This window comes from Ixodes scapularis, unplaced genomic scaffold, assembly GCF_016920785.2.
Source record: "Ixodes scapularis isolate PalLabHiFi unplaced genomic scaffold, ASM1692078v2 PGA_scaffold5__190_contigs__length_132052651, whole genome shotgun sequence".
Taxonomy (NCBI): Eukaryota; Metazoa; Arthropoda; class Arachnida; order Ixodida; family Ixodidae; genus Ixodes; species Ixodes scapularis.
Window position 1 is genome coordinate 90,772,460 of NW_024609880.1, and position 72,089 is coordinate 90,844,548.

At 45.3% G+C, this 72,089-nt stretch overlaps 1 protein-coding gene and 2 pseudogenes across 1 annotated transcript; 1 reads left to right on the forward strand and 2 right to left on the reverse strand.

Moving 5' to 3' along the window:
* Positions 1-8,175: 8,175 nt before the first annotated feature.
* On the forward strand, positions 8,176-23,730 carry LOC120843590 (annotated as a pseudogene).
* A 17,430-nt stretch (positions 23,731-41,160) lies between these two features.
* On the reverse strand, positions 41,161-42,357 carry LOC120843600. Its single transcript, XM_042294268.1, has 2 exons — positions 42,332-42,357; positions 41,161-41,812 (listed from the first exon to the last, which is right to left on the reverse strand). Exons 1-2 carry the CDS (start codon positions 42,355-42,357, stop codon positions 41,161-41,163), a joined length of 678 nt encoding a protein of 225 aa, XP_042150202.1.
* Positions 42,358-42,629: 272 nt separating this feature from the next.
* LOC115325292 lies at positions 42,630-44,005 on the reverse strand (annotated as a pseudogene).
* Positions 44,006-72,089: the final 28,084 nt, after the last annotated feature.

The window sequence follows — 72,089 nt, forward strand, 5'->3', positions numbered from 1 at the left end:
CAAATACACTTTCACCCTCGACAGCAGCTGGTCCGCAGAAGTCAATGCTTGCAGTTCTTGCGCAAAGAGAACGGTCTCGTCAAGTTGTTTCAGCGAAAGCACGTATTCTGGCAACACTTAAGCTTCTTCCTCGGGAATGTTTACTGCAAGGCGGCTAGGGGCGTCTGTATTCCGATTCTTTGGGCCCGGCTTATACTCAATGTTGTATTGATATGCGCCTAGCATCAGGGCCCAACGCTGAATTCTGGCCGCTGCCAACGCAGGTGTTAGTGGATCTTCTCTCAGTAGTCCTACTAATGGCTTGGAATGAGTTACGAGAGTAAACGCTCGTTCCCAGAAATAATCTGAACTTCGTCACACCGAAAACCAGGGCTAGTGCTTCCCGTTCTAGTTGCGAATAATTTCCTTCTGCTTTTGAAAGCGTTCGTGTCCTGAATCCTGTTGGTGTGTCCACGTTTCCCGAACGGTGAGACAGTACCATAAGGCGATGCGCCGCATTCTAGGTGCCACTCTTTAGACGAGTCAAAATGTGTGAGCACGTCTGCTTTGCATAGTACTTGCTTAGCCTTCTTGAACGCATGCTTCTTTGTCTCTTCCCATGCCCAATTTATATTCTTCATAAGAAGCTAGTACAATGGTGCCAAGAGGGTAGCCATATTTGGTAAAAACTTGCCGTAATATAAAAGCAGCCCGATAAGGAACGCAGTTTGCTTACGTTGGTCGGAATCCTTGCTTCCATTATGGCCGTCAAGTTCTTTCCGGAAGGATGCAGGCCGTTCCTGTTGATGCGGCGTCCGAGATAGAAGACTTCGTCCTGCCAGAAATTGCATTTCCCTTTGTGCAGCTTAATTCCGTTCGCCTGGAAACACTGAATCACTTGTTTAAGACGGTTTAAACTGTCATCCGTTATCTCTTAGACAATGACGGCATCGAGATATGCCTGTGTGCCGTCTATTCCTTGCAGTAGGGTCTCCATTTACGCTGAAAGATGGCGGGAGCCGATGCAGTACTGAACGGGAGCCGGTTGTAGCAAAACAGGCCGCGATGGGTGTTGATTACGGTCAAGCTTTTTGATTCCTCGTCTAGGGGCACTTGGTTGTATGCATCTCGGAGGTCCAGGGTGCTGTATCTCTCACTCTAGTTCAGTGACCCGAACAGCTAGTCGATTACTGGTAGTGGATGCTGTTCGGTGCTGCAGGCAGGATTTACGGTTACTTTAATCTTTCCGCAAAATAGTATAGATTCGTCTTTTTTTTTCTTCTTTTTGCACCGGAGCAATAGGCGTCGCCCACTCAGCATGGGGAACAGGCAAGATAACCCCGCATTTAAGCAGCCTGTCCAATTCGGTAGACACCCTATCACGCATCGCGTATAGCAGGGACCTGGTCTTGAAAAACTTGGGTAGGGCACCTTCCTTTGCACAGAGATGCGCTGGAGGCCCCTTTAGCAACCCTAGTCCGTCGCTGAACAACTCCTCGTTCTCGGAGAGTAGTTTCTCTAGCTCCTGGGTAGGCGTAGTTTCGTTCGCACCAGTTAATTTTAAAACTGGCATTCCAGACAGTCGAGCTTCTGTCTCAAGTCGCCTCCACAAAGACTCGGTCTCCACAGTCTAGAGTCGCCGGTGTAGCAGTTACTACTTGACCACAGCACCGGACGTCGAGCGTCAGCTTACCTACCACAGGCAACGTTCCGAGGTAGCATGATAACTTCAGGCTTGAACGCTCCATCCTTGGCCACTTGTGGTGGTGTTTCTCGAGCACATCTCTTGAGATCACGCATACCGGGCAACCAGTGTCCACCTCCATGACGATGTCGACACCACCCCAGCAAAAATGTTTGGGAACTGGTGCAACCAGCGTGTCGTCGGTGGCAGAAGGGGATTCCAAAGTTATCAACTGCTGAGTCATCTCGCTATCATCGCCACTGGACTCGTTGCCGTGTATTGCACATGCCTTGGCGTTTTCCCTCGGAACAGCCTCTTGCCCTCAGAACGGCTTGTTGCTCTCGGAACGGCACCTCCGGGCTGCACGGCCTTTCCGGCGACACTGGAAACAATTTGCGTTTAAGAATTAGCAGATTTCTGTCTAGTGTTGAGCTTCCGTATCGTCCGCACGAGTTTTTCTACCGCCTTGAACTTCTTTCCATTTTCCTGAACTTGAATCTTTGTACAGTCTCTGTAATCTTGTTTAATTAAGGGGTTTCCTCAGATTCCGATTGTTTTATTTCCTTGACACCTCGCGCTGCTGTTTCCGCGGCCCGAACAATGTTTTCGGTTTGTTTCAATGTGAGCTTCGGCTGGTGCCAGCAGCAGTTTGTGCGCATCCGTATCTCGAATGCCGCACACAAGTTCGTCTCAAATAATTCGATCTGCCATCGTTCTAAATTTGCCTCTGTCGGCAAGTGGTCGCAGCTGCACTATGAGTTCTTGCGCCGACTCCTCTTCTTTCTGAACTAGATGGTACGACTTAAAGCTTTAGGCTATTTCGTTGGTTGGTTGCGCGAAAAATCTTCCAAAGTTGTCGCGACCTCTTTGTAGGTTAATTCGCTCCCCTTGAGTAGGAGAAAGGATTATACTGTAAAAACAGATATGAGAATTTAATTCGTATAAAGATTTCAACAAACTTCAAGGGAGCTCAAAGAAGTGTTCACTCAAGTGTTCTTTAGGTGTGTATATCGGAGCCTGTTAAAAGCAAAGTAAAGAAAGCTTGGGGTGCAAAGAATGTAAGAGCTAGGACACGGATCCCGCCGACAGAATCAGCGATTTTTGGCCACGATTGAGCGCACACAGTTAGACAGTTTTGCGCAATTTTTTTTTATTTATCTCTAGTTGAAGAAATAGGCACACAAATTCAACAACCTAACAAATCATTTCTTTGTACGTATTATACAGTTAATTCTGCAACAGTGCAGGCGTCACTACAAATACACAAAATACAGATCATAGATTGTTTTTTGTGATGAAGATTGAGATTACAAAAGGCCATATTATATATAAAACAATTTCACAATATATCACAATTTTAGTGCAACTTATGACTAGGAGCAAAAACATGAAATAAAGCAATACAACAGTGCACTGCGGTGCTTTGACTGCTCGTCAAAGTGTTGTTGTCGTTGGTACTACAGCCACTGCCTATGGCAGCGTAGCTGGCAGAATAACGCCACATCGCAGAAAAAATTTGACATGATATTCGGAGCAGAGATGGTAATCTCTATTTTGGTTCTGAGAATCACAATGACAAGGGAGTTGATTGCTTTATTAATTCGAGCTTGTTGATCTTTAAAATTGAAAAAAAATCGAATTGATATGAAAAAAGGCACGAATTGTCGAACTTGGACTTCGCCTTCTCGATCGCGTCTGGTGGTACGTTCGAATTTTGCTGCCTGTTGTAGCCGTAAAACAACACACCCTCAACAACACGTAGATGTTCTTTTGTGTTTTAAGTTTGGCTTTTTTTTTTTTTTTTTGCTTACGAGCGTTTTGTTTGCTTCGAGCCGCCGGGCGCATGCCTCGAAATGCCGTTGTCCTCACTTTCGTCAAAAAAGGCATTTCGCTGCTGTTGCTTGAGCGAATAAAAGGACGATTTATTTTTTAATTTTTTTCATGAGGTTCTTTGTTATTTTTCTGCTTTCTTTTTACTCTGAAACCACAATTGTAAGGAGCCCGAGCTTCTTTTTCGCCTTTCTTTGTCTACTTTGTTGGGCAAGAGCGGCGCAACGATTGCCATCGCCGAGGGAGTCTTTTCTACGTATTTTGTGTGTTCGCAGGCTTGGTGTCTTTTTGACTAGATTGAGTTCTTCAAAGTAATTCGTATAGTAATGTTTGCGAAGTGTCTCCGATCTATTTTTCTCATTGCTTCGACTCATGGTTGACACCGGTTGATAAGCTCAACGATTGCCACCCCGAGGAGCTCCCGAGGGGTGCGGGGTTCGGCCGTGGTCGGCGAATACGCCTCCGAGGTAACGCAAACAGACACATGTTTTGACTTGACTGAGTTTGACGCAAGGTACAAAACTCACCGTTCCACAAATTTCATACAAAACTGCCGACAGGCTGTGTAAAGAAGCGTATGTGGTTGTTAGTCGATGTTGTTCTGCAAACCCCCGTGGTCTCTGGGCTCACATGATAAGCGGCACCAGCATCAGGTCGTCTGTAACAGCAGTGGAGTCGACTCCAGAGTGTCATTATTACGATTAGTAAACATGTTGAGAACAATTGGACTGACCACACAGTCCCTTTGAACTGTCGAGCACTTGGGCAATTGGAAATGTTCGAATGACATATACTGCACTCTGAGCAACCATTTTTGAAGACTTTTAGTTTGCACATATTTAACTAATTTTAGTGTTAATGAGCACCAGTGGCTCGCTGGGCAAGTCGTAGGACTCAGCATTCATGGCAGCCGGGCAGTACTCACAGCATACCATCACCTTGCCATGCTTGTGGGAGGTTCCAACTCCAGGTTATGGCGTCGCCTAAATAGTAATCAAAAAGCTAGCACGACCAGCACGCCTGTACAGTTCTTAGCACGACCCTTTCTTTAAACGGTTTGATCCACTGTATCAGTCAACAAAGAGACCGCCATAAACCGAAACCTGCCTCCAGGTTTTACATACCGCTAGAAGTGTCGTAGGATGCGTCTCGGGAAGTGAGTGAAGGTGCAGCAGCTTACTCGGAAGTAAGTCTCCACTTTGACAACCACGCTGCGAGTTCAAACAACGCATAAGACTCGCATCTTGAAGCGTCGCCTGTATAATGATTATTGCGAGAGTCAGGACATTCTGAAAGTAAGAGCGTTGACACCGAATAACTCATCATTGGAGTAGGGCTACTGATGTTAAGAGCCATTTATCGTAGTAATCGCACTCCAGAGACGCCGCGTTGTCGTAGAGAGGCCATGTAGAACTGAGGACAGGTTGGGGGATCCGTCGGCGGAAAAGTGGAGCAACCAAGCAAACGACGTCAGGCTCGCGGACGCTGTTCGTGGGTGCTGACGACCTCCAAGCCAGGGTCCGAACAACCTTATTGAGGGCCTTGCTTCCAAGAAGCCTTGATATTCTTGCCGGTGGGCATACAGTACCTAGACAGCATGCTTCTGGTTCATTCAGATCGCAGAAGACGGAGAACAGGACAACCAATGCACAATAAACAGGTCGAGCACGGTACACGGGACAATAGCGGTCACCGCCATGTTAAAATTAAGCGTAGCCAACCTTCCGTTTAGTACACAGTGGCGTTTTACGTTTTATTTAGAAATACTTTTATAAATGTTAAAACATTCTTTTTTTGTTTTGGTGTGTGTTTCAATGTTTGAATTTAAGTAGACTAACGCACGCACATTCGCGTTGCATCAAATAATTTTGGTCGGACTCTGAACGGTCGGAACGGTCCGAACGGTCAGAACCAGCGAGCACCGCCGGCTCGCCATCGCCATCGTAACAAAACGCAAAAACAAAGCAAGTTACAAACTTTCGGGCGCATTTGTGCATAAACAAACAAACATCGCAAAACGTTTAAAAAAAAGAAAGAGTGTCCCACGTGCCGGGGCGCCCATGGGGCTAGCTGTGGATTTGAGCCTGATTTTCGAGTGCTCGCACAATAGTTTTAATTTCTCAGTCCCTTATTTTGGAGTGCAGGCTGTGGTTCTTTGGAGTGCAGGCAGTGTGAAAGCGAACGTGTGGCTCCTTATCGCACGCAGGCTCCGATCCTTAGATGACTCTCGAGCTCTTCCAAGGAAGTCTCGGACCGACCTGTCACTGAGCGAGCAGTCATTGTGGGGACGCACGCAGAGGCCAAGGTCCAACCGGAGGCAGCGGGGGCCGAGTGAGGCACTTGGCTAGTGTATGAGGGAGCTTTAATTCGTAGATCGGAGGACAAGATTTGAGTTCTGGAAATCGGGTGGCGGCTTGATACCACCAAGCTAGGCGGTGTGTTTTGAGGAATCCATGACTGCTAAAGGTACCCGCTATCGGGCTGGTCCTTGTATTTGCACCCAGTTTGCTTCCACTGCGGGAGGTCGGATTCAAGTTCGATTGTCGTCCTTTGAAACTACTCACAACATAGCGTGACAAGCGCCTTTAGAAGTAGGGTGTGTACTGATGATGTGGAATGCGAAGGGTATGAAGAGTTCTTTTTCGACTGGGTCACAGACTTTTTAGAGCGCAGCTCTTAGGCGCCCGTTTCCGGCTTGAGCGGCGTCGGCGTCGGCGTAACCAAGGTCACCCAAAGGTCTACCCAAGGTCACGTGACCCCTCCATGTTCTACCAACTCGCCCAAATCCAAACCCTTCTGCAAGACCCCTCCCAAGGTCACCCCAAGGTCACGTGACTCAACAAGGTCACGTGACCCCTCCCAAGGTCACTTTAAGATCACATGACCCCCCAGGTGTCCCCCACGTGACCCCCCAAGGTCACGTGGCCCCCTCTCTGAGGTCACGTGACCCCCTCCCCCCGAAGTCACCTCACACCCCCTTCCCCCCTGAGGTCACGTGACCCCCTCCCCCCGAGGTCAGGTAACCCCCCCGGAGCATATTAAAGAATGAGGGGGGAGAAGGATGAGAAGACGGGGTCTACCCTCCCCTCAGTACCCTTCCCTCCTCCTCCTCAGGAGCTGCGCTCCAATTCGGCGTTACAGGGAGTTGTAAAGGGTTTTAACTTTTATACAAAATGCTCTATGTGCCGCGGTTATTTACTAACGTTTTGGCAGTACTTTATTGTGAAGGTGGAAAAAAGCGCATTGCGTGTTGACAAAGAAACGAAAAAAAGCTCTTTTAAACAACGTTGTCGAAGAGACCATGAACTGATTTTCCAATTACTTCCTCCTTAGCTTTCCTTTCAGTACATAAGCAAAGTGACAAATCGCGTGGTCGTATTTCACCTGAACCAAGAGTTTACTCAGTAGTCTGAAAGTCGGTAAGGACAGCGCCCTCGATAAAATTCACGCTTCACATTTTCGCTACTGCCGACAGCCACAATTGTGTGAACGCGAGAGACACATGCCAAGACTCAGTTTCGTGCTGGCATTTGTTTTCAAGTGTCTCTAGTTTCAGGGCTACACTACCATCTGCTTCTAAGTGCTGCACGGGACTCGTGCGCTGGCACCTTGACGCCAGTTATGGAACTAACCCAAACACATCAAGGGGTTTTTGGCGGGGTTAGCCCTCCCACAAAATGGTGCTGCGCAATTATTTTCTTAAGCTCAAAATAGATAGCACTTTTCATTGATGGCGGATTCACATGACAGACTGATTCGCAGACGGATTGATCATATCCGCGTTTCGTCCTTCCCCCAAGCGCATCCACACGAGGGAGCAAACGCGCAAACGACAGCCAGGACGGACCGATAGTACTCGCGGCCCCACTGTGCCGCGAAACTCTCCCATTGCACGATCGCACTGTGGCACCATTCTCCAAGATCTAAATTGACATTTCCTGCTTTGGAAAAGAACTCTGCGCCGCTGTTACGTGCATGCGAAACATAACACCGTTATAGGCTTAGCCCGAAGCGCCACTAGCTTTACTAATAAAAGGCGTGACAGAGACATAAGCATAATCCTGATCGAGGAGGCTTCTGCGTAGAGGCGACGAAGTCATGGGTTCGCAAAGGGGCATTTGGAGATGCTTTCCCGCACTCCACGATTGCGCCTTCAGTACACTAAAGTCACAAGAAAGATCTTGCTGGATCAAATGTTACATAAGATGCTCGACAAATTAAAATTGCGTCTTGAGGTATTCTGACCATATAAAGATTCGAGCATTCTTAGAGGCGGACAATGGGAATATTACACTCAGTATCATGGATCTTTTTGAAGGCGCTGAGTCATATGCAGCTTTCAGAAGCCGCAGGTCTAACATAACGCGCGCGTCAGAAACTGGAGACGGCCACAGCTGCCGTGACGTCAAAGTGAATCGAACTGCAGGGGCATGAGCGGTGTAATTAAATTTTTTCTCTCTCCCAAAATGAATGGAACGCCTCCTTTTTTTCTCAACTAGCCAATTGAAGTAAGTGTTGACATAAACAAAAACAAAATTAAAAGCCGTTTTTATTCCACCTGCGCATTTTCTCACTTGTGATTGGTTTGAGCATCTAAGCAATTGTTTTTGTTGAAGTATAAATACTGGAACCCACTGTCGTAGCAGCTCATCTGAAAATATTATTTCAGGCTGAATTTGAAAATGTATTTGCTGTCGCTTCTCGTTGTTTTCTGTCTTTCAATTTGTAGTTACTCTCAAGATACAGGTGAGGCAACTCCACTACCAGAGGACGACCCGAAAAACTTTCCACATCAAAATGCAAGAGAGGTTCGTTATTCACTATTACTTTCTGACATAAAATATTCAAGATCATGCTTAATCACCAACAGTAGTAACATTTTGTGTTTATTACCTTCTTATTGTTCCGAGCAGACGACACTCACAGCCTGAGCTGGCTGTGAGTATCGCCATTAAGCTCACCCCTGTAAAGCCGCAGGTCCTAGGAGAGTCACTGTAACGCATTTTGATAGAGATGCCCGCACTGACGGTGCTGACAAGGCAGGAGGGGTTGACGTTGGAACAAGGATAGTCTGTGTAGGAAGAAATTGGAAACTTTTTAGTAGAAGGGACAGACATAAAAAGGGACGTCTTAAGCTCAGCAAACTGGTTTATTTCTCAATTATCCGATATATACCCACGAAGCTCTTCCCAACCACACTCTACGCAGAAATCTCCTTTGTTGAAAACAGTTCCAAATGGAGAGAACAGACATGACACCAAAGAGGTCAAGCGCACGCACAGACATGAAATATTCAAGATGATGCTTAGTCACCAATGGTAGTAACCGTTTCTATTTATTACCTTCCTATGCTTCTGAGCAGGCGACACTCACAGCCTGAGGTCTCTGGTGTTCTAGGACATGATTAGCTATCACCAGCTCTCCTGCACACTCACTGTCATTTCAAGGATAGTCTGTTGTTATTACACCGGTTTGATCCGGTCATTTGCAACTACGTCATTAGGGCCGTTAATTGATGTCCTGTGTGAACGTCTTGGCTTAGCGATCAAGTACTCGAAACGGTTATTCGTAGGCCGGTACCAGTGACCGACGAATCTTGTGTCGCAAGAAAACATGAGAGCACGTCTCGAGGCCTTGGCTAATTAAGGACTGCTCCGTTCAGGTGGAAGAACAGGCCAGAGGAGACAAAAAGTTCGTAGAAGGCCGTGGATGTAGCCATGGGGTCTTTCTTGACTCGGGGGTAGGGGAAGAAAATAATAGGCCATGTAGAAACAGTGGTGCACCATAGACTAACTCGGCTGGAGAACAGCTAAGACCTGCCTTGAGCACCGGGCGAAGGCCTAGGCGAACAATGGAAAGGTGGTGGGCCCAATGGTAGCAGGATTGTAGATGGCGAGAGTGGCTTTCAACTGGTGGTGAAGCTGTTACACCATGCCGAAGGTCGACTGATTATGGGCGGTGACGTGGATATGTCGGACGCCCAAGATGGGGATGAAAATGGAAATAGGGTCGGTTGCAATTGCTTTCCCCTGTCGGTGCTGACCGCAGCAGGGCAGCTGAAACTGGAAAGCCACTTGTCTATGAAGGCTGCGGCGACTGTCTCTGTTGCCATGTCAGGGACGGGGATTGCGTCAGGCAATCTCGTGAATCTGTCCACACACGTCATCAAATACTGTGCTACCCGTGATGATGAAAGGTACCCATTAGATCGATGTGGACGTGCGTGAAGCTGGAGTGGTGGGCGAAAAGGTCACAGGGGATGATTGTGTGTCTCGTGATACCGACGCGTCGGCATTGAATGCACGTTCGCGCCCAGCGATGGACGTCCATGTTCATTATCGACTAGAAGAAATAAGCAGTTCCTAACTTCTGTGATGCTGGGATACCATGGTTACACTTGTCTTAGAGATGATAAAAAATAGCGATATGAAACGCTAGTGGTTCGAATGGGCGTGACACGCAGTTGAAGCTTCGCAGCTAGTCGTTACCGGAGAAAACTGTGAGGGAACGTTGGGGAAGTTCAGCGATCCAGGAGAGGCGATCAAGCGTTGCAGCTCAGGAACGTCACACTTCGCGGTTGCCAGTTCTTTTTGGTCCACTGGATCTGTTATGAAATAGCACCGACGAGATATAGTGCATTCACAGCAGTGTTTTCATGGCCGCTGATATGACGGGGAACCAAAGTATACTTTGGTATGAAACCGAGTTTCCGGATCTCACGTGATTTGTTGCCGCTGCGGTCCTGTTGGAATGCGAGCGTCAAATTCTCTCCTTCGAGGAAGTGGCTGAGGTCTTTGACGGCAAGGTACACAGCCAAAAGTTCACGCGCAATGGTACTGTGCCTTTGTTCTGGATTCTTCAGTTTGTGCGTGAAAATTTGATTGGCTGCCAGCCATTCACGTTCTGATAAAGAACAACACCGAGAGCTACCATTCACGCATCGCCGACGAGTCGCAGTTCTGCGTCCGTAATCAGAGGAAGAAGCATTGCAGAGTCAGCTGGCGACTTTTTCGCTGAAAAAACAGACACTGCATTTTTGTTTTACAGAAAAGGCGCTAAATATTGTTGATTGGTGGCCAGTAGATCAGTAAATATTTTTATCAGTCGTGCACAACTCGGTAAGAAATAGCGAACGAATTTGGAAGCCCAAAAAAATTATGAACTTTCTTCAGAGATGTTGAGTGTGGAAAGTCTCTGATAGCTGTAACTTTCGTATCTAAGGGCTTGATGAGTTGCGGTGTTGCCATATGCCCAGGGAATTCGATGGTCGGCAGGCCGAAGGGGCATTTCTTTGGTTGATAACCAATGTATAGTCGTCGACCTGGGCGAAAGGAGTGCTCAGGTGTTATTCGTGCTAGGTTTCCCACGTGCAGGCGACAAAAAGATCGTTAGGATAACCAGCATCGTGTTCGATAACCAGGATCGTGTCCCCAGGATCGTGTCCGTGTATGTCGACACAAACCTACCGGGACAGCTACCGCCATCTATAAGCGACGGCGGCAAGCACATAACCAGTATGGTTTCCGCCGTCGCTCGTAGACGGCACCAACCTTTCCAGTTATAATCGAAGAATGGATAGTTTGGCGCGTTGGTGGGAATTCATCGTAGGAAACAGCGCGAAAAACAGACGACGACGAAGAAGCACACGGTGTATAGAATACAGCTCCGCTGGTCTTCCTTCTTCACGAGAGTGGAAAGGCTCAACGTTTTTGTTTTATTCACACCATGCCACATAGTCTCGAGGCTTTTTGTTTAACTAGATAATTGTAATATGGTAGACAGGAGTTTAAAATACTTTATCAAAATTGAAATGTGTCAATCTTAAAGATGAAAAGAGGAGACAATGTGTTCTGCGTATGCACGCGTGTATATGTATCCTTGCAGTTACTTATTCTGATAATTCATTTTGACCATTAGAGACTTACTATGTTTAGTTACATTTGGCGACACGTAAGTTCGTTAACAGTAGCGGCTTTGTTAACATTTTTTTTTACACTCTTCTGCAGCGTCTCGATCAATCTCACAGGAGCCACCCCTATAAATACAACTCTCTGTGAAAAAACATCCTGTTTTTAATAGATCCATGAAATGTTATTTTTCGATAGGAAGTGAACTCAAAGTCGTCTTGGTGTTGCTCAAAGTGCGAAAAAATAACATACTGACACGACAAAAAAAACGCCACGAGCACCTCTTTCAGGGAAAGGTGCACATCGGGACCCTTACTTGCGTTATATTTCTACATACCATGTTCTTTAGAGGTTGCGCGCTAGAGCTGAGAGGGCTCTAAACACTTAATTACTAACAGTGTGCTTAGGTTAGTCGTTCACCTGGCGGGGGAAAATCGCACGCAGCTTGCTGGAAACAGATGTTCAGAATGACACACGCTTATAGTGCCAAAGAGAAAACATGCAATAGTAAATAAAAAAAAATAAAAAACGCATCGTGCCTTGGCTTTCAACTAGCCAATTGAAATAAGTTTTGTCTTAACGAAATATGACGTTTGAATTTTTGTGAATTTTGTTCACTTGCAATAGGCTTCAGCACCTCAGTTACTGTTTTTACTTGAAGTATAAATACTGCGATCCCTGATCGTTCAATAATAACTTGAAAAGTCGTTTCAGAATGAATCTCACAGTTATTTCAAATTATTTTTCGTGGTTTCTTGCCTTTATATTAGTGTTCACTTTGAAGATTACGCGGAAACCACTAGCGTTTCCCCCTGCGAGAAGATGATCCAAAAACTACTCTAATCAAAATACAGCAACTGTATATTTTTGACAATTATATTCGTCTTCTCGCTAGTGGCACACTAGACATATCATAAAAAAAAAAGATTTTTCCGGGAGATGTTAAGCTAAATAATACCTCGAAATAACATTCTAATGAGATTAACGCAAAAAAACGTGCTATTTAACGGCATCTCCAACTGAAGAACAATCTCTCTTGTCATCACTTAGTGCATTACAGCCGAACCTATACTTTATTTCAGGAGTGTAATATATATACTGTCATAAACGCGCTCTAATATATTGTCTCAGGTAATAAATTTTAAATTAGAGACAAAACGGATGTTTTTATACATTTAAAATGTTACATTCGGAACGTACGTCTGTTTTAATTTCTGCCGAACCTAAAAACCGAATACAAAAAGGCTGCTTTTGTGACTTTGCAAGTGAATAAAAATATTTGCGTTTTTTTCGTTGATATCTGAATGAACGTTTAAGCTAATTCTTGTTATACATAATGTTTCTTTCTTGTGTTGTTGCTTCTTTTTCATTAGAAATTTATAAAATTTAAATTTTCATTTTTTTATCTTCATATGGGTTATTTTTTCTAGACGTGTCGTCTTTTAGTCGTTCAGGAACAAACAATGGGAAAACACGTGTTTCCATGCATAACTCCGTTGCGTCAATGTTTCATTTCGTCTCCCGGAGCGCAAAATGTAGGATTCGAGCAGTGGGTGGTTGCTTTCCTGTGAGACATTTGGCCTGTCATTCACAAGTTCAGCTTCTTTCTGTAAAGAAAACATTTAATACGACCTGAATATGCGTGGTTTATTGAACCTTTAATCCTAAGTGCAATCCAGCAGAGGTCCTAATTTACACGGCAGGACCAACCGGAAACAATTGACAAGGACAGCTGTCGTCTAGTGCGATCGTTTAGCAGTGAGGAGCTGGAGAATCGCAGCTGGCTGCGATGTCCGGGTTCCTCCGTCCCGCTCAGTCTCCTTGAGTAGATTTTGGCCCCAGGTCTTTGAATAATAGAAACAAATATGGGAAACTTGCGCAGATAATAACCCAAAGATTTAGACAGTGTTTGACATCGCGTTTGGAGCACACGACTTACGTGTATTTTTTGAGGAACCTAACCGTAACAACACAATTGTGTAAATAATGCGAAAAGCAACGCGCGACATACAGGTTTGTATTTCCAGAATATCTGAAATAGAAGCACTGTTAAATTAGTTTGACCTCAGTCTTGAATATGATAGCTGCTTGTTGGTGCGATTGCAGATAGAAATCAAATAATATTAGCACGAATGAGTCCTCGGTAAAAGCTGGAGAACCGAAATTTTTTTGTTTTTTTTTCGGTAGCCTGAGTTAGTACCAGCTAAGTTATTCTCTCAGTGCCATGATTAATTTTCAGTCATATATGTGTAGAATTTTGATATAGGATGTTGCTGGTATATTTTAGATTGTTGAATTACCTGGAAGACACTGGGTCAAGAAACGAACATACACAGTGACGACAAAGATGGGAGAATCAACATGTGAATATGCACAAATCCATGGCAAGGTGAAGGAAAATGAATACACCTTAGAACTGGGAGCTAAATTTGGATCCATGTAAGCAATATATCTTGATTTTTGTTTCATGTTATTTAGCAATACGCCAAGACATTTCACAAAAGCTATCTTACTAGGAAGCGTCAAGTGAAAATAATGGTATAACAAATTAAAAAAAAAGACAATATATCGGACTTGTATATATGAGCATCCCTAGGTGTAAATAGATGGGAAAAAAACATTCAATATTTTTGAAACTAGAAAAAAGAAATAGATAGTGGGGCAGTTAGGAATGCAACTCTCTGAAAGATTGTTTCATAACTGAATAGATCCTTTTCAAATGTGCGCGCCATCTAGTAGCTGCTGCGTCAATTATGCGAGTCCGCCATTGTTTGGGCAGGTACATACTCTCAGCCTGTATTAGGCACGAGGGTTACCTCAATGTTCAGCGAGGACTCGGATCTAACCACACGCTTCGTACCCAAGAAATGGCGAACGCCACTGTTGCTTGCGGACCTTTAAAAAAGGCTCTATTTCGAGCAGTAAAAATTAGTATACCCTGCAACCGAAAATACTTTTAATCTTGTAAATATATTTACATTTTTAAAATGGTCGTGTGGAAAGTAATCGTACAGTAACAATGGAGTGACAGCTGCACAGTTTAGGACGCGAGAAAAAATGCGCTAGGCTTCTAGCGCAAAAGTTGTCTTTGTTGTATCTTCTGTTTAAGAAAGAATGCTCGTACGCTCATTTCTATCAAAATTTAGACTAGGTTGAGCGTGCTGACAAAAACTAAGACACAAAACACGTTTTGAGCTAACATACACATTGAGTGTGTGCTTGCATTAGCCCTGCAGAACATCAGCGAGCTCCTCATCCAACAGATACGACACGCGCAACCCACGCACTTCGTGTGTTTGGTACCTCAACACGTTCTATCTCAGTGGGTGTTTGCAGCATGATCAAGCTAATCTTTTTGTAACGCAGTCACTATATTAGTCCTTTCTACTGGGCGGTTATCGAAATGCTCGAGGCTGCCGTATTTTATTCTAAATATTTTTCTTCGATAACAGGTGGATATCAAAAAATCAAACAATGTTTTTGGAAACCACTGGCCAACACCCAGCACCGAATGTGCTCAAGTTTACCAGACAAAGTGGTATGGTTGATTTATTATAAATTTAACTGTAAGTAATTATTTGTAGTGAAGATCACAAAATATTTAGGAAGGCAACTCACGAAAATCCTCTGCGAGAATTGTATGGTGATGTTGCCGCTACGTAATCAGAGCAAGCATCTGTAGATATCATAAAAAGCTTGCAAAAATCCGTAGTAAAGAACCATCATCAAATTAGTGAAACGGATATCAATACATTGGACAGGTTATTCTAAACGTACTAATTAAATAAAACTTACCTATGTATGAACATCAATTGTTACATCACATAAGCATTTGAACCTTGCAAGGATGGCGAGACTACTATACGTTGGTTTCTTTGAAATCGAACACGCGTGTCGGATTGGATATTCTCGCGGTTGGAACCGCTGCTTGGCGAGCGTAAATCGAAAATAAAGATTTATTCGGCGAACTTGTGCCAGAAACAAAAGAAAGATGAGCGCCAAAACAGAAACAGCGAACGTCGCAGCGTCGGCGTGACAGCTGGCTGGAACGAGACCTGCCAGAGAAAGAATGAGAATGAGCCGGCAAGATTAGGCTCGGCTCCTTTTTTGTTCTACTCGGTATCTCAGATAATCGAACTAGAATAATCGAGGGTGTGCTAGGACGAGACTGACTCGGCAAGGTCGTGGTGGCCTCACTAACCTTTATGCAAGGGGTAAGACTATACTCGAATCTTCTAGATGTACGGAAAAGCGTTTCTTTTTGGTTCTTCTAGGCGGTAATATATTTATTTGCCTCAATAAAATTTATTTTAGGCGCATTTTCGTAATAAACGATGTCACACCTTAAATTTTGTTAGAAAATGCATTTTTTAAAACAAACAGTTGGAAGTGGAGTACGGTGAAACGTTACATTCTTGCTGCTAGATTTTTTTACCTAGTTGTTCTGTCGCTTGTGATACATAGGAAAAACGAAAACACATCGCGTAATTTCCACTTCCTTTGAACTAATCTGCTTTGGCCTATTTAATTCTAGAAATAAAATAATGTAAAACATCGCACCTTTGACGTTTTGGTGACATTCTTGGTTCCTTGTCTTTTAGGACTCATGACACATTCTGCTTACTTAATACTATATTGTAGGCCTATACATGCGACATCGTTTGTACCGCTTTAGTTTGTCATTTTTATAAAAATTATTTACATGGTTCTTTATTTCGTTAACAAATAAATGTAGCCCTGGTTGGAGCCCTCTTTATAAAACGAGGCAATTTTATTTCTCCCTTTTCTTATTGTTCCCAATACTGTTACCTTTCTATAGGTTTAGTCAAATTTCTCCCTTATTGTATTTTCTGTAGAAGTGCCCACACGCAGATGTACGCACCTGAATCGAATAAAGTGTAGCTTCGAAAGTTGGAATTACTGCAATGTTTTCAGCCTTAAAATGCAAACCGCATGGGGTTCAGAAGTGTTCGGGAAATGAATGGGTGACGGAGAGTGGCGGTATATTGGTGGAAAGGGGAGAGGGCACGTTTTGTGGGCGTGTCCCCATCAAAACAAAAAGTCTGCCCCTGCCGCCCCTGTTCCGACGCCAGTGACTACACATGTTATTTATCTATCTTTTTTGGCCGCGATTTTTTTTCCTCCCGGGGGGGGGGGGGGGGGGGGGGGGGTAGTTAGAACATTAAAGACAAGCGGCATATTTTTGCAGCCTGACCTGCAACCGGCATTCTTTGTGTTGAAGTAAAAATTCCAGTCCTCTGCTCGAGCCTTTTATGTTCTAGATTGTTTCTGTCCAGTTTAATCGATGACGGTCGTTCGGTGGTTTGTTTTAGTCTCGTTGCAATGGTCGACACACAAATAAGGATAAATCGAAAATATCATTTTCGAACTGTAAACAAGCCCCTTCGAGTGAATCTACTAACATGAACATTGCCTTCTCACAGAGCTGTTGCAATTTGAGATGCTAACGTGGTTTTAAGCAGAATTGATTCGCATGCCTGGCTGAAAACGTCACGCGTGCTGTGCCAGTAAGTTGAGCTGATGTTTGTTCCAAAGTGCGGTCTCCCAGAATGATAAGCTCAGGGGCGTTAAGCAAGGAATTATTGGTGATGCCTAGGCTCTCGCCTCTACAAAAATTTCTGTCGTCGAATAGAAAAAAAAAAAAAAAAAAAAAAACTCGGAGCTGGAAAGAATGAAGGCCAAAGTACTACTGGGATTCAGTGTAAATATTTTTTTTTGGAAATTAACTATTACCTATTAGACAAAACCAAAAACTGAAATTCTCCTGCTTAATGATCTTACTTCGCATGCGGTGCGTCAAGAATTTTTTAAGTCGTTTTTACCGTGAGAGATGTCAGCTTTATATACTAAGATCTGTCGGCGCTATGGTGATTCGCGAGTAATTCCCGATGCCTAAATACCTGCTGTGGAAATGAATGCAACTACAGACTCATTTTGGTGCAAGTAATTTGTGATATTTTTACCATTGGTAGAAATATCACAAATTAGCGTCTAGTTATAAAACTTGGCCAGTCAGTACTACAAGATGATCTTGGTGCCAAATTGAAAAACTAAAACAAAATATAAATCTAAAAAAAAAAAAAAAAACTGACATCCACACACAGTCTCAAAAGTCAACTGAGACGGTATGTATGGTTGTAGGGTTTTTAATATGTATTCTTAATCTCGAGATTTTGATTATGGACTTAACTCACAAACTTGCCTGCTTTTTTTTTACATTCAACGATTTTCACTGTTTTATTCGAAGTTCAAACATGAAACATGACGCGAAAGTAATTAAGAATTGCTAGAAGAAAGTTATAGTAAAAATATACATGATAAGGTCTACTTTGGAGACCTACGGGATGTTTCTTCAAGCCAAAACGGACATTACAACATTTTATTCACTCTGCGTAAAATTAATGAAGATGAGCTGTAGCAATATATGTGCCTGCGTGTATTGTACCAATTTTCGTATTCATCTTCGAGCTCTCCTAAAGGTAAAATCACAAATCAAGAACTAATCTCCCTGAGCCTTTAGCAAAGCTGACCTCAAAAGATGCGCGTTGAAGGTCTTCATAGAGGGAAACATTCATTATGATATATATTTTTATGTTTATCATTGTACGGAGACTCTAGCAAGGCCTATGAACGCCAGACATTGTTAAAACTGGACACAAGTAAGTTCGAATGCAAGATGGTCGAGCAGCTATAGGGGACCGGAATGCTAGCGACAACACCAGGTGTACAGGTTGTATATCTCGACTAATGGGTTTTATCAGCCTTCGGGATCGAATCTATAGACTCTTCGGGAAGGAAGGAACAGGACACGCAGAAAGCACAAATAAAGATGGGGAATGCATAAATATTATATATGCTAAACTGAGATACAGCCATAGGAACCTTGACTCAGTTACACTTAGTAAATAATAATCAGGAGTGTGCGAATGGTCAAATTCTAACTCGAATCGAATAGTGTAAAATAGAAGCCAGAAAGTAGAATGTCGAATAGAATACGAATACTAAAATGAATTCGGAATGTCCACAGGCCTAAAAACGGGTCTGTCTTTCTGTGGTGTTCAGGTAACGACTACGCAAAATTGCGATAGCTTTGCCTGCCTACTACGAAGGCTATATTCCGCAGATTAATTTGCGACGAACTTGATAAGAGGAAACTAATTATCAAATGTCCGTAGATATGCATTCGAGAAATATGGTCATACACTACACGTCATCGGCCGCGTCTGTTCAGCCAGCGGCTCCCTCCTTCAAAGCATTCAGAAGACTGCGGCACATCCAGTGAGCGCCTCGCCTTCAGATCCGTGCATGCGCCCGATATAAAGGGAACAATAATAGCTCATGAAAAGTATCGCTTCACAAGTGTCATCCTTTATACGATGGTTGAGCGTCGTGCTCTAAATCTTGAGTTCCTGGACTAAAGTTCCCTTGAAGGACGTTCGGTTTTATGTTCCTTGTTCTCAATTTGTCGATTTATTGCTAGCTCGCGGATGCTCATGTGTTTCGTGTTATGGATAAAAAGTTCCCGGGGTAGGTTGAAGAACGAAAATGCATCGCATTTAAGAAAAGGGCACAGATGAAAAGAAGCCCTAGATTTTTTTTTTGTTTTTTTTTTTTAGAGTAACAAAGAACGTCGAGGGGTAGGACGAATAAAAACAGTGGTAGTGACCATACTTAAGTCCAATTAACATGGTGCGACTACGCTCGCGATTTAGCAGCTGCCACGTTGGTCACCGCATCTTAAACCATACTTTTTTTGCCGCACAGGCGGCGTTGTATAGTGCGAATTTACGAGTAAAATCTCATCATGTGAATCGGTCATCACACGACAAGCTCAAGACTCAGCTGACGGATGTGCCCACCCATCCACGTATGAATGCGCAACGTGCGGAATAAAGGAACTGATATTACTGAACGTTTTTAATCGCGCGACGTATAGCGAAACGAAGCCCAATAATCAGTTTCACCTTACGTCCGGCCGAAGAGGACGCTACTAGCCATTCCAGCTAATCCGGCTCTGGGAACTTAACACGTGGTTTACACTTTGCGCACGTCACGGCGCTTCCTCTCGAAGGTCACGGGGAACTCACACGGCCTTTGGATTGTCACCGATGGCTCGCAGAATTTGCTGCAGCAGGGTGTACGGTTAAGCGAAGTTTCTCTTTGCGTTTCTCACTCGACGCCGCGGAGCGCGACAAATTACTGGAAGATGCCGATTTAAAGTTCGCTGCTGCGTGTAGATATATGGTCCACAGAGCTGGCTAAAGATTTAGCTAAATGTTTTAATTCAAAATGGTGACTTGCGTGGTTACGGGTTTTTCTCAAGTGCACACAAGAAGCCGGAGGCGTGACTCCTTCGTTCGAACAACACAAGAAACGAACGGCATTCTTCAGAAATGACTTGTCAGTCAAGGCTTATGAACCCAGGCTTTATTTAGATCACACACATGCCTGCGAGGACTATTTTATCATACGAACAGCCAGAAGAAACCAAAACTGCTTGCCAGCAGCATTTATATACAATTTATCGAATTATTCGAAAACTCGAAAACTAGGAATTCTAAAGACGAATCGAATTATTTTAGCAATCACTATTGGATTCGAATTTTCGAACTCAAACTCAAATATTGACACACTTCTAATAATAATAATCATAAAATATGCGTTGCCAGTAACGTCAAAACAGCAGAGGAGTCGGGGCAGGCATTTCTTCATAATGTGGCCCTTGCACGTAACCCCCTCCCCATCGACCTCTCCACCGTCCCCCTCCGTCGCTCCTTCACCTCCAAAACACATCTGACCATTCTGCCTCTAAGGCTACTCCACCTTGCAGAAAAGCACACTTTCGAAAATACTTTCTTCCTGATGCAGTTGCGTGCATCTGCTTCGAGCACTTCTACAGAAAATACAACAAAAATTGGGGACTTTGATTTAGCCCATAGAAGGTTAACATTTTTGGGAACAATAAAAAATAAAGGAGTAAAAAATTGCCTTTTAACATACCGGGCTCGAATTATGGCTGAATTTATTTATTAACACAATTTTATTCAAATTTCGCAAAAAATATGAAAGTAGTACAAGTCTATAGCACATGTCTACTGGCATGTAGCATTCAGTAAGCAAAATGTATAATGAACCCTTAGATACAAAGCTACAAATATAACGCCAAAACGTCAAAACTACGATGTTTCGTTTTTGTTGCGTAAATAAGCCAAAACACTTGTTCTTTTAAACGGACATGCGCTATATATATAGAAGAAAAATGACTGTGTGTTTTCGTTTTTAATTACGTATATCAACCGACAGTACCGGTTTTAACAATTGAGCAACCAAAATGTAGTATGTTTACTTTGCTCCACTTCAGAACTTTTACATAAAAAAGTAAGGAATCTCAACAATTCTAAAGTATTATTTACTTCTTACGGAAATGGGGCTGCGATATATTTTTTCTTCCCATCGGAATACCCCCCCCCCCCCCCGCCCCCCCGTCAGCGCCCTCGATGCTTGTGCTCGATTTAAGTGAAAACATTATTTAGGTATGACCATAATAATCATATGAATAAAACAAAAAAAAATGTTTGGATTAATTTTGCGCTTTGATAATATAATTTTATCCCAGCAATTATCTCAGAAAAGTACCGAAATGCCTTGACGTGGTAACAGCAACATACACAAGTGTCTATATAAAGCAATATTTACAAACTTCCTAACTATGCGGAAATCGGGTTTACCTGCGAACAGATTTTAGTTACCGAGCCTATATTAGCTTTTAGTATCTTAGAACGTTTGATCCTGGAAATATTTTTCAGACCTATTATAAAGGTGGATCCTGTCATTTTAAGCACTTACAAGACAAGTTATATTCGCCGTCGAGTAGACATAATTAAGTTGATGGTGCTCTCACCTACCTACACAATTTTATACAAGACACCTTTTTAGATTTACTATGAATATCGAGGTTGCTACTGAACCAATTATGATAAAAGAGTAAAAATATATATGTTAAAAAGGTACCGGCGGCCAAGCCCTGAGTTGAACACCTGCATGTCGAAAGCATAGGTGTGCTTTGCCAGCGGTTCTAGTAGGATTTCCTTTCGTGAACGTCCTGGCTCCTATCAAACGCCCTTCTTACATTTTGCCTATTTTCAATTTTTTTATTGTGTGTTATACACAAAAAAGCGGTCATAATAAAAATAACTCATGTACTTTTCCAGCTGATGGAAGACTGGGACACCCGCTACTCTACTCTGATTACACGAAATGCTCTATCGTAAGAATAATGAAAAAGGATTCGGACGGTAGGTTCACGCTATTCTTTAGACCAAAAAGTCCTAGGAACATAAAGCGAAATCTAGAGGTTGCGTGTTGGTTTATTTTGTTCCCTCCCCTCAGATGTACGGTATTGTTTGAGTCGAAGAAAGCTTTATATTTTATAAAAATAATTCCCAATTATACAAAACAGTGAGCACCGCGAGAGAGATTGAGAGTATACATGGGTAATAATAATAGCAAGTTTTTGATGCTTACAGTTAAAATATTTTAGCAGTAAAATTATGCACATGTTATTCTTATTGTAGCTTGTTTAGAACGGTGTCATATGGTTGGCAAGCTTAGTGGGGGGGGGGGGGGGGGGTTGATTTTACAAAAACAAACACCCATCGGACATCTCTGGTCACGCATTGGTACTATTTCTTTATATTCTATCGTTCCTATAATGGTTTGCCTCAGCTCTTAATCTTTGAAACTACCCATGAATTATTACACTATATGTTTTATGAGACAAAATAGGCACCAAGGAACCTAAGATAAATTTGTGCGCTTGATATATCTTGAAACATTTAAACGAACGCTAAAAGAGACGACTATTAATATAAAATATTGATTGATAAAATAATATATTACAAGTCTGAACGAGACGAGAGCTAATACGAATTAAACATGTATTGTAAAGGTGTCAGAACTTAACATATGTATTTTAAACTTTGCGTGGAACGTAAAAAAAATAAATATTTTACTAAAATGACATCGGTGACATTTAGTGAATCAGCTGAGTGCAGCATAGCTTTCAAAATCTTGGCATATAAGATCACAAAACGCAAGCTGAGCCAGTCTGCCAAGACTCTACAAAGCAGTTATGTCTGCGGACTGCAATGCATCATCAGAAAATAACTAAGCTAGTCAGACTCGACTTAAGTCAGTCACACATTAACAACGCGTACAAATACGCCAAAGTGCTGGGATGCGTTTCTTTTTTTTTTTTATGGCATTGTGTGTAGAGAATACTGGGTCTTGTGTTAGATATACCTTCTAGCAGGATGCTTTACATCGCAATTTTTACTTTTATGCAGAGCTTTAGGCGCACGAAAAGCATTATCGCTTCAACTCTGTGTTACATAAGAATTTTCCATTAATTCTGGGAGCCTAAGAATACGTTTAGATGGAAAGCTTGTTTTGAAAATTTTTTATGACTTTATGATCAAAATTGACGTCAGAGGTCCTGACCATCAAAACTAGTGTATTTCGCAATAAATAAAATTATTTAAATTTTACAGTTCGAATTTATTTGTTGTTATTAGACGTTGATTTGAAATATTAATCTAAAAGCGTTGCGATGATTTATTTTATTCCTTTTAAGATAACGTGAAAACATTTTTTTGATAATTTTAAACATTTTCTAGCAACATGTTTACATTTTTTCGGGAGTGATTTTTATGTGTTTGATCTGTAACGGTTCTTCTACGCTTTGTATTAAGAATTCATCTCAACCGATAATTCTCAACCAGCATAGCGTCAGAAATATTGAAATTAACAATATACCAGGAAGCATCATACGTGACATATTTTTAACCCTATATTCTAACGCAATGTTATTTCCAGTTTGTTTTTTAATGTGTGTATAGTATTCATTTGTTACGTAAAAGCTGGCAAATGCTTTTGATTTGTGTGTGTGTGTTCTTTTTAAGTGCAGCATTTTGCCTTTCCCAACTAGCTCTACTGCAGCTGTATATTTGTGGGCTTGGGACGAATCAAGTTGTTTGTACACAGCCTTTTTTTTCTTCTCTTGTCTCCCCCAACATCGTGTTTGTCTGGAAAACAGGAAAATCTATTATTATGACCATATAAAAAAACGTATTGTATAAAATAAGAACCGACAAATTTTCTGACCAAACGTTAATTTTTTCAGAGTACCGTTGTGACATGCTCCTGTCGGACGAGGCTGCAAGAAATGACCCACCCACCGCTTGTGAAGAAAAGTTTAAAACGTATTGCACTGGTACTCCGGTTGAAGTCTACAGTAGCAGTTGTGAATAAAGAGGAGCAGAACCTCTGTGAAGTCGCACATGGAGATTATAGAAACTTTCCTGTAGTGTAGTATATCTTTAAATAAAATGACATGCTCTAAATATTGCATTTGTCTCATAAAGTTAGTGTCAACGCGTGACACTCTCGCCTAGCAGTAATATCTGAAAACTGTACGCCCTATGGCCTATACATAGCTTGCCGCTAACATTGTTCGCGGCCTTGCCGGTATTTTATGGGCCGCGAGCTTTCGGTTCACAGTGTTAATAGGGAGCTTGCGTAAATCGCTTTCGCCGTCCCGCAACGGCTCTCTGCAACCCGGTAGGATGCCCTGAACTCTACAGTCAAGGCCATCGGCGCGCAGGCGCAGTGGCTGCTTCTTCGTTGCGGAAGGCCTAGCGGAGGTGGAAACTCTGTTTAACAAAACTGCCTAATAACACACGCGCTCGTGTCTCTGCGCTCGCTGTGCTGCGCTCTCAGTCTAGGATACAAGGGTATATCCTTACACCCTACTGTAGGAGAAGCGCGAAAGTAAACTCACTCACGCTGAAAATGCACGCACGCCAGAAAAACGGTCACTCACGTCGCGCTGACTTACTTTTGCGGTTCTCTTACAACATGAATATCCAACGCGCCCAAGCATCCATTCTAAGAAGTTTCTTACACCCCTTGTCTCACATAAGACACCCAAAACTTCAGTACGACGTACAACGCACTCACTTCGAATCGACGAGCAACTTTCACCAGCGGCTTCAAAGCCGAGTGGTACAACTTCTTAAAGTAGAATGTGCGTATTACTGACAAATAAAACTGTTTTTTTTTTATTGACTGCAAAACTTCGATATTTCTTTTCGGGAGTATTTGATACGTATCTTAGCTGTTTAAGAAGTTACATCGGAACATTATCAAGCTCCTCCTAAACGTTGGGGCGACGTACAGAGTCGGTGCCCTGTACGTCGAACTGATGTTTTGGTCTGGATTTTATGGGACAAAAGGGTGCAAAACGACACCCTTGTTTTTAATGCTCCTGTTGTTCGCACTGCTGTCGCGGTGCTCTCGTGTCGTTTGCTCTGCCGTCGGCGCTCTCGTGTCGTGCGCTCGCGTGGCGCCCTCCTGTGTGGGGTAGAGGGTGTTTGGGGGGGGGGGGGGGGGGAGGTGTATAATATCTGCTTTTCTCAAACATAGCGAAATATAGGGTGTGTGTGTTCCAGTGTTGTACACGTTCCTCAAGAAACAGGAACGAAAGCTTTTTCCTCGTTCCTTCTGCTTTTTGGAACGCGTTCCCGTTACAAGTTCCATTTGTGAGAACGTAACTTGTTCCCGTTACAGTTAAAAAAATGGAACGTATTGTTACATATTCGTTACATTTGTATTTTGCTGATTACCCTATTTAGTTAGATCGAGCAAAGTTTTCTTCTCTTTCTTTATCTATCCCATGAAATGGGAGCATACGAATTTGAATGCCGTAATTGAAGGGCTCAGGAGAAGAAAACAAGCGGAAGCAGGGTTTCATTTATTGATATGTTCAAGTTTAAAAAGTTCAGCTTTTAACCTTATTCACGTCTGTAGTGGACGATTTAGACGAGCCAAATGTACTGTTAACCCACATTAATCATCATCATCATCAGTTATTAAACCTTGAAGGCCCTTGCCGGCATTACACAAAGAGGGGGTACATGCTGTAAAAACGTTATATAAAGAAACAAACAAAAAGTGGGTGACAAGCTGGAGAAGATTGTTAAATAAAGCAACAAAAACAGGAATAAAATAAACCCACAATTCATATTGAGGGAAAACAGCCGATTAAACAGAAAAATACACAAATAAAACATATCTATAAACACAAATTGACTTTGCTATTAGTCCAAATGCAGATGGATGGTCAGTTGGCATATGAATATGTTATGATCTATCTGGGTCAGGATGCTGTTTGGCAGGCTATTCCAGTCTGGTAGTGTTAATGGCAAAACACCTCGCACGTTTCAATCTAACAAAGTCCCTTGTTCGACTTAACAACAATGGTTCTTCGATGTTGCTGTCGGCAATACGAGCAAGTGAAGAAGAGGGTAAGGCTTTTGGAAGGTCAGCCTTGAAAACTACAAGTCCTTCTTCGTTAAGGTTGGATTCGTTGTCCAGTTTGATAGTGGGGGACAAGGGGAGGACTAAAAGTTAATTTTTGTGTATATTTTAAATGGATGCTGAACCAAGCATTACAGTGTCCATAATAAGTGGTGTACGATTTTTGCACGAACGAGCAGCCGCGGGTATTCGTGAACACACGCAACGAAAGTTACGTCATAGTCCAACGTTCACCTTTAATATGACAGTGAAATGTGTTGGCTCCGGGGTTGAGGAGAATAAATACATGCCTTTCATCTCCACAGTGAGGTCTGGTATAAAAGGTAGGCAATTAATTGGTCTAACATGCACGTAGCTTTCAGTTCTGGAGATGAAAAGCCTTTCTTTATCCTTCTTTTGCCCGGATACCGGACGTTTCACTTGCATCTTAAGCGTGAATGGAGGCTTAAGACGTCAATTTCGTTGCGTCTCCTCGCGCACACCGGCGGCTGCTCTCTTGTCGAAAGGTCGTGGGCCACTTATTATGGATACTGCGATATTTGCTTTAGTATCCCTTTAAGTGACCAATGTTCGGAATACAAGGGAGCGTTCAATATCTGGTAACCTATTATTTTGCTGTTATTGTAGGTCTCCTTGTGGAAGCTTAGCGATGGCTGTAGTCGGCCTTAGATTTTTGGGTGTATGAGGATTCGTGGAAGCAAAGAAAGTAGCTGAGTTTGATACTTGCCTCTTTCTGTGTCGTTTCCTTCGACTAAAAGTTTTGCTTTCTGTACCGCAGTCTCGGGCAGTCAAAAAAGAATCAATGTCCACTAGCTCTCCTGCACTTGACTTTGACCAAGCGAGGACCACACAAAATAAAACCTAAGATAAGTAACGAAAAAGTTAACGAGCTCCTGCTCCTCGTAAAAAATATTTTTTATACTTTTAGAATTTGTCTTATAGAAATAAAATGAAAATTGCACCACTGTACGGAAAAAAGGAATGCAGTTCCTTATTACGTTCCAGTAAAAATGTAACGCGTTCCCATTCCAGTTCCACTGACGCAAACTTGAACGGCGGCGTTCCTTCGTTCCTCCTAAAAGGAGCGCGTTCCAGGAACGCCGTTCCGTATAACACTGCATGGCCGTTCCCTGGCGCTCATGTCCTGCTACGCCGGCCAGGGTCAAAAACGCAGAACAGGTGGAAGGGCATATTATAAAAGAAAGCAGGGACAAAGAATTTGAGAAATATCCCCGCTTGACTGCACGTGTCATGAATCAAGTCCGAGAAAAGAGCATCCCACCGGTTGTGCCAAGTCCGCGTTTGTTACATGCTATTTTGTGCATGCCTCGGCTATCATACCGCGATCCAGAAAAATGTTTGCATTCTTATTTTTTGTGACGATTTTTTTTTATTTACAGGGCTTATAACGGGTGAGAACAAATATAATGCTTGGACCCATGCTTAGATATAGCTCGATGAATAAAACCTACCAAGACCAACTTCACTACACCCTCGTTTGTTTTATTTTTATTTTATTTTTTGGAAGGGGGGACCGATATACATAAACGACAAATATACGTGTATTTGTTATAAAATTCTGCAGAGTGACAATGGCTCTTGTAACAATACCTTTCATTTGCTCCAGCCATTTACCGAACATATGAAACCAATAAAACTATTTTTGGAATGAAAAAAAAAATACGTGCAGGAATTTTAAATGAAGAGCTTGGTGTTATTGCTGCAGGGGTTCCAGTTTTTTCCAAGAGTGGCCGAAAAGGGTTGAGGAGATCAAGCGAGACTTGACGACAACTCCCGTTCTCTGTTACTACGATCTTCGGAAACCTCTGACAATAGCAGCGGATGCGTCGTGTATGGCTTAGGTGCCGTGCTCCTCCAAACAGACGATGAAGGGAAACGCCAGCCAGTTGCATACGCTTCAAGAGCGCGCTGTCGCCTAGGGAGCAAAAGTATGCCCAGGTTGAAAAAGAAGCACTCGCTGCAACACGGGCACGCGAACATTTCAGGATGTACGTGCTCGGATTACGTTTCCACATTGAGATCGATCATAAGCCATTGGTGTCTTTGTTCTTGGCGAAGCGGATTGACGAAATGACACCCAGAATCCAGCGGTTTCGCATGCGAGTACTTGAGTAAGATTTCACAATCTCGCACATACCCGGTAAGAAAACGCACACTGCTGACGTGCTGTCACGAAAACCACTACGGTGTTCTGGCAAGAACCTTCTTTCAATCATCGAAGAGTATGAACTTTTGACAATCCTGCAGCTGCCAGCCCCGTCAGAGATGCTAAACAACACCAGGGCCGAGTTGCGAAAAGATGCAACGACTTCACTCGCCATGCACTACTGTTCAACAAAATGGCCAAAATCAGAGACATTAACGCCAGCAGTACGTAAATTTGCGAGCGTGGCCGACGAATTGTCAGTAGTAAGGGGGCTCCTGCTAAAAGGTACTAGACTCGTCTTTCCCTCCACACTACACCAGGAAGTGTTAAAACGCCTTGACACAGGACACCAGGGGATGGTCAGATGTCGAGCAAGGGCGAGAGAGTCTGCATGGTGACCCGCAATCAGCCAGGATATTGAGGTATTTGTGAGCAGATGCCTTACCTGTGAGGAGACACCGTCATGTACCAAGCGAAGAGTTGTTGCAGACCCCTCTCCCAAAACGTCCATGGCAAGTAGTTGGCACTGATTTGTTCCACCTTGAAGGAAAGAATTACAACATAGCTGTAGACTATTACACCAAGTTTTTTTAACTCGAAGAACTTAATGAGACACAATCGAAGCATATCACATATTTTCTCGATCACCTGTTCGCTCGTTATGGCGTCCCGGATTTGATTCGGTCGGACAAGAACCCAGAATACAGTTCACTTGAATTTAAACGATTTCTGAGTGACTGGGGAGTAGAGCAAGTGACATCTAGGCCACACTACGCATAAAGCGATGGCGAGGCGGAGAGAGCAGTTGAAACAGCCAAGAACATCCTCAGGAAATCCGACAACGTTGCCGAAGGTTTTCTGGCACACAGAGCAACGCCGGGTCCCGAGGGTTACTCACCTGCGGAACTTCTCATGGGCCGAAGATTAAAAACTAACATACCTGACAGACTCCAACCAAAATGGAGTTACGGATCCAGGTACCGACAACGGAACAAAGCTCTCCGAGAAAACGAAGCAGCGAACTACAATGTTCGGCACCGAGTGAGGGAGAGATCTCCCTTGCAGCCAGGGGCAATAGTTTACATTAGACAAGGGGCCCAACAACAAGGAACCGTTGTGGGAACTGCACATACTCCGACATCTTACATAATGCAGACAGCTGGTGGAAGTTTGCGTCGTACAAGGGCACACCTACAGACAGAAACTCAGGGAAACAATGGCATCAATGCGAAAGCATGCAGTTCACGAGAAGCCTGCCGAACCACACGCAGTGGCGAAGCAGTGAGGCCAACGCAGCGTCTCAACTTGTAAGCAAGGGACTCGGTTCTCAAGAAAGGGAGGTGTCGTGTATCGTTATCTGCACACATGGCGCCAAGCGAACAATGGGGCCATCGGCAACGCAGGGGATACAGAGGCACGCGGGGGACACTCACGCGCGGGAGATCGAACCAGGCGGAACGATCTGCGATGCTGCTGAGTAAAAGCTTGTTTTAACCTCCAAGCTCCTCTAATTCCTGATCGGAAACACGGATCGGAAATTTAAGATTGTGCAAATTACTAATCACTATAGATACAAATTAGCCTTTCCTAAAAAAGTCGTTTTCTACCAACAGTTTACTTTTATCGATCTCAAATCTTCAGTTCAGGGAAACTCTCTAGAACACTCGTTCTGAAGATGCGTGTGCATACCGCACTCTAGGCGATCAAATGCTAAGATATACACTACCGCGCCTTTAAAATTGTTGCATTGAATTGAATATAAATATTTTAAGTGGAACTCGGAAGGACGTACTTTCTGTATTTGTTAATGATTTTCTTAAATACGTTCCGGAATAGTTAAAGCATGAACCGTTTTTAGGATTTAGCTCACTTATGTTCTCTTTTTGGTGTAGAGATTGTGAATTTGTGGGCTTTTGTGTACTTGTATATATCATTTTCTCTGCTGCTGTAGGGGGGGCAAAGGCTCGTCAAGCAACACTGAGTTGCTTTTTTCTCTGCCTCCCCTCTCCAAACGGAAAGAAATAAAGACTTTTGACTTTTGACTTTTTGACTTTGACGGGAAGAGGGGGGGGGGGGTGTATAAACCTATACTCCTCTGAAACATAGTGGAAATTAGTGTTTGACCTTTGTCCCTCTTGTTCCCTTTCTACAGGGATTATTTTCGTCATCCTTGTCCAGACCGCTTGCAACTTTGCATTTAATTGCAGTTTAATCGTTGTAATAGGTTGTGAGCACGGTTAACAAAAAGATTTTGCTCCAATCCATGCTGTCAAGGTGGTTGGTCAGCGAATCTGTGGTATCACCTGCAACGATTGCCTACTGCACTATATGAAATGCCGCCGCCGGTCGCAGCACGCCGCCGCTGGTCGTATTGCCGTTTCTTTTTCCTTTGCCGCTCTATTCACGCTGCTCCTCGGGAGACCTAACTATGCGTGGCCTATTCATCGCGGTCTTGCGGCAACAATGATATTGATGATGTGACTCAGTGTGTAAAAGAAGTGCAAGTCAACCCATGGATCCGCTCGGAGGGAGAAGGAAGGTGTCGAAGAAGAGAAGGGATTTGTAGTGCGTGCACGGAGAGCGTGAAGAGGACTGGCCGGGAGAACGTGCTGGGGCTGTAACGACACCATCGGCCAGGAGAATCGGCGGCTCGCTCCTACTCTCTGACCAGCAGCCTGTTCCATCGAGGGCAGCGCATAGAAACCTACGCTGCCCGGCTTCCTACTGCGCGAGCACTTGGTGCGGTGACTCTTGGGTCATCGACGGAAGCCAGCCGCTCCCGCTCCTGACTGCCAGCCACAACTGTGGGCCGACAACGACAGCTTCAGACACAAGACACGCTGATGCACAGGGTGATTCAAAGACATGGTGACTGTTGCGTTTTACTTTCTTCCATTTCTTTGACTAAGTTTTTATTTTTTTATTTTAGTATAAGCATATGAACTCTTTGCTTTCTTTTGTAAATACAATGTTTTAAGAAAAACGAAGGATATTGTATCTTGTCAATTATTAACCCCGAAGACCTTTGCAACAATTAACTGGCGTCCGCGACAGGACAAGATATTGTCTGTTCCTTCGTTCTTCTAAGTCACAATAATTAATCATAATGGAGGTTAAAGAGTTAATGTCTTTGGGCGCTGAGTTGGGACTGGCAGGAGCGGAGTTGAGGGCTTGGGTAGACGAGGAGCGAGCACGCCAACGAGAAGAGAGGGTTGCTGCGAGGGAAGCACAGCGCCTCAATGCAGAAAATGAGCAACGCATTATCGAATTAAACATTTGTCTTGCAGAGGCTAGCGCAACCAAGATAGGACGAACAGATGGCAGTGACGGGTCTTGTCGCGCGTCTATATCGCTATCTCCTAGTCCTCACAAGCTTATGCCTTCCTTCGATGACAGAAGGGACGATCTCGACTCGTATTTGACGAAATTTGAGCGTGTAACGCAAATCTCCTCAGATCTCCTCCCCACGTCGCATGCTGCCGTCGCCGCGGCAGCTTGGGCAACAGTAATCTTCACCGAAAACGTATGCGGTGCGCGCTACGTGCTTCGCATAGTTTTCAGGAGCTCCTTATCATTCAATATATGGTTACAATGCTTGTTTTGTGATTATTCTTTATTGAAACCAATATGTGCTGTACGTTGTATGCGTGGTGTTTGTACTTTTCGCTTCAATCTTCTGAAGTATTTTCTTCCGTGAGATCGCCGACACGAAAACACACCCGCGGAGAAGGAACGTGCTTCGCATTGTTCGCAGGCGCCGTTATCATCCCTCATGCGGTTTGCACTTCACATGAGGGCTTAGAATGACGTCCACCTCCTTCGAAGCAGCTGCAAACCTAATCTTTACGGGAACGCGTCCCTCATGGATTTCGAGGATTGTTTTGTGGTTCTCTTTATTGAAACGGATACTGAGCTGTATGCTGTCTGCCTGATTTTAAAGGAGATATGCTGTTTTGCCTTCAGCTGTTCGCTTGGAGTTTTTTTGCTCACAACGCCAATGACACGAAAATTTCCTTGGCTGGTAGAGGTATTCAGCTTGGCTTTAAAAGGAACAGAAGATAACAACAAAGCGTCGCGAGCGTCAAAGTCGGCGTAACGTTGGGGCAAGACTGACTCTGGCTCGCCACGCGGAGCCCCTTTTGTACACGCGTGAGCTTCTGGAACAATCGGCCAGGGTTCGGCGCTCATGAAAATCTGACCTAAAACAAGCAACACGGTTCTCGAGTATTGGGGACGAGATGGAACAGTCACGCCTCTGGCGGCATGCTTCAGCTGTGTGGGCAACAAACCGGATTTTCTTGTTTGTTGTCGATCGAAGAAATCGAAAATGACGATTCGAAGACCGCTCCTCGTGTGTCCGAAGCACTGGTCACAGCGAAGCGCTCGTTCCCAGACCGTGCTCGGCGAGGTTCAATTCCTTTGTTATGGTGTGTAATGAAACACGGGGCTTTGGTGACAACAAGCTCGATAACGCGCCCCCTATAGTTCGATCTCCTGCTCAATACCAGAATATCACATCACAGAGTCAACAAAATTGTGTACCCGCGGCAGGGCATCCAACACTGCCTTTTTGCGTGGAATGCGAGCGCGATAACCGTTAGGCCACGAGCGCGCTGCCTGCTTGGTCAGGTGCGCGCGCGGCATTATTCTCCCCTTTAAAAAAGTGCATAGTCCCAATGAAGCACAAAAAAAAAAAAAAAAATCTCCAACAAAAGGACAGCAGAATCACGAGCCACAGTTCACAGTTCACTCTTTGACGAGAGGCACGCCGCTCACGCACCTCACAAAAGACACCGTAAACTTCGAATGAGGACAAGGAAAACAACTGGCATTAGACAAGCTGAAGCGACGAATCGAGTCGCCACCTTTTCTTGGCCAATTCGACCAGTCAGCCGAAACAGAAGTTCACACGGACGCCAGCAGTAAAGGACTCGGCGCGGTTCTAGTCCAGCGACCAGTGGCTACAGAGCGCGTAATCGCCTACGCTAGTCGGACGTTGTTGAACTCGGAAAGAACATACTCGACGACCGCGAAAGAATGCCTTGCCGTCGTGTGGACCATCACGAAATTCAGCCAATACTTATACGAAAGCCCTTTTCGAGTGGTCACCGACCACTCGCTATACTGGTTAGCGAGCCTGATGGACCAATCGGGACGCCTCGCTTGATGGAGCCTACGACTTCAAGAGTACGACGCGGCCGCGGTCTACAAATCAGGCCGAAATCACAGCGCCGCCGACTGCCCGTCGAAAGCCCCCGTTGAGTCAGCTACCGGCTGTGCCACAAACGACGACGACGACGATAAGTTTCTTGGGCAGCGCTCCGGCAACACAATCCTGAGCGGCACGCACTGATTGACCACTTGGAGGGACGAGGGGGTAAGATTCCCCGAGCCTTTTCACGTGTCCTGCCAAGATTTGCCGTCCGGAGAGGTCTACTCTACAAAAAGAACTTCGGGGACAGCAACTCGACGCAGGGGCGGATACAAGGGGGGGGGGGGGGGGGGGGGGGGGGGGGGGTGACGGGGGCGGCCGCCCTCCCCAAACAAAGTCGCCACCCCCCCCCCCCTCCCCCCCCCCCCCCCCGAAATAAAACCGACTACCGGCCTGCCAAATGGTAGAAGGCTTGGTACTGAAGGACGAGGGTTCAAAATAGGGTAGCTCGCACCGTAGCAGGCACACTTGTACTCTGAACTTGGAAAACCACTCCGTCGAATGGGAAAATAGTATCCTTACAAATTCCCCCCCCCCCTCCCCCAAGACGGAGTTCTGGATCCGCCCCTGACTAGACGTGGCTCCTGGTAATTCCTACTAGTCTTCGAGAAGAGATTTTCCAAGCCTTCCATAACGACCCGACCTCGGGTCACCTTGGCTACAGCAGGACTCGCAGGGATCCGAGAGGAGTACTACTGGCCCGAGCTCCAGGAGACTAAAATTAGTTGCTGTGTGTGTTGGTTAGACATGTTGACTTAAACAAAGGAAACAAGGTAAGGAAGGTTTTTTTTCCTTCTTGTGATAGCGAGTGTACCCTTTGGGTCACCGTCATCTTTGTCATTCACATGTGTATAATTGTACATTGATATATATTCACTTTGGAAAAGGTTAATAATTAAATTGTCATTAATTTAAAATGACTCTCAGAGAGAGGTTAACTTTGGAACCCTACCGCTTCTCCCTTTCTTACTTTATTAATGCTACCACACATGACATCTTTTTTATCTTTTACGACCTCTTCATTAAAACCTCAGTTGTGAGTCAGAGCTCTTTCCCTCCTTTTGTCTCTTCCTTCCTTACCTTATTTGAGCCGTTTAAGTCTCCCGAAGACTGTTCACCTCTACGCACGGTTGTTCCACGAGTGCCAGCGACGGAAGAAACCGCCGACGAAGCCGGCAGGCCTCATGTAGCCGATCGCGCCCCCGATAACACCGTTCCAGTAGATTGGAATGAATCTACTTGGCCTTTCCTGAAGGCGACGCAGGGAAACCGCTGAATAATCGTGGCAACATATTGCCACGCTCGTTGGCGAGCGACCGCGCGCGTGACCGAGTGGTTACCGTGCTTGACTGTCGCGCGGAAAGTCTGGGTTCGATTCCAGTCAGTGGAATGCTCTTTTATTTGTTCTTTCAACATTGCGTTCTCGTGAGTTTGAGAACATTCTCGTCTGATCGAGTTCCGAATGTTCCAGTCGCCGAACAATCTAGGCCGATTGTTCCAGAACCCAACGCGCGTACATAAGTGACACCGCGTGCTGATCTGCAGTCAGTGTCGCCCCAGCGTTCGACTCTGCTGCTACGCCGACTTCGACGCCCGCGACGCTCTGTTATTATCTTTTGTACACTTTTATTTTTGGCACAAGTTCGCCACACTAAACGTTTATTTCTTCCTGTTTATTTATTGTTTTTGGCCACCACCTGGGACATTTTCGTGAAGGTGCTGGGTACCGCATGCCCGTGCAGCATTCCCCTCCGAGGGCCCGCAGTGCAAGTCCAATTCCCGGCTCGGTGAGAAGACCACTCAGCGCGGAACTTGAAGCTCAGACCAGCCGCCGCACCAAGGGAGAGGATCCTGAGTACGGTTTGCTGCTGGACAAGCCCAAGCCGAAGAAGACGTTGATGGCCAACCAGTCGCAGACCCACGCCGCTCCTGCCGTCGTCTACCTAACCGTCGCTTCTCGGACACCGGCTCCCTTCCACGGCGAAAGCCACGAAGACATCGACGACTGGGTCCAACAGTATGTACGAGTGGCCTGTCACAACGGGCGGACACCGGAATAGTGTCTCCAGAATGATTACTTCGGCTTAGAAGCAACCGCCCGGAACTGGTTCGAGAACCATAAAGCATCAATCAACTCCGGGGAGCAACTCAAGGCTGAGTAGCGAAGAACATTCACGAACCAACAACGAAAGGAACGCGCGGAAGAGCTTCTCCAAGCGAGTATCCCTAGCCCTAACGAGAGCGTCGTTAGCTTCGTGGAAGATGTCCTACAACTCAGCAACCGCGCCGATCCTGAAGCCACCGAAGCAAAGAAGCTCATAGTCTTCATGCGCGGCGTGAAGGAAAACATTTTCGGTGGTCTTGTGCGGAGCCCGCCTACCACCGTCGAAGGCTTCATGACGGAGGCCACCAACATCGAACGTGCCCTTCAAGCACGAGCCGCCCACTATTACCGAGTTCCCGGCGTCGTTGCGTTTTCGTCTTCCGGCAGCAACACCACGGATATCCGCGAGATAATCCGGGACGTCGTCTCGGAGGAGATCAAGAAGTTTCTACCTGCCGCCGCAAGCCAAGCTTCGCCCTCAATCGCCGAGATTGTCAGGGAAGAAGTCCAGCAAGCGCTGCAGCCTGAGGTTCTCGTCAGCACCGCTCCGGAACCACCGACGTTGAGTTACGCCGCAGTGGCCCGACGGCCACCGCCTCCTCGTCGCACCTTTGTCGCGCCGCCCCGACGTCAGTCTCCTGCGCGGCAGCACGACCGACGCCACGACGACCAGGTACAGTACGCCTGTCCGGAGCCTCGCGCACCCCCGCAAGACCGACGTGTGGCGAACGCCCGACCGACGCCCTCTGTGCTTCCATTGCGGGGAAGTGGACCACACCTACCGCCGATGCCCATACCGACGACTCGGGCTGCGTGGGTTAAACCCGAACGACCCGCGCCCCCGTCATGGTGAACGCCCTACTGAGATCGACGAGTACCTGCGACGACCTCAGTCCCCCGAGCTTATGTACCGCCGAGAGTTCCGGTCGCCGTCGCCGCGACGTCCAGCTTCGCCGATGCACCGACCCCGACGTGAAAGCATGTCCCCCCTCGCTCCTCGCCGGGGAAACCAGGCGCGGCAACCCCTGGAGGTGGAGTTGCCGAAGACGACCGACGCCAAGAGCCTCCACGAACGTCGGGGAGCCCCCACTCGAACGCTACCAGAGACCAAAAGGACGCCCCTGCAGTGGTGTCCAACAACCTAAACGTCGTCATCGACGGCCACGACGCATCAGCGCTCGTGGACACCGGAGCAGACTACTCAGTCTTGAGTGGGAGGCTCTCCCGCCGCCTTCGAAAAGTCACGACGCCGTGGGATGAACCACGAATACGAACCGCCTGAGGGCACCTCATCACACCAATCGGGAGATGCACTGCTCGCGTCGAGATCCGCGGTGAGACGTGCCCTGTGAAGTTTGCAGTTCTACAAGGCTGTTCCAGAGACGTTATTCTCGGCATGGACTTTCTGTGTGAATACGGCGCCGTCATCGACCTTGATAAGAACAGATGGACGCTGCGCAAGCCGGTTCCGTCTTCAGAGAAACCTGAAACAGCGTCAGCCGCCGTCCGAGTCGCTGCCGACCACGTGAACCTGCCGCCGCGATCAAGTGTTGTCGCACCCGTAGTGGCTGATGCAGCTACCTGCGGCGAAGTTGTTCTTGAAGGCAACCTTCACTTATAGGAAGAGGAATAGGCGCCGCAAGAGTAGTGGCTGAACTTCAGGATGGGCGCACCGTGGTCTTCGTGACGAACTTTCGACAAAAAGCGCAACACCTCACGAAAGGTGCAGCTGTAGGCCACGTCGAGGAAATTCGGAACTCCGCCGAAATCGCCGCGATTGCTGAAGAATCATTCCCACCTCAGCAACACATTACGGCGCCAGCGCAGCTCGACATTGACCCCAAGCTTCCAGGCCCGAAACAACGGCAGCTAAGTGACCTCCTCGCCGAATGCAGTGACTGCTTCGCGACGTCGTCGAGGGTGCGCCAAACCGCCGTTGCGACACACCGCATCGTTACCGAGGACGACGCGCGCCCTGTGCATCGATCGCCGTACAGAATCTCCGTTAAAGAAAGGGAGGTGACCCAGGAGCAAGTGCAAAAGATGCTGAACGACGACATAATCCAACCTTCAAGCAGTCCGTGGGCCTCTCCAGTCGTGCTGGTTAAGAAGAAGGACGGAACGCTTAGGTTCTGCGTGGACTACCGGCAGCTGAACGCAGTGACGAAGAAAGACGTCTATCCACTCCCCCGCATCGACGACACGTTAGACCGGCTGCGCCACTCCCGATACTTTTCATCCATGGACCTGAAGAGCGGCTACTGGCAGATCGAAGTCGACGAACGGGACCGAGAGAAGACACCTTTCGTCACGCCAGATGGGCTGTACGAGTTCAAGGTGATTCCCTTGGGACTGTGCACGGCTCCAGCAACTTTCCAGCGTGTCATGAACACCGTACTGGCAGGACTGAAGTGGCAGAGCTGTCTCGTCTACCTCGATGACGTCGTAAACCGCCAAAGTGTCGGTTCGCCTATGACGAACTGAAGTTCCTAGGTCACGTGGTTAGCAACGAAGGCGTGCGCCCCGACCCAGAGAAGACTTGCGTCGTCGCAGCACTTCCAGCACCGACAAACAAGAAGGCCGTGCGAAGGTTTCTTGGACTATGTGCCTACTATCGGCGCTTCATCCGGGATTTTGCAAGGATTTCCGCACCGCTCACAAACCTCACAAAGGACTCCGAGAAGTTCGAATGGGCCGAGGAGCAGCAGCATGCATTCGACGAGCTGAAGCGACGACTGCAGACTCCTGCAGGTCTAGGACATTTCTATCAAGATGCGGAAACCGAAATTCACACGAACGCAAGGAACGCTGTACTTGGCGCGGTACTGGTTCAAGTGCAAGAAGGCACCGCGCGAGTTATCGCCTACGCAAGTCGGACACTGTCCAAGGCGGAGAAATATTACTCCACGACTGAGAAAGAATGCCTTGCTGTCGTCTGGGCAATCACGAACTTTCGTCCGTATTTGTAGGAGCCCGTTCCGTGTAGTCACGGACCACCACTCGCTTTGCTGGCTTGCGAACCTCAAGGACCCGTCAGGACGCCTCGCTCGATGGAGTCTACGACTACAAGAGTTCAACATAACTGTGGTCTACAAATCAAGCCGCAAGCAGAGCGACGCCGACTGCCTGTCCAGAACCCCCGTCGAAACACCTTCCGGCAGCAGCAACGACGATGACGACGAGTGCTTCCTAGGTGCAGTGAACGCCGACGACATGGCACGATGTCAAAGAGACGATCCTGAGTTGCGCGCGCTAATCGAGCACCTCGAAGGACGAGGGGGTACTGTCCCCCGTGTTTTCTCGAGAGCCCTGCCGACTTGCGTCCTCCGACAAGGTGTACTTCACAAGGAGAACTCCGGAGACAACAGCACACCATGGCTGCTGGTAATCCCTACCGACCTTAGAGCGGAGATCTTCCAAGCCTGCCACGACGACTCGATGTCCCGACAACTTGGTTACAGTCGTAGCTGGCCCGAATTCGTGAAAGGTATTACTGGCCGAAGCTGCCGAAGACCGTTCACTTCTACACACGGTCCTGCCACGAGTGCCAGCGACGCAAGAAACCGCCGACGAAGCCGGCAGGTCTCCTGCATCCGATCGCTCCCCCGACCGTACCGTTCCAGCAGATAGGAATGGATGTACTTGGTCCTTTCCCACCATCGACGCAAGGAAACAGATGGATTATTGTCGCCACAGATTATCTCACACGGTACGCCGAAACGAAAGCCCTTCCTGTAGGGACTGCAGTGGAAGTCGCCAAGTTCTTTATTATAGAGTTTTAGGGAACCGTCTTTGCACATCCGATACGGTACGATGGGCCCTCTGGTACGAACTGCGCATGCGCCTGTCTTCTGCGATTTTACCGTAATGCGCTGTTCGAACCGTAAGGAACGACCGGCACGGCCAATGGCCGACATAGACAGTCTCGCTTGGTTAGCAAAACGGCTCTTTCGCTTGCGGAGGGAGCGTGCCGGGGCTCCAAACATGAAGAAAATAACTCGTGGCAGTGCCTGGCAGGAGCGCCATGTGTGACAGCAAGTCAATAAAGTTTGAGTCAGCAAATAAGAAGAAGAATAAAGACCAAAACGCAGTTCCACTTCTTTAATTGAAATAAATTGGTGTTTAGTGTAGCCAAAAGTCGTCTGCTCGGTAGCTCAGTGGATTGGAGCGCCGATTTGTTGAACTCGTAGTGGAGCGACAGTGGAGAGTTCCAATCCCACTGGCCCAAGCATTTTTTTTTTTTTACATTTTTATAAGTTTTTTTTTTTTTTTTTTGTTACAAACAGTGGATGTGCATTTCGAGCACTTATCACCCGTTTTTTACAGCTGCTGTTATGACTGAGGATTTTCTGTAGTGGCAACAGAGTGAGCAACAGCCTTCTGCATCATGGCTCTGGATACCTTTTAGTTTAAAAATGCTGCATGAATTAAAACTTTCTGTACAAATGCTAATCACATATATCCTATAAAACGAGCCCTTCGAATATTGGGTGATAGTTTTAATAGGTGCACAGCAGTAAAGTTACAGGTTTTGCTTTATATTTCTTCGTGGTCGTACCGTACACGGCGCAACGATCGGTACGCGGGCGTACGACCGTGATCGTCTGCTATCTGTACCGTAAGAGAGCAACATGAGCGCCGCATCTAGCTCCGTCCCTCCGCCGCCTCCTCGCAAGCGGTTTACAGCAGAATACATCTTTCTACTTCGGGAGGTGCTAGGCGCTACTCCTTTTTCACTCCAGCCCTTTGGAATGACGCAGGGTTGAAAAAGAACTTCTCGTTGCGAGGAGCGAAGGAACGGATTGACCTCCTCGTAAATAAAGATAGAGATTTGAGACGTACTGTAAGATACGTCATTTCAAAAATATACACACTGTATGGAAAGAAAAACAGAAATCATTACATTCCTTCCTTATTTAACGAACTCCCAGAGTACCTTATGAATATAGAATCCACTAGGGTACTAAAAAGGAAACTAAGGAATTGGTGTCAATCATCTGAGCTGTAGATATCGTAGCCTAACCGTTGGAGATATTTCGTACTTTTATTTCATGGTTGCGTGAGTAGACTTGGCTATAAACACCTATATTTCATGCTCTAAAGTGTTCCTTTTTGTATTTATTTGTGGTGCTAATTTTGGGTTTCTTCAATTTTTTTTGTGCTGCGGAGTGTTTTTTTTTTTTTTTTTCTGACAACATGTATTCTAGCTGGTCGCCCGGCCCCACATACAAGCAGAATGCTGCTTTTGTGGGCCAGCTCTTTATTTCGTATGACTTGATCTGAAAATAAAAATTGAATTAAGTTGAAAATTGAATTGAATTATCTTTGTACAAGAAAAATGACCGCATCAACTTGAGAAAGTGTTTATATTTTGGTTATTTTTGTATTTTCTTCGAGATTTAATATTTCTAGTTTTATTTGTCCATAGCTTTCTCAATACTCGATCTGCATTGGGCCTCGAGGGAAAGAGACAGGATTGCTAGCAGACGACTTCGAATGTTGATGATAAGCGCGCGCGAGCGTGTTCTTGAGCCAAACCGAGTTTGCTTTCAATCAATCAATCAATCAATCGAGTTTATTGTCATGAGTTGCATCGTACAATTTATTGAGAACCATCTGGGCCCATAGCCTTTTGGCTAGTTTGGGCCCATCTTAATAATAACATATTAGGAAGGCAGCACTCTTAAGAAATATTACTGGAAATACAATAAAAGGAAAAGAAAAAAAAGCAAGAAAGACAATAGAAAATAAACGTAGAAAGTGACTTGTTCAACTATATCCGGTAATTTATACATTATATAATAAAAACACGAGGAGCACGAGTGTATTCAAAGTGAAATGAATTTTTATGAATTCAATAACAGAATATGCGATTGAGTTTCAGGATGGTGGGAGAGATGTTCTATTTAAAAAAATATAGTATTTCAAAGCGCTGTTAAAGTTGCCTGACTGGGTGACTGAAGATGGTAAAGTGTTCCAGATTTTAGTTCCGCATGATTGCATCAGTCGCTCGCCGTATACGTTATGAGACCGTGGTATGTTAAAGTGACCAGATGTGTTCGCCCTTGTTAATCGGTTACCCTTAATTAAGATGTTCGCTGGCAGTGGATTGTTTGATTTTAAAATATTATTTATTAAGCAAGCAATCTTATATTGTTTAATTTCCAGAAATGTGAAAATGTGAAGTTGATGAAATATGATATGAGACGGTTGGGAATAGTGGGAGTATGTCAAGATTCTGAGGGCTCTCTTCTGTAATTTAATCAATGGCAAAAGGTAAGTGTCATAAGTTACGCCCCAGGCCTCAATACAATATGTTAAATGACTATGAAATATAGCAACATATATAAGTTTCATCGTGGGAGTGTCAAAGCATTGTCTCGCCTTCAGTAAGACATAACAAGCGTACGTTAACTTTTTACATGTATTTATAATGTGCTGTTGCCAATGAAGATGAGAATCTAATGTTACTCCCAGATATTGAAATGAACTAACTTCTTCCAGGATTGAATTTCCGATGCAAATTCGGAAGCTGTCGGTATTAACATCTTTTTTTATTGGAACGAAAAACTATATACTTAGTTTTATTTATATTTAAAGTCAATTTGTTAGAATTAAACCACTCCTGGAGAACTGTAAGTTCTTGATTGATTGTGTTTTGTAAGTTATGCAATGAATGGTCCGTGTAAATTAAGACGGTATCATCAGCGTACATTATTATGTCAGAGTTTAATGCCATGTTAGGTAAGTCATTAACGTACAATGAAAAAAGTATCGGTCCCAGTACAGAACCCTGGGGAATTCCGGTGTTTATTTGTCTCATCGAGGATTTATGATCTAACAAAGAAACGAATTGCGAACGAGATGACAAATAACTTGTAAAGAAATTTAAAGAGTGACCTCTGAAACCATATCGTTGTAATTTATTAAGAAGAATTTTATGGTCTACGGTATCAAATGCCTTTTTAATATCTAAGAATACACCGATACTAATGTTATTGTCATTTAAGGACTCATTTATTTTCTGAGAGAGAGAGATAACAGCACTAGCAGTTGACTTATTTGGACGGAATCCATGTTGATGCGGGGTGATAATATTGTATTTTTCTAAAAATGAGTTAATGCGTCGTACAATTAATCTTTCGAATAGTGTATTAATCGTGCTTAAAACTGATATAGGCCTATAATTTACAGGTTCATTAACGTTCCCACATTTATGTATTGGGCAGACTTTAGCGATTTTTAGTGAATCTGTATATACACCTTCTGTTATAGAATGGTTAAAGATATGTTCCAATGGAGAGCTAAGTACATCAATATTGCATTTTAAGACCTTAACTGAGATGCCATCAGAACCTGTAGATTTTTTTATTAGACATTGAATTAACTAGATTTATAATTTCTATAGTCGTAATTTCTTCAAAAATAAAAGTTTTTGGAAGGAAGTCAGGTAGAGAAACGGAATGTGCACTGCCGCCGGCAATGTTGTTAGCTAGGTGGTCTCCAATATTAATGAAGAAAGAGTTGAATGCGTCTGCAGTCTCATCCGTGACTATAACAGGAGTTGTTTGCTTTTGCGATCTTGGCTTAATAACAGAGTTAATCACATTCCACGTTTTCTTGAAGTCCCCATGACTTTCGGATATAAGTTTAGAGTGATATTCTTTTTTACGCGTTCTTATCAGTGATAAAGATAGGTTGCGATGCATTTTGTATTGTGCCAAGTAGTAAGAATTATGTTTATGACGTTTCAGTTTCTGCTGCCACATGTTCTTCTCTTGAAGTGCGCATAAAATTTGACGAGTCATCCAGGGGCAGATCGGTTCTGAATAATGTGGTTTTCTTAATTCACTCGACGAATCAGCGATTGCAGTTTTTAATACGGTGATAAAATTTCCAAATTCGATGTTGATATCTGAATTGAATAGTAAATCAAAGTTAAATGCCGATAATTTTCTATGCAGAAGTTCGTAATTAATGCGATACCTTAAATGGGGTGTACTAAGGTGAGGTGTTTCTTCAGCGTTTATAGGTAGAAATATGAATATTGGAAAGTGGTCGGCAATGTTTGTCTCATATACACAGCACCGTCGTGTGCGTCTTGATTACATAAGATGTGGTCAATGAGCGTGGATGAATCGGGTGTCACTCTTGTTGGTTCTGTTATTACATTCTTAAAGTTAAATGACTGTGTTAGAAGTAGATAATCTGAGGGCACAGTTTTACACAAATCGATGTTGAAGTCACCACAAATGACAGATTTCTTATTGCTTTGTGAAATAAATGTCAGAATATCTTCCATTTTATTTAGGAACAAAGACATAGATGAATCCGGCGGTCTATATACAACAGCCACCACGACACCATAACAAAGTTCCAAAAAGAGAGCTTCTATATCATTAGTTGAACATGTTAGATGAGGGAGCGCATTAAATAATATAGACGATTTTATATACAGTGCAACACCACCGCCTCTATGAACTGCATTTCTAGGTAGCGAAACCACAACATACCCAGGAATATCAAAATGATCGTCACTTTTTAGCCACGTCTCGGTTATGCCTATTATATCATAAGTAAACGAGTGTTGGGATAGAAAAGCAAGAAGGACGTCTCCATTTTTGTGAATACTTCTGACGTTGCAGTGTAGCACGGAAAGACAAGCTTTCTTTGAGTATAACGTATTCACCGAGGTGACAGAAAGCATTTTAGTTCAAAGTCTCAATTTATTGTATAGAAGCCGTTTGTATAGCACCGTTTCAGCATATCAGGACCTGGTTGGTGTAAACATCATATTTGGTTGATGTAAAACAGCAAAGCTTATCCGCTGAGAACGCATGATTTGTTAGAAAACAAGCTACCATGTACGGTCGAGGCATTATTTTATTCCCCAAGTATATAAATCTGGTAAACTAAAAGAAAAAAAAAATACGCTGGCACACCATTCCTGGTATCACAACTTTTTGTATACTCAAAAGCTATGCCAAGTTGAACGTCCTATGCCTTGCCGCCAACAAGCGCCTTCTCTTAGTGTATCGGTGCTCGGTGGCACCCGAAAGAAATGCGACTGACTACGTGTCACGGCAAACCAAAAAGGATGTTTATTCCCTCGTGCCTCTGCACAAGTCACGGGCCCCACGGCACGCGCGTTCGTGCCTCGCTTATATAAAGCGGGAAGTTCAAAAAAGACTCACGCCACACTTAGTGCGCAGACAGTCGTACAAAATCACTTTTTCTAAATTGCTTTCGCTGAATAGAGCCAACTTCAAGTCTTGGTCAAAAAGATCGAGCGCTAATGTTGTCGGAAAGCTCGTCTGCTTCTTATCAGACGAACATTTTAGAACTTCGCTGTGCCAGGGGCGACACGCCGTGGTGCGCCAGGTTTTGTATTACGGAAGCGCATTCATTCCAGTAAAAAAACGAGACGAACTATAAGTAGGTATACTATATTTTTGGTTCTCTATATAATTAGGGTGCGATCTTCATTTACTTGAGTTTTTGCGATTTGTACAAACACACGATTTGTCTTTTCTCGATGAGGCAGATGCAGGTTTTCGTTGCCAGGGGGCGCGACCTGTACCGATCGTCTGCTATCGTCTGCAAATACGGTTCCCCCAAAGCCGTTTCAGGGCACACGATCGGTCCACACGCCCGATCCAAGGTATCGATCGTTTTTGTTTATCGATCGTATTTTGTTCCGGTTCCCTAAAACTCTCTATTAAGTCCATCGTCCTCCGGCACGGCGCTCCCGAAGTTTTGATCTCAGACCGTGGATCCTCGTTCATGGCTCAGCTGACGCAAGAAATCCTTTGTCTCAGCCACACCAGCCATCGGCGCACAACGGCGTCACACTGCCTACGCAAAACACATCCACACGGTGTCGATTCTTGACCGGCATTCACGCCTGCGAAGGAAGCTTTGAACACGCCGCGAGACCGGCGAAACTTGCTTTCGACGAGTTGTGCCTTTTTTCTGCGGCACTGAGCTTCCTTAAAAATTGTCACGTCTTCTCAACGGCAAGTATCCTGGCTTACACTGGGTTTAGAAAACGTTTTTGGCGAATGACGTTTTTGGCAGACCGAGTGCGGCCACACCCGGGCTGCACTCGGGCTGCAGCGATCAAGCGGGGATACGCGATTCAGCAATTGTCCTAAACATCAGTGTGTAAACTAGAGAAAACACGACATGCCTTCTTAAATTCAGTACGCGAGAGCACTTATTAATTATTCAACGAGCGGGGTTCAGTCATTCATGTTAAAATCGGATTTCTCCGGTTCTTACCGCGCCCGAAAGCGAAAAAGTGACTGCGCCCGAAAGCAAAACAGTGACGAACAGAAAGAGTTCGGGAGAGCCTTCTCAGCCCAGAGCAAACCAAACACCAATGGCGAAGAGCCCTGTGCCTGCACACGTCCATCGAGTCGAGTCTGATGCGTGGATAGGTTTCCCTCGTGCAACTGAGTCGGGAAGCTAAAGCAAAATAATTTAGCGCGTTTTCTGACTCAGCCCGCGCTATTGCGTTAAGTTACGCGTCTTTGATTCCTTCTGTACTTCGGTTACCTCGCTAGGCACATGCGAAAATGAGCTAGCTTACCTTTTTAGTGCGGTTGAATGGTGACAGATGATCGCGGCGACAACGAAGAGAGTTGCCGCCCTCACCGGCTGTGGTGCTTCACGTGCGAGCGAGCGTACGGACCGGGAAGTAAACATCACGTGACGGACGGTCGCTCCTCGCTCGGATGTCTTCGTCCGCGAGCTGAGTGCGCCGGCCTTCTGGTGGGTTTCCCTCCACCGTTCAAAAGAGATTTTCGCATTCGCACGAACGGCACTTAACATGAGACATCTGCCAACAAGAAAGCTTCCCCTAAAGCAAACGTGGCGAGTGTTACGTGTTTTTACTCGTAACACTCGCCACGTAACTGCACACGGGCAAATCGCCTCTACGGCGATTTGCCCGTGCGCGACACTCACGGCGCTTTCCAGTATTGAAAAAGGCTGTTAACTTACGGTTTTCATTTACAGTGTACGCCTCTTTGTGCGTGGCTTAACCCGTGTCTGGAAAAGAGGTGTTTCTAGTGGTTGAGCTGAGCCCGGGGTACGTTTGGACCCTTCAGGGCCCCCCGGGCAAGGCAGTATACCGCTTCAGCCCCTGCTTTTCGTGGACGGGAGTCCTGGCTTGGCCTGACCAGGATAATTCATTCAGTCACCTAAAGATACCCAAGAGGTTTTCAATTGAAGGATAACTAAGCACAAGAATGAAGTGGCATGTAAACAACCAGCACAAGGGCAAGTATGATGTAAAATTTCTCCAAACTTCCAGCAACTTAAAGCCTGTCTTCTTCCAATAAAGGTATTGTGGCGAAACGTTTTAATGTGCTAATTTTTTTCAGTTTTAGAGGGCAGCTCTTAGGCGCCCGTTTCCGGCTTGAGCGGCGTCGGCGTCGCCGTCGGCGTAACCGCGAGGTCACGTGACCCCTCTAAGGTCACCCCAAAGTCACGTGACTCATTAAGCTCGCCCTAAGGTCACGTGACCAAAGGACTCCAAAGGTCACGTGACCCCTTTAGGTCTCCCCAAGTCACGTGACCCCCCCCAAAGATCACGTGACCCCCTCCCCGAGGTCACTTGACCCCCTCCACCGAGGTCAGCTGACCCCCCCCCCGGAGCGTATTCAAGAATGAGGGAAGGAGGAGGAGAAGGAAGAGGAGGAGGAGGGGTCTAGCCTCCCCTCAGTACCCTTGCCTCCTCTTCCTCAAGAGCTGCGCTCCAATTTGGCGTTACAGGGAGTTGTAAACGGCTTTCACTTTTTTATATATATAGAAATCAGCTGATCTCACACAAACAAAATCCTGGCAATGTGTAGAACAGATTGTCTGCTCTTTTTTGTGTGCAAACCATGAACTATTGTTTGTTTTGTCCAAGGATGAATAATTATACAGTTTCATATATTGAATGACGTAGCTATGAACTCTTCCTACCAATCTCTACCCGAAAGCTTCACGTGACCTTGGCTTGCTTGAGCATGGAAGCTTTCTGCACTAAATATTGAAGCACTATACCTTTCTGTGTTTTTGAAGGCCATAGCTACGAGCCATGCGCACTACTCCTGCACCACCGATACATCAGGTGACACCCTTGCAAAGCTCGAGCTCTGCCACGTGAGTCACCTGATGTATCGGAGGTGTAGGATTGCTACAGATGGCTTGTAGATATGGCTTCATAAAAGGCGGAAAGTTATAGTGTTTTCTTATTTAGTGCGGACAGCACCCATATTTCCCACGGATATACGTCTAAGATGTGGTTTGCAGACGTTTCGTCATTTAACGAAATATAGACCTTGTTGTTACGGACGTCGCGGTTTTTAGATAACGGAATATTACACCAGAAATATTGAAGCCGCAAGTTTTACTGTTAAAAAAAAAAACGAATAGCTGTCCGTAATGTGAGCTAGAGACGTTCTATAATTTTACGAAACTATATGCCTTGTCCTAACACATGGTCAAGTTTGTCGATAACGGAAAACAATATCGGCAATATTAAACCACAACTTGTTGCTGGAAAATGGGGCGAAATGTTTTTCCAGTGTAACGTACTCGTTACTTTTTCAAAACAATAAAGGGTAACGTACCTTCGCTACTTATTTCAAGTAAGTGGTAACGTAGTTACTTTACTCGTTACATATTCTTCCATGACCTGAGAAGAGTACACTTAAATGTTTTTCGTCTTTCTAAACTTCGTTTTTATACGTTGCTATACAAGACGGAGTCAGAAGGGCACTATCATGGTGTTCTTCGTGTTTCTGTACGTTTTCTTTTATCATCGCTGAACTAGTCGTATAGAAAGAGGCTTAGTGACTTGCACTTTTGACGCTGCTTGATTGGTCCCATTAGCTCGTAGTGTCGGCTGGGACGAGAATTAAGCTGAAACAAAGTATATTCGCCAAGTGACTAATTACTGCACAGATTTCACATACCTTTAAAATATTGCGTGTTTTTTTCGCGCGCAAAAAGACCCAATTTTTAGAGAAAAAAAACAGAAAGTCTCTCGCCATAATAACGCTGCTACCCTCAATTTATAAATAAGAAGTAACGCAAAAGTAACGGACGTTACTTCTGATCGTTAACGATAACGCGTTACTTTTATTCTAAGGTAACGTAGGTCAGTAACGTGTCTCAGTGGGTGCACACGGAATAATTCTTAGTAAACCCGAGGCGGCTCATGACGTCCAACAAAACAATAATAATAAAAGGTTGGTTTAATATATTAATTCATAATTTTATTTGATTAAATTTTATCATCTAGATTAAGCTACAGGGGGTCCCAAGCTACCAGGCTCAATCTAACATTGACCGCAAAATCGACACCTGAATTTAGCAATCTATACTTTTCGTCAAAGGTGTATTTCACAGGTCAGTTTTTTCTTGTAAAATTACAAAATGTAGCTCCCTTTCTGTAAAAATAGAACCAAAATCTTGACAGGGTCAACGGTGCGTGGCGACGCAGAGGACCACGTCGAGTCAGGCTCACGCAGCCAGCGGCGTTCAAGGAAACCTCGGTAGAGGCCGCCAAGAGTCAGGATGACGTCACGATGACGTCAAATATGTTGATCACCCTCTCCGGCAACTAGGACGGGTACAGCCGTTAACATCCATGTTCCCTCGGGGCGCTCTTTCTGCGCTCAAGCGTAGGGTTCTTGTTTCCACCGCCTCAAAATATGGCGTTACGATCGACTTTGCCGCCGGGCCGGTGGCCATGGCAACGGCAACGGCGCAAGCGGTGCCACCGGTGCAACGGCAGCAACGGCAGCAACGGTCTCCGACAGCCGCTGAGCGTGATCGTCAGCTCCGAGTGTTCTGCGGAAAACGTGGTGTTCGCTCGGTCCGCGCTAATTTGACTTCGAAAGTTCTGGTGCTCTCGGAAGAGGATACCTTGGCGCTACTGTTCTGCGAAATGGTGCGGGAACTCAAACAAGTCGAAAGTCTTGTCGAAAGATGTTCCGAAGCGAGAGGTAAAGTTTCGTTTTTCGTCGCTTTCGTTCCAAGCCCGTTCCATGTGGTGCAATCCTGGTTGCGATTTTCAGACTTGTGCGGCAGAAACCCCGTAAACACAGCACTTAGCACACGTTTGTTTTCGTTTTTACTTACGTATGAGCGACGTTGCACCTGAAATTTGCAGGCAGATCGAACCGTACCACGTGCTACGCGCACAGGACGACACTGGCATTTTTGGTGTTCTCCTTTTGCTCACAGACCCTTGCCTTACTTTTTTGGGCAAGCTTGAGTGCTTTCTGGCGTGCATTCTCAGTCTGATATACAAGGATAATGTGATGAAGAATCTTAGTGCTTTCATGACAGAACAGTCGGAGACCTCTGTCCAGCAATCGGCTACAAGTTCTCCAGCTGGGGAGGCACTCACTTGATCGAATGACGTTTTAGCGAACGCCCACGTTTCATCGAACGACACTTTAGCGAATAGTCGGACGCCGCGAAGCGGCGTTTTCGGGTGGGCCAAGTGAGTTCATATTTTTGTAACGAGTTGCCGCAGACTGTCGCCGCGAAGCGGCGTAAAGCGCAGCGCGGCGGATGGGTTAACGCGCGCCCCCGTTATTCGCTAAAACGACCATTCGCTCAAATGTCGCCGTTCGCTAAAATGTCATTCGCTCTTGTGATATGGACCCCTCCAGCTGCTATGAACCCTGGTGAATTTAAAACCTCATTTGAAAATGTCTGTAGCTAATAGGAAAGCACAGAAACCGTAAAACAAATCATCTATCAGCTGAGTAACAAAACAAATTTTTTTTTTTGTCTACGAAACATTGAAGTTTCTGCTGATCAAAACTGTGGTGGTGCGATGTCTTCTATAAATGTATATTTCTTTCATTGTGCTCGTTTTTTGCATCTCGTGCTATCTGTTCTATTGTTCCGTAAATTTTATTATCTGTATTTATCTTACATTTTATGTATGAGATCTGTGTAAATAATAAAGAATGTATGAAAAGTTTGTGTGTGCTCCTTGCCTCCTACCCACTTGAGGAGCAGCTTCTCTGAAGTAGCGCTACAGTGGTTTATGAACAAAGATATAAAAAAAAAGCCCCAGAAGACGAGAATGAAATCGACGAGAAATTAAATCAAGAAAGCGAACCGGGGGCCGGGGGGGGGGGGGGGGGGGGGGGGGGGGGGTGTGTAGCGAGCGGGCGCGAACCGGACGCCCGGAACGAGACAGGACAACTTGCGCCATCTAGGGGCAAGTAGGGGCGGCCCGGTAGAGGCGGCGATTGCAGCGCCATGTTTTGAGGCGGCGGAAACAAGAACCGTACGCTTGAGCGCAGAAAGAGCAGAAAGAGCGCCCCGAAGGAGCATGGATGTTAACGGCTCTACCCGTCTTAGTTGCCGGAGGGGGTGATCAACATATCTGACGTCGCCGTGACGTCACCCTACTTTTCTCTTTCTTTTTCGCTCATCGGTCGCTCTTTTCTCGCTTCTTCGCTCGCTCGGGCGCCCGGAGCGCGTTACAATAGCCAAGGCTACGGCTGCGCCGGCCTGGTCGAGTGGCGGGACGCGTTTGGCGCACTTATTGATAGGTGGCGCGACCTCCTTGTTCCAATACGGACAGTGATAGCAAAACTTTAAGTAGAAAAAGAGAACAAAATGCGGTTGCATGATGACGGCGCCGACGGAGCTTCGCTGCCGGCGGATTTCGTCTGTGTGTCGTTGGCTTCCTTTCGTTCGGGAGCGGCGACGGAGCAGCGCAGGAGGTTGTAGCTTGTAACCGATCAGCCAATTAAAGCAGACGATACGCAGACGATATCCGTCGGCAGTAAAAGCGCCGTCGGCTCCGTCGTTATGCAACCGCGTTTTCTTTTATTTTTGTTACTTCATGCTTTGCTATCAGTGTCTGCATTTATTTTTAAGCCAAAGGTACATTAGAAAACGTTTATGTTCATATTAATAGACAACGGTCGACGCAGGCACTTTCGATATTTTTTTTAATGCAAGCCAAAATAAGGAGGTAGCGCCGTCTATCAATACAAACGCTAAGCGCGGGGCGCGTTTCGCGCTTGTATTGATGGATGGCGCTACACCCTTGCCACTCGACTTCGTTGTCTGCGTCACCGCGCCGTTGACCTTGGCTATTTTTGTTTTCCCATTTTTTACACAAAAGGAGCAACGCTTTCTCGTTTTCTTCCTCAAGTTTAATTAAATTAATTACACCTTTGACGAGAAGTTTAGATTGCTACGTGCCGGCGTCAATTTTTACGTTCCATTTTAGATCGAGCCTGGTGACTTGGGACACGTTATTATACGAACCGTAGAGCTGCTAGTGGTGCATATAATTCATCACCGTTGGGATGCGTAACTTAGTTTCTGAGTTGAGTCTTTTTAAACTTTGACCCCACGTGCATTATTTTTTATGAATACGAGTGAATGTTGGAAGTAAACTTTGGTGTTGACTTTCACTTCTTGTAGCGACCCCGGTGTGGCCCAGTCGATCCCCGGTACATGGGACATCGAATGAAAAGGACGCATTATTTGTACAATAATTCTTGCTTCTCCAAACTAACAGGCTTCCATAGTTTGCTTCATGAATTGACATCAATACGTTATTATAACGTCGGGATTGTGTTTTCGTCGTTCGTGTGTTTACTTAGGTACCGAATTAAGGTTTCTTCTCTCAAGACTTGGGCTGTTTGACAGTGTATAAATAATATGTGGCGAGATCTACCTAAGCTATCAAATTATGCAAAATAATGATTTGCTGTAGGACTAAATGCATAAAGATTTATATGAGCCGACCAGCATCACGTTTGCTCATATACTGCCGAACGAGCGGCGCGATGCAATGATGTGTATTGGTACTCTCTTTGCAAGGGGACGAAATGATTGCTACGCAACGGGTAAAATGATGCCCGTATAATTTGAGAAAAAAATTTGAAAGTGACCATTTGCAGTGTGAAAATTTCAAGGTTTTGAAAAAGAAAACGACGATAAAGTACTCGTTACAGTACACATACAGAAGTGGAAATGAATAATTGTAATTATTTTTATCCTCGTAAAATTGTGTACTTCCTTCCAAGAGCTACCAATTGTATATTTCTTGTTCAGGGAGAAGTCACGCAATGAAACTCTATATTTTGAAACTTTAGGAGACTGCATTCCTTTTGTGCATTTTATGAGGACTCCTGATAAGTAATGACATCGTTGTCGACTCAAACCAATCAACATTCCAGTCATGATTTGTTGAAACTGAGTGATTTAATGCAATCATCCAAATAAAAATAATTAGGCAGGTAATACACAAATAAGGGTTGTGGCGCAGGCTAGCTGGTGAACGTTCATACTTCAAAAACCCCAAGACAAGGGAAGAGGAAGGAACAAACACAACGAAAAGGAAGGCAGAAACACAATTTGAGACCAGACTTGGGAAGTAATCCGTCAGAAAAAACGAATTACTTGTAATCTGTTATTTTTTTAGTAATTTTGAAATTGCCACCTTACTTTTTTTTCGGCAGTAATTTGTAATGTAATTTCGTTACAAAATAGTGGTAACGGATTTCTTTTATTACTCGTTACTTTTTTAAGAAATATTAGCATAATACAAAAACTGGAACAGTACGAGCAAAACATTCAACAGCATAATGAAAGCAAGTTCAACGAAATAGGAAACATCAGGAAGGGTAGAATAGCCGAAAAGGCTATTCTACCCTTCCTTTTTAGTTACATTATGTATTCGTAAAACATTTGCGCTTATGAAGGCGTTTTTGTTGTATTTTAAGCAAAGTCAAACGCGTCGCCTTCGTGTCCGAACAGCCGGCCGCGCCGACAGAAATCGCGCGGTCGTTGGAGCATGTGAAATCAAACATTGCGATCGCACTCGCTGCGTCGGCTGTCGCACCGATTTTTTTCGCAACAGTCGCTGCATGTGAAACAGGCTTGAGGGGTGCAGACAGAGAGAGAGAGAGAAAGCGAGAGAACGCGTAAAGGGGTGTGATATTTTATTGTTTTGTGAGACCGATGGCCACCGCTTCTCTCGCTGTCTATGCTCTCCCCTCATATGGCCTCCAAGAATATTGGTATGAAAGTGAGAACCGATGAACGGTCGATTACCCGTAACCGCCACTTTTTCTCTAACTGGTTGAGTTTTCAGTCATGGACTGTCCGTCGCCTCCATGGCCATCTCTTAATGAGATGCACAAAATTCAGGGCATTAAGGAGAACGGGAACCTAGAGTTTCAGTGCAAACTTTGCTTGCCAAAAAAAAAACAAAAAAACCCAAATTGTAATTAGCAAGAATAACAAAATCTAATCTACAGAAACACATCAAGGTAAGCTCGGGCGTTTATACTTGGGTTTGGGCTAGATGGTACATTACTGAATAAAAGTCAAAAAGCGCGAATAAACGGGGACAACGAAGAAACAGCGCGGGGGGCCATCCTGCTGACCTTTGCAGACGATGTGGGTGTAAACCTGACCTGATTGGCACAAAGTTCTTAAGAAAGGCAAAAGAAAAAAGGAAAGAGATTATAGAAGCATTTCACATAAAAGAGAAAAAAAAACAATTGCGCGAGGGCTCCGTCTGTGGATTTGCTTCAGAGTGAGGTGGTGTTTCTGGATGGTTGGCTCTGAATGTTGTGATTGAGTGCGACGTTGTTTGGGCATGTGTATATATATAGGGGAGGATGGTGTTAATAAAAACGAGTTGAGAGAACCGCCTGTCCTGTCGTCTGTGTTTTCTTCGTTCTCCCCGTTTTTTCGCGCTTTTTAACCTTTTATTCAGTAAGCTGGGACACCTGCATTCAGCATTAGCTATACGTTGTAACGTTGGAACCAAGTTTTTCTTCGCTTGTTGAAAACAGGCGAAACACCCGAGTCAAAATATGTCACATGTGACATAATATTACAAAAAAATATATGTTCAAGCCACGTTCTTGGGGGGAACATTCAGCTATTTGCGAACGCTGTAGCTAATTTTCTTCCTGAGATGGACAATTTCGATGCTCGAGGGATGGAGATTGACACTGTTTTGCTTTGGTACTTTGTACATCCATCAATTTCACACCGAAGCATGCACCTAGTCATACTGTTTTCTACTTATTTTATGAAAGGTTTGCGACATGTACATACAATATTGAAAAAAAAAGATGCAATAAAAGATTTTTATACGAACAAAAAATTTCGAAACACATAAAATAAACACTTTTGGAGACACATTTATAAATAATTTACCAACGAACTTTTTCATATAATTAACGCCGCAGAATAGATCAAAATGATTATCTTAAGGCTAATTTTACAAATATATAAGAAACATGTGGTTATTCTTCATATCACTTTTATTAATAGTGTAGAAATGCAGTTACGTTTTCTAAATGTGGCAAAATTGCACGTCAACATGAAAAAGAAGTTTTATTTTCCTTTTTTTTAGCCGCTTACAGTGACTTGCGGTTGCGATGGCAATACATTGAGTAACATTTCACCACCTTAAACGAAAAAGGACAACAAAGCGTCCCCAAACAGAGATCGCTTGAGTTCGTTGTAGGGGCTTTGTCGGACGACGTCGGCAAAGCAGGCCTATTAGCCCGAGAGCGAACACAAGCGTCGCTGCGGTCGCCGCGCCCTGATTGGGTGAGGTCTACGGGTCGTGACGTCAGAGCGATGACTCCGCTCTGCGATCTCGCATCGGCTCGCTTCCCAGCACGGGTTTCCTGGTTTGGCGTTGTGCGGCGCAAGCTCTTCGAGGAGCTGGACTTCGTTTACCCGGTATACAAGACGTGGAGTTAGGCCGATATTGACGTGCTTCCGTACATTTTATAAGCCTGCTCGTCCCTTTTACCTTTAAAATTGGGTTACGAATCCCGAAAGCTATCGGCGGAGGCAATTCCGCCGATGAACCTCCCCGTCAGTCCACACGACACAAGGCAATTTTGCGAGGGGTCGGTGAAGTGGTTGTCGCAAGTGTTTCAGACGCTGGAATTCTGTTCTTTGCATGTTCAGGATTTAGAACGATATTACAACCCGCTTTCAAGGCATTTGAAGTGGCATTTATATCATGGGCGGTCGGCAAATTAGCTCATGACCCCGACTTTGCGCTGCCACTCTGTGTCTGATTACCTTTGAAGTGCCCGTGGAACAGGGTTGTTTTACATATATGTAGCTTCTTCGTGAATTAATTATATAGTTTATACACGTATGCAGCCATATTTCTTAGAAGATGCACAATTCCTGGAAATTAGTTTGTATGGTAGCAGCAAAAATGATCGAATTGCCCCCAGTTGCCTGTATGATATGTATTGAACTGCCCAAAATATGCACAGCAGTAGTGCCGTAATTTGGAATGTTTATACTTTTTCCGGACATTTGTATTCCAGCCTTGGGCATTCAGAAAATACACCGTTTAGTCTGAATTGTCATTTCCAATTAAAAGGGACACTGCTGCGGGTCTCTGAAAGCTTCCTCAGCCTCCAAACTACCTACAGCTGGACCCTCTGACAACAGAGGAAAACAGGAGTAAAAGCAAGTGTAGAGGTGCGTGCCTCTACATCACGTATTTTATTTACAATATCTACAGTTTTTCTTACGCCGTTCTGAATGTGGTCTCGCTGCTCGCGATCCTCGTTTTCGAGTCACGTGACCGGTCCTCTTCCTTCTCTTCGTAAGCGGTCACTACAAGTACTCCCCCCCTAGTGTGGAGGCGGAGGTGACGAGCGTTTACGTCTCTGCGGAAGCCACTGTCGTGAGGATTCCCAGGTTTTGTCCCGACTCAAGTTACATGCATTGCCTGGCTGGAACTGAGCTTGTCGAGGTCTTCGGAACGGTGTTGCATCTTGTACACAACAATCGGAGTCAAGGTGGGCTGCCTTAACTCTGTCTAGCGAGACGACTTTCTCGTTGCCTTTTACCAGAAGTGTCACCGTTTTGTCACTGCGTCTCAGAACCTGAAACGGTCCATCGTATGTGGGCTGTAGGGGTTTCTTGACTCCGTCGTTTCTGAGAAAAACGTGTGTACAAAGCAGAACATCAGCCGGAATGGACGTGTAACGTGTCGACGGTACCCTTGTGTAGGTAGGTCGGAGGTCCTGCATGAGAATAGGGAGTCGTTTCACATAGTTTTCGGCACTCTCAATTCCGGTGTCGCTTGATTGGCTGAAGAATTCTCCTGGCAGACGGAGTGACGTACCGTACACCAACTCGGCCGTGCAACTGTTAATATCCGTTTTGAAAGCTGTTCGTTTGCCGAGCATAACTAATGGTAGGGCTTCCGTCTACGCAATGCTGTTTGGCTGAGCCTTGATTGCTGCCTTGAGCTGACGATGGAATCGTTCTACCAAGCCATTAGATATCAGATGATAAGCTGTATTGTGGATGTGCTTGACTCCGAGAAAATGGGAAAGGCTTCGAAACAGTGATGATTCAAACTGTCATCCTTGGTCGGTGGTGATAATTTGGGGAACGCCAGATCGACTTACCCACATTTCAATTAGCGTTTGTGCCACTGTTTGTGTTGTGATGTCTCTCATCGGAGCGACCTCGGGCCACCGCGTAAAACGATCTATGGCGGTCAAGAGGTAGCGGTATTCATGCGACGGGGGAAGCGGTCCTACAATGTCAACATGAATGTGGGAGAAGCGGGCATCTGGTGGGTTGAACGCGCCTAATGGTGTGATGGTATGCCGGTGTATCTTTGCACGCTGGCATTGCACACATGTCTTGGTCCATGCACGCACATCAGCGTTGATGCGGGGCCAGATGAATCTTGGCACAATGAGACGTTGCGTGGCTCTTATTCCTGGGTGGGATAGGCCATGAAGGGAATCAAAGATTGTCCGGCGTAAATGGGCGGGTATAAACGGTCGAGGTTGGCCTGTCGACATGTCACATGCTACCGTGTCGTCAGAGCCATGCATCCGCACGTCCTGGAAGACAAGTGTTGCAGAAGTTGTTCGGGGCTTTTGGAGTTCGGCATCAGCGCGTTGCGCTGCTGCAAGCTCCGCATAAGGGACCAGATGAGGTTCGAAGGAGCATCGATTCACACCGATCCTGGAGAGCGCATCAGCCGCAGCATCTTCTGTGCCCTTGACGAAGCGGATGTCGGTCGTGAATTCTGAGATGAAAGCCATCTGCCGCACCTCGCGCGGAGTGTGTGCTGTGCTGTTGGATGTTAGTGCAAATGTCAGTGGTTTATGGTCGGTGAGGACAAAAAAATTTTGGCCTTCAACAAAATGCCGGAAGTGCTTGATTGCGAGGTATATAGCCAGCAGTTCCCTCCCAAAGGTGCTGTAGCGCACTTCTGTTGGTGAAAGTTTTCTTGAGAAGAATGCCAGGGGATGCCAGTTATCTTCTACCTGCTGTTGTAGAACAGCTCCCACAGCACCTTCAGAGGCGTCAACCATAATGGAGATGGGTGCGTGTCGCTTGGGGTGTATTAGGAGCGTGGCGTTGGCAATGGCATTCTTAACTGCCTCGAAGGCATGATGGGCAGCCTCATTCCACTGCAGTAGCGACGTTTTCGTCTTGTTTCCTTGCAGCATTGCGAAAAGTGGTTGACTTATATGGGCGCAATGGGGGATGAATCGACGATAAAAATTAGAAAGCCCCAAGAACTCACGGAGCTTCGTTGTCGTCGTCGGTGTTGGAAAGTTTTTGATGATGTCGACCGTCTCAGGCAGTGTTCGGATCCCGCGGCTATCTACGTGGTGTCCAAGAAAACGTATTTCCTCGACACCGAACTCACATTTTGTCGCATTGACGACGAGTCCGTAATCTTGCAACCGAGAAAACAGCTGTCGAAGATGGTTGGCGTGTTCTTCCGGTGTCCGACTGAACACCAAGATGTCATCGATGTAAGCTAATGTGAATGTCAAGCCGCGAAGAACCTGATCAACAAAACGTTGGAAGGTTTGCGCGGCGTTTCGAAGTCCAAACGGCATTCTCAAGAACTCGAACAAACCAAATGGTGTGACGATCGCAGTCTTGGCAATGTCTGTCGGCTCGATGGGGATTTGGTGGTAGGCTTTAACCAAATCCACTTTGCTGAAAATAGTGGCCCCTTCTACCATGCCACCGAGGCCTTGAATATGTGGGATCGGGTAGCGATCTGGCACTGTAGCCTTATTTAGGGCTCGATAGTCCCCACAGGGTCGCCAGTCTCCGTCTTTTTTTGGTACCATGTGGAGTGGGGAAGACCACGGACTCGGAGAGGGCCGTATATACCCAAGTTCGAGCATGTGGTCAAACTCATCCTTGGCAACCCGAAAACGGTCGGTTGTCAAACGTCGTGGTCTTGCGAAAACCGGGGGGCCCTTGGTCTCAATGTGATGGGTGACGTTGTGCTTCACGCTTTCATCGGGAACCGGCGGGCGGAAGACTTGAGGAAACTCGTTGACAACGTTCTTCCATGGAGTGTCCACTTCCGCTCGTGGGAGAGACGGACTGAGAGACGTCACCTTTGATAAGAGAACTTGGACGCTAAGCTGCGTGTCGGTGTCGAAGAGCGAATTCCTTCTCATGTCAACTGTGAGGGCGAACCTTCGCAAGAAGTCTGCTCCAATTATGGCTTGTTGGACGTCGGCGATGGTGAAAAGCCAGCGGAAGGTCCTGCGGAGCCCGATGTCCAGTGTCAGCGACTTTTCTCCGTACGCCTTGATTGAAGACCCGTTTACTGCTTGGAGTGGTGGAGATTCTTGGCGTTGCCGACGTTCCTCCATCGTAGGGGGCACAACGCTTACCTCTGCACCAGTGTCTATCAGGAAACGAACCTTCGTTCGGCGTTCGGTGACGTAGAATAGTCGACCTGAGGTGGGGCTCTCGACGCTGGCGGCCTTCAGCGCCTGCCCATGCCGTTTCCCGAGTAAGTACATGGCGGGCGACATTGCCTTGCGTGTTGCCCATAGCGTCGGTGGTACCAGCATACCTCTGATTCGGAGTCGGTGGACTCGTGGCGTGCGTAGTTCTGGTGGCAGCGGACATTCTCCTACGCGGTCGGAGAAGGCGACGGTCGTACGCGTAGCCTGCGGAGCTCTTAACTCAGTTGGTCCACCCTGACCTCCATGCGCTTTTTAAAGTCCATAATTTGAGTGAGTTGAGCTCCAACCTCAGATGGCGTAAGTGGCGGTGCTAATGCGCTTTGTTCCAGGGCAGAAATGCTGGACCCACCTACATCTATAATCTGGTCCGCCATACGAGCCAGAGTGGCGATCGAGTCTGTCGTCGTTGCGCTCAAGACCATGCGCACTTGGGCTGGAAGGCGTTGAAAGAACAGCTCCCTCAAAATTGCTGTGTCAATTGTTGTCGCTTTGTCTCCGAGAAGCTGTTCTATTCGTCGAAGAAATTCAGTAGGCTTTCGATCGCCCAACTCCTCGGAAGTCAAAAGCTGCTGCAGTCGGCGCGGTTCGGATTCCGTTGTGCGTCGTATCAGCTCCTCTCGTAGTTTCTCGTAAGGTTGATCGTCTGGAGGTGAGCGCAGTATATCCCGTACCATGGCCGCTGTTGCTTGCGGATGAGCCGAAACCACGTAATCGAACTTCGTCGAGGACGACGTAATTCTATGCTTTCGGAAAATGGATTCTGTCGTCAGAAACCATAGTTCAGAGTCGGCCGACCAGAACTCGGGAAACGTGATGGTCGTTGTCGTCGTCCCCAAGATGGACGGGGTCTGAGCAGAGCCGGTGTCATCGCCTTGACTCATGATGCAAGTAGAAAGCTGAGCTCACCGAAAACCAAGGTTCTGGAACTGTGTGGTTGGCTCAGGGCAGTTGTCTCTTGTTTCCGGGTCACCAATTTGTAGAGGTGCGTGCCTCTACATCACGTATTTTATTTACAATATCTACAGTTTTGCTTACGCCGTTCTGAATTGGTCTCGCTGCTCGCGATCCTCGTTTTCGAGTCACGTGACCGCTCCTCTTCCTTCTCTTCGTAAGCGGTCACTATACAAGCATTCGATTGTCTGTCTGGTGGTAGATGCAGCACTAGTAGCAGAAAAGTTGGAACCTGTGAAGGGCGACAGTCTGCGTGAGAAAAGCTTCTGGTATATTAGCTTGAGGACAATTCGATTTAAGTAAAATCTCAATTTTAGTGCGCAAGGGACTAATAACGAGCTACACACCTTCGCTTACGTTGGTTATACATTACTTGAGGGTTGATATAAACAAGTCCACAGATACCACCCGTGCAGTCCATTGAAATACTATCCGAATCCAGCAAAGGTCAAATGCGAGCAATGTATATAATAAATGTTCCTTGTTTTTTTCTTTACTTTGCCCCTGCAGTTGGGCTGTCTTACTTGTGATTCTCTCCCCATGGCCCAGACGGTATTTAGCATGTTGCTCGAGCAGCATGCAGCTTTTCTGCTTCGGCGATCTTGTTTAAAAACAGAGATACAAAAAAAATAGTATACATAACCGGCCAATTCATTCAGACCATCAGCAGCATTTATTGTGCGAGATGTAAATCTATAGTGATGCTCCCGCAATTGTGGCCCTTTTTCTTTATTTTCATATACCACTCCGATTCATGCGTTGCCTGCCCTGTCAACCATGCTTAAAATGTTGGTTGAAGTTTCGCCTGTAGCTACAGGCCATACCTCAATAAAGACACATATAAAAATTTACACTTCCTACAAAAAACAAGCAAAAAAAATTAATAAATAAAAATGAGCGCGCCTATACAGCTAGCGTCGTCACAGTCTTCACAGGGCGAGCGGCGCGAGTCGCCGAAAAAGTTTCTCCTCGCCGTGACGTCACCCCGGTTTGCCCTAAGGGGGCGCCACGCGAGCTTCTCGGGGCTAATAACAAACCGCCAAAGGATATACAGCGGTGCTGCTCTATCGTTGGGTGTAAAACATTATGGTGTTCATAGGTTAGCTTAATATTCATGTTTCCTGCCGTTGCCTCCTAAGACCCTTTTTTTTTCCCTCTCTAACACACTTCAAAATTGAGATTACTTCAACCGCAAAAGGCTGCGCAAGTGATTTATAGCTCTAAAATGTGGGTGGATTTATACATGCAATTATGCCAACCATGTTAGTGACTAAGATGGTACCTTTAGATTTATTAATCATAAATTTAAATACAAAAAATAGATATTGCTTAGCTATATCAAACCCTTTTTCCCGTACGTTTTCCCTTTGTCAGAAACCAGAATTTTACACATTTTATTTCTGTGCGAGGCGAGCTTTTCACAGGAACGATTTTGCCCGCGTTTCGTGAAGCACCGTTTATGTACAGCTCGGTGCTTTTTCCAAGTACATGACTTTCACATAATACATATGTTACGAAAATATACAAAAGAATATTACCTGGACCATCACTGTATTCAGTGTATGAACTGACATGGAATCACCCAACAGTACAATCCCTGTAGTAATCAAATCATATCTTTGTTCTATTTAGTACGCACTTATACGTAAAAAAAAATGAGCTGGTTTCTTTGTCGACACACAGTGTTGAATACCGAAATCCAGACTCTTCAGATACTTCCCTCGGCTTGTTTTCGCGGCGAGAGACCTTCCTCGTCTGAGGGCTTTGGACTTCATATGAATTTGCAGTGCATACAATTCTCAAGTTAGCGTCGCGTCCGCTGTCAGGCCCGTTGAAGAGAATGGAGGTCTTAGAGAGCGACGCAAGGAAACACAAATACAAAACTAGTTAAGCCAGGGGCTACAGAACTTCAAATACCCAACGATAGAGCAGCACCGCAGTATACCTTTTGTTGATTGTAAATAATATTTTCTTGCAGCCAACGTGCTCTCTAAAAAAAGTCTGTGCGTCTACTTTCACGCACAATACTCGGAGAACCAATCAGCGCAACTTACGGAGGAAGCTCAGTGAATGACGATGCCGCAACATATGCTTAGACCAAAAAAGGCAGCCTGAGTTGTGACAGTAAGCAATGCAAGCGTGACGTTTTGCATTGCTTAATGTCACAACTCAGACTGCGTTTTTTGGTCTAAACTAATGTTTCCGCATTGTCATTCGCTGAGCTGTTTCCTTAAAGGAGCTGTGCAACAATTTTAACGTTGAAAGAATTGGGATGTTCTGGTTTTGATATTGTTCACCTTGTCACAAATGACAGAAAACACACCTCCTTTCATCTAAATGCTGCGATTCCGCCGCGTAATAGCGAGGCAAAACTTGGAATATTCCCCGACCTGCAGCCGCGAGCGGCGGCCATAAGGAACACGCGGCGTGACGTGAATGGGGAATCTTGTAGAAAGGTAGCAAGTTGTGCGAATACCTGATCGATAAAAGGTAGCGTTTCTATAAATCTTGCCGTTCCAAAATAAATATAAATGCGTCAAAAACCAAGTATCATCGACAAAACTTTGATTATACGAAGTTTTAGTGGCGCCATCTGTCCTGGGTCCACAAAACCGTAAGCTCTATTTGCTACCGCGAACAGCCGCCAGAAGCCGGAGGGGGAGGGAACAGGGCCGGACGGGTACGGCTATGGCCGTACCCGGATGAGACCTTCCTCTTTTCACCATATTGTTTGCGCGGCGCCCGCCAGCACGTGGTCATGCGGTCGCGAGCGGGTGAGTTCTCGCTTCTCACTGATGGCTCTAAAAAGAGAACTTTTCCAGAACCCCGCGCCTACCCCATATACGTCACTGCACACGCGACCCAGAAGGCGACGTACGAGTTGAGAGGCCGCAAAAACATGGATATTTTTTTTATTTTTTTTTTTAATAAACATTAGGGTATCCAGGCAAAATCTGTTTTCTGCGGTTCACTTCAGAAGTGTCAGGCATCAACTTCCACAATAATTTAAGCAAAGCCCTGAAATTATTGCACAGCTTCTTTAAGTTGCGCTGATTGGGTCTCCGAGTGTTGTGCGTGAAACTAGACGCGCAGACTTTTTTAGAGTTTATAACGATGACAAGGTAGCTAAATTTGAATAAAGGTTTGTTGTCATTTTTCTCTAGAGGAGATCTTATGTTACTCATGGTTTTGCCATCACAATTTGGTTGATGTTACTGTAAACGTTTAAGGAGGTTACAAACAAAAAAATGAAATGTGTGCGTTTTTTTAGTACTGTCCTGCAATTTTGCCATTTAGAGATTTTAGTTGAGTTTCTAGATTAATAAAATAAACTACAATAATGGCTAAGCATAATATTTATACATAAGTAAAAAGAATTGAGAATTTTGCGTCGTTTTCTATGAAGTAGCTCATTGGTGAATGTAACTTTAAACGTGCTATTTGACATGTTTCGTAAAATGTTAGCATAAAAATTTAATAATGTAATTTTTAATTTTTCCTTTGCATGCGACAAACCTTTAATAACATGTGTAGAATAGGCGCATGCTTTGGTGTAAAAGCGAAGGCAGTGAAAAATACCATTGCTAAAGGATGGGCAATCTCTACGCCTCGTGCTTCGAAATTTTTTATGTTTCCAGAAGGAAATTAGCAACGGAGTTCGCATATAGTTGAATGCTCCAACAAAGGATTTAGTTTTTACACTATTCTTATATCAAAAACAAAAAAATATGACGCAAACCGTCAATGTACGATATAACATGGAAACCGCCAGGAGTAATTCGTTTCCCCGGTCAGGCGGCTTCTACAATGCTCCATATTGTTAGCGGGAGCGCCTAAATAATCCACGGCTCGTTTGTGTCGGACGCACATGCCCCAAGTATAAAATCGTGCGAGTGTCGCGGCGAGCTGATGAGGAGGCTCATTATGGTGAAACCAAAAGGACATAGCAAACACAAATGAACGGGAACAATTTCACATGCCTGATAGAAAACGGAAATATTTCTCGCAGCCGGAAACTTAAAATTTTAATTCGGCGGGAATAGTGTTTGGTGGCGCTGAAGTACTGTAATGCACGTCTCCCACTAGAGCGACAGACAGAGACAAAAGACAGCGACAAGCCTCAAACCCATGCCGCATGCTCGTGATGGTACCTTTGGCAGGCGTTTGGTCGTTCGGTTCTCGTGAAATAAGGACGAGCGATTGCAAGCCTACCAAAGCCACCCTCGCGTGCATGATGCTCGTGTTTGAGCATAGTCTCCTTTATTCTACACAGCCTCTCAAATCGCGAAAGACTCTGGTTTGAGGCTTGCCGTTGTCGTTTGTTTCTGTATGTCGCTCTAGTGGGACACGGGCATAAAGCATAGCTTTTTGCTTTATTTGGGGTGCCGAAAGAAAGTATACCAGGAGATCATATTTCGTAAGGGACGAATAATGTCATATCGTGTGCAGTTGTTTTCGAGGGTTTAATCTCCTCCCCAATAGTAACTGGGTGAGATACTGGACCTTCGGAAAGACTCACCCTTCTTGCCCTGTCACTCACTATAATAGCAAGACAGAGGAGGGGTATCACGTTTCAAAAGTTTTTTTGTGTGTGTGTTTTTGTGTGGGAGGGGGGAGAGTGTCTGAATATCTTGGAATTGTACATGTTAAGAATAGAGACCTATATTAGATACCATAGCTAGGTGAATAATTTCTCCCAACTACCACACAAATATGGTCAATCCGCTTACTTAGGCGCTTTATTTAAAAAAAAGCCACCATGGCCGCAGCTAGTCCTTCTTGTGCCTCTGCGGCACGTTCTTATTCCTGTAAAGCATGTTCTTGAGCCTTTAAAACAAGCTCTTTCTGTACAAGCCGCCGCACCCGGTGCTCAGATTCTCTTTCCCGAGCAGCTTCGAAGCTCAGGTGAAGTAGCTTTTGCTCCACGATCGCCGCCCTAATGAGGGCAGTGTTTGGGTGCTGTGCCTTCTTTGTCGGAGGCCCCCTCGCCGTCATGGACGTGCTGCGGGTCGCAGAGGTACTGTAGAGAAGCTGCATATGCTCCGCTTGCGGAGCAGAGAATCGCAATGGTGCTCCCTGGACGGCCATGTTGGATTCAAGGCCGCACTGTGGAAAGCGACCGTCACCTCTTCAGGAGGTTCGGAGGCGCTGGTGGCGTGGCTGTGAGGTGGCGTGCTGCGGCGTGCGGAGCATAGAAGATATAGTGCGGCGACACGCCGCGCGTGCGTCGCACTGTATCGACGAAAACGTTATCCCTTTGAAAACCGTAGGTACGCGTTGTTGTCTGGTCTGAAGTGCCCGGATGTGCCGGTTGCGTATCACTCCGCAAGCAACGCAAACGCAAGCAACGTGATCCTCCTCCATGACGTCAGCTTCCCAGACTTTGGAAACATGCTTGAAAACATCTCTCGCGTTATAAAAAAACCGACTTATGCTGTACCCAGTGGCTACACATAATTTTCAACCATCAAGGAACCTTCAAGTTCGTTCGATTTTAGTGTAGGATGTAATTTTCGCAAACGCAAAGCGAGAAACATACTCCGCCCGAAGCGAACACCCCCTAGACAGAAGGGCTGCTCATCGTCTCCTCTCCCTCTATGAAACGTCACCAGGGTCGGATCGCGCTAACTCCGCTATTAGGACCGAGCCCGATATTCGACGCGCTGATTGTATACGAGCCCCAGACGAACACTGACACAGCACTCGTGCCCAATCACAGGCCTCGGTCGATCTCACTGCGATGACGCGTGCGGAGGCCTTCTGTTTAGGTGGTGTTGCCGAAACTCGGCGCCTGCAAGGTCATTTTCCCTGATGAATATTGGATCCGGTTCGTCACTCGTGGCCACTTCTCTGGCAGTGCGGAGTTGGCGGCGCAAGAAAAAAAAAAAAAAAAAACGCGATACTCTGGCTCTGCAAACAGAGCCTTTACAGTTACTCTAAGGTGCCGGCCGGTGCTAGCAGCGCCGCTGCTGCTTGTGGTGCTGGCCCTCCTTGAGATCGCAGCAGAGCTTCCTCCTCTGCTCCCCCTCAAATCCGGAGCTTCGAAGCAGATTTCGGCGGCTATGACGTCTTGTGGTTTGTCTCCCATGTCCATCGGTGGCTCCTCAAACATCTCGTGGTCTTCCACGTCCCCATCCTGCATGCCTGGAAGCAACTATGAAGATTCTTATACAGTCAGACTTTAACAATATAAAACCGCAATACATAGCAGCAAATTTTCAAGTGTTATAATCCACTCCACGACAACTTTCAAACTGTGTAAGCTACATCCCTCGTAATTCCACGGGTGCATTCCACAAGTGCACCTTTGAAGAGGAGATGCACCATTACTGCCGGATGCATGAGCATGTGGAACCTGCTGTCATCTTTGGCCTCTTTAACTCCTTCCTTTTAACTGTTAAATGCTCTCGCACCCATCTACCAAATGCTCGATAAATGAACGACCGGGCCATCAGCTTCGGTCAGAGGTTGACAGTTTGATACTTGATAGCCATGCTACGGATAAAAGAAAAACGCAAAATAGCAAGAAAAGAAGAAAAAAAAATTGCGCAAGGCTCGCCAAACTATGGGGCGCTGGAGCAAACCAGCCTTCTGTGTTAAGTCCTTATTTCGAACTCGTTTTGTTAAGCGTTCCGCCCCTTGAAAAGAATGCGAGAGGTGCCTCAGCACGCACCTCGCATCGCTGTGCCGCAATGTTGCTGCGCAGCGAAAAGGCAGTCTGCTTTCATCGCCGTCACCATGGCAACGACCGCCGAATGGCCTTTTCGGTCGGCGCGTGTATCACTCCGGAGCGCGTTAACCCACCTCCCCGCCTGCGTTCACGTTTACAAAACTATTGTGGTTTTAACCCTTGCTTCTATAAAAAAAAAGAACACAAAACAAGTGTCAAAAGCACGTTAGTGATGATAAGCAAGTAATACTCCCTGCATGCGTTTCCCGGTGCAAATTGCAGTTGCATAAGCTGCCGCGGAAACGGCGGAGTTCGACGTGGGGTGTGTCGTCAGGAGCCGGGCTAACAAAGTGAAGCACGTAGCGCTCCCCTCATGCGTTTCTCGGTGGGGATTGCGGTTGTAAAAGCTTCCGCGGCAACGGCTGCGTACGAAGTCTTTCTTATACAGAAAAAAAAAGTTTTGCCCTAGTGCATTTACTTTTCTTTCGCCAATCATTTTGTATACCCTCATTTGCTGTTTACCAACATGAACCGCGACTTGCGTGCCAAGCGATTTCCGGTTGCACGTCTTGGAAAGACTGTTGAGCTTGCTTTTGTCACCAGTGCTAGAAAGCATACATGCTACGCGGACAACAAAGTTTGAGATGCAATGAGGGCCTTCGGCGGTACAATATTACATCTTGAAGGAGGGATATTGTTTTACAAGAATACTTGAAACATTTGAACATATCTCGGACTCCTTCGTTATTTTGACGTTCACCTGGAGAAATGGTGGTTAAACGTTTCATCTATATTTCAAGCAGAGTGTTTTGGGGAGACAATTTTCGATCTCTGCAAGACATTTTCGTTTAATAAAGCTTCCGTAAGGAAGAACAAAAAAAGAAAAACAGTTCGCGGTTACAGACTTTTTTGAACTCCATTGAAGATGCACAATTCAAGTAACGCCTACTTCGGAAAGTCACAGTGCCATTCTCAACCTTCATTACCCAGCATGGATTAAATCGTGACCGGATGTCGCCGCGAAAATACTGAAAAATACGCGTCTGTGTGCATTGGTTGGCATGTGGTATGCGGAGCTGACGTTATTTTTCGGTATGTTATATTTATTTTCAGCTTAACTCGAGTTGCAGACGACGCTACGAGCTAATGGGACCAATAAGAAAGCGTCAAAAGGGCAAGTCACTGTGCCCTTTCATTTCATGGCGGGTTCAGCGATGATATACTTCGTTTCAGATTCGGTCCGAGCGCGCCCGACGTTAGCAACCGAAGGGCCAATCAAACAGAGCAAAAAGCGCAGCGTCATTGCGTGCTTTCTGCGCTTGATAGGACTAGCCGGCGGAGGAGCACGCACAGAAAGACGGCGAATACCGGCTGATCCTATCAACTGCAGAGAGCACGCCATGACGTTTTGCCTCTTTCGCTGTTTGATTGGCCCTTCGACTCATAACATCGGCCGCGCTCGGACCGAAGCTGAAACGAAGTATAGAACACTTCCAGAAACATGACGAACACTTTGATGGTGCGCTTTTACGCAGTCTGTTTGGTCCCATTATATTGTAGCGTCGGCTGCGTACAAACTTAAGCTGAAAAAAAAATTTGGGGTTTTACATGCCAAACTAACGACGGGTATCTTGCATGAACCAGCGGAGGACTGAGGATTAATTTGGACCATCTGGGGATCTTTTGACGTGCAACCGAAAGCTCGGTTACACGGCGCCTAGGATGTAAGCTGAAAAGTAGTACAGACCACGACACGAGTATACTACAGCTTGTTTATTTTTTAAAATCAAGTGGCATAAAAGTAAAAACAAGAAGTCACAAATTAACATTTAATTTTTAATATATTTTTTCTTCGTTCATTTACGATTTTGAATTCACTTTTAATACACAGCCGTTTTACAATACTGTAGTTTATAGAATATAATTCGAAAAATAGCTCTGCACACACACACAAAAAAAATTAAGCTGCCCAATAACGTGCGGCAAAAAAAAAAAATCTCTTGGCATTTTTTTGAAGATTCGCAGAAGTGCAGGCGTATGACAATATTTCGCAACGGCAATCCCACACACTAACGTTTTTTTTTTTCTACTTCTTAAGTTTTCCGCAGAACTCGAAACCACACCCCATGATGCCTGCATTGACATATGTATCAATATTGCTCCAACGCGCGGTTAACACAGCACATGTCTATTGTTTTGCCTTCCCCACCCTTGACGTCAACGAGAATGCGAGATACGTAAGTGTTCATATACGTCAGTTCGTTTTCAGACAATTGAGATGTAAGTTCTGTATTATGAAGGAGTGTACCCCGGGGTCTCCAAACAAAAGACGGATTTCGTAAAGGTCAAACTGTTTACAAATTCTTTAGGAATTGACAGATGTTGAAAAGATAGCGACATCCAGCGAAAAACTTGTATGCACCCGAAGGGGTTCGCATGGCTCGACGGGTACAAATTTTAAAGTGCGAAAATCAAAAGCACGAAAATAAGGAAACGTTATAAGAAACTACAGCGGAGAGAAAAAGGAACTTGTTTGTGCAATACACACATTGATTATTTATTTACCAACTCTCATGGTCGGATCAGATATGTTGATGTTTGAGAGCTGGTTTACACGATGAAACATTAATGTTGAGATATTGAAGAAAATTCCGTACTAATATCTCTCATGGCTTCTGATTATCTTTAAAAACGTGCAGCAGTATTTTCAGGCGCAACACGCTTCCTGCATAAATGCCATTTCTATGGGACACCGCGTAAATACGATCTTCATTTCCGTATGCTGGAAGATGTCGCCAACTGCTGCAGAACCCGCAGCTCAACAAAAATTGGCAACTTATATATTGTCGTCATTAGAAGTGCCGACACCAGTTATACCTTCTTCTGATCTGCCTTTTCCGATATGCGCATTGGGCATGAGCGCAATGCTCGACGGTCCTGACTTACAGAGAGCGTGCTACGAAAACCTATCCGCAATCTCGCACAAGCCTTGCTTACATAGTCCTTTTCGTGGGGAACAATTTTTTTTTTCGTTTAGCTTTGAACAATTTTCTCTGAACGAAGCTATTCAGCATCCCTAAAAGTTAACACCAGGTGACACGCGTGAGAAGCAAAATATACACGAACCCGCCACATCCAGTTTGGTGAAAATCAAACTAAGTATGCAGCTTCAAATTGAAGGTATGAACTCAAGTAAAAGTGCAAACTCTGCCTCTATCTTAACGGGTATTCACATGCGTGATGCTTTTCGGGGAGGAATGTGCATGACCAGCGGAACTTTTCTCCGCGACTCAAGCATTCACATGAACAGCGGAGATGCGGGAGGGATGTCGGTGTTATCAAGCGCACTTAGCGGATCTTACAACAATGCTCGGTGCGCGCTGACGACAGTAGAAAAATGGAGGCGTACATAGAACGCCGATAGCTATTAGTGCAGGAACGCTGCTAGATGCAGAACACGACGCGCAACTTTTATTTTCAAGTAATGAGTAGCATATCTTGTTACTTTTTTTCGGTAACGCCTACAACACTGCTGACAACCCCAAGATCGATATTTTTTTACCGTGTCAAACGCTTCAGAAGCGCGTGGCAGAACATGAAGCTCCTGGCTCATTTTTTTTTGGTCACGTAATAGCGCAGGAAGAGATGTCGCAAGTTACATGTTTGCAATAATTATTATTGTTATTCATAAAACGCGGTTTTACGACGACTGTAAAAGAAATACGCTGCTGACTTCACAAAATGAAAATTAGAGATCGGAAGTGATAATGACAAAACGTCGGCCGTCTCCTAGCTTTTTCTCTATACTCTCAATACGGCGCGATGCCGGGAAGTTGATCGGAACGGGGGCACGCTTAATTGAGACAGGAATGCAACTTCCAACGATTTGGATACACTGAGGTGTTTTTCGTAGTCCTTGTCAAAACATTTGGTGAGAACAGACAAGGCTGTATGAGACTGACAACTTCGGGTATTGCTCGGGGATTCCACGCATTATTTTGTGCTTCATCTTTAAAAAATAAATTTGTGTAGCACGGCACTTTCACATTTGTTAGTACTGGGCAGAGCCTCACGCAGAACCTCTGCGACATCGCCCCTCACGTCGCACACTAAAGCCTGCTACACGTCGTTTTCTTCCTTACTTGTAAAATCGTTTTAGACCGACTATACTTCGTCTCGCCTGAACATGGACTAACTGCGAAGGCTCGGCAAGCGCAAGCGGGTAGCCTTGAGTCCTTGACTACCTTGACTCGATCACTTGCTGCACGAGCGCTCGTGGAGCGGCCGAGGCTTCATTCAAAGCAGGTAGCTCGCGGTTTTAGCATTCGCGGCTAACAATGGTCCATGCTAAAGTGAGGCGAAGTATAACTGCGAAGGCTTTGCAAGCGTCACGTAAACGTCATGTGACGGGACATTTGTAGCTACAGTAGATGGCTTGTTGGGGAAAATTGCAAAGCAGAAGAAGAGATGTCCATTCATTCAAACAATGAGAACGGGTCAAGGAACATGTAGAAATGTCATGCAGCAGTTGAAAGATAGAGCACGCCCAAGTTTTACGCTTGGTCAGAAGAACGAAAACTGCAACACGATTTACGTACACTTTGTGCAGCTTAATGTGAAAGCCCTGGTAGGGCGCTAAGGACATCGCAAACGTCAAAAAACGCCTTCTCCAAACAAATTGCAGAAATAGAGAGGGATGATACCATATCTACTGAAAGAGCGAACATTGAGGCTACTTTTGTGAAACATTGTCGACCTCCTCTTGAACTTGCCCAAAGCTACAAGAAGTGGTAATTGATGAAATGTTGTCCTTTAGGCCGAGCCTTGATGAAAAATGATGTAATGTCTGGAGGAACCCCTCAGCCGGGATGAAGTCATAAAGGCAATAGGCGACCTGCTGTGGGGTAAAACGCCAGGCCCAGACGGGACTCCTTCTGGTTTTTACAAGAAACTAAAATGTACTCTCTCCCATTTTGCTCGCCGTAATAGAGAAATCTTGTAAAAGTAAATAATTACTACAATCTTTTTCTTGGACACCGACTGCGCTAATTTCGAAATCAGAGGACGCCGGCTAGTTAGACCCAGGAGAAGGTTACCGTCCAATACATCTATGTAATGTAGATTGTAAATAATTAGCAAAGATATATAACGGAAGGTTACAGCACGTAATTTGCCAATTAGTGGGGGACCATCAAAAAAACGTGTGGCATAAAAAGCAGGACGATCGAAACAAACGTTCACTTATCCAGAAGTATTTTTGGAAGGTTCCACAGAGGAAGGAAATCAATTTGCCATTCCACAGATAAGCTTAAAAAAAAAAAAAAGTTTGATTGTGTTCGTCACAAATTTCTTTGGGCCATTTTGCAGCATATCAACATTTGGAAGACTATTTT

What these genes read in the sequence shown, in the direction of transcription:
- LOC120843600 (XM_042294268.1), bottom strand. Translation starts at nt 42,357, where the DNA reads ATGGATTCCGTCCAAATAAGTCAACT. An exon ending in TCCGTCCAAATAAGTCAACT is followed by an intron (nt 41,813 to 42,331) that starts GCTAGTGCTGTT and finishes TAATACCGACAG; the next exon opens with CTTCCGAATTTGCATCGGAA.